Here is a 72,089-nt window from a genome sequence, read left to right as displayed (position 1 = left end):
TGGTGTGATTCCTCCATCCTTAAAATATGTCATCAATGCTCTCCTCAAACTCACAACACTTAACCCAACCATCCTTGCAACCAATCACCCAATCTCCAATTTTTATTTCTTGTATAAAGGCCCTGAACAGGTTGTCATCTCTCAAACCTGTACCCACATTTCCCTCCAGTCAATGTCCTGCCACTGTACCCAAATAACTTTGATCAAAGTCACTAGTGACACCCTATATTTGACAAAGGTAAACTTTCCCTATTCATTCGTGACATGACTACACACTTGGATATGGTTGAAAAGACCATCCTCCTCCAACATCTCTCCAATGTCATCGATCTAGGTGGGACTACACAAATATAATTTCATTCATATCCATCTAATATCCAGAGTATCACTTACAATGGCTCACCTTCCAACTCTGCACCTTCACTTCTGATGTCCTCCCAGGATCTACCTTTGCCCCTTCCTATTTCTCATTTACATGCTGCCCCTCAGTGACATCAGATGAAAACAGTGTGATAGTTTTTTTTTTGAATGCTGTCGACCCCCAACTCCTCAACACCATCTCTCTTACCTCTTTGTTACTAAGTGATCAGACTGCTTGTCTGACAACCACAACTAGACAAACAGAAATTTCCTCCAATAAAACATTACGAAGACCAAAGCAAAGGTTTTCAATCGCTGCTCCTAATTCCATTCCTGAGCTAACAATCTGTCCCCCTGGCAGCAGCCGGAGATTAACACAGGCTGGTTACAAGTTTGGTTTCTTATGCGAAGGCACAATGTGAATCTGACTACACATTCACAACATTGGTTGTCTGGCCAAATATCCCCATATGTGACTTGGTATCACATTGTGTTTTCTAATCCTGCTGTGAAGCACTTGTGGAGGTTTTTTTTTAATTCATTCATGGGATGTGGGTTTCGCTGGCTAAGCCAGCATTTATTGCCCATCCCTAGTTCCCCTTGAGAAGGTGGTGGTGAGCTCCCTTCTTAAATCACTGCAGTCCACATGGTGTAGGTACATCCATAATGCTGTTAGGGAGGGAGTTCCAGGATTTTGACCCAGCGACAGTGAAGGAACGGTGGTATATTTCCAAGTTAGGATAGTGAGTGGCTTAGAGGGGAACTTGCAAGTGATAGTGCTCCCATGTGTTTGCTGCCTTTGTCCTTCCAGATGGCAGTGATGAGTTTCAAAGGCGCTATCTAAGAAGGCTTGGTGAGTGCCTGCAGTGCATCTTGTAGAAGGTACACAGTGTTGCCGCTGTGCATTGGTAGTGAAGGAAGTGAATGTCTGTGGACAGGGTGTCAATGAAGCAGACTGCTATGGCCTGGAAAGTATCAACCTTTTTGAGTGTTTTTGGAGCTTCATCCATCCAGGCAAGTGGAGAGTATTGCATCACATTCCTGGCTTGTGCCTTGTACTCACAGGCAGGCATTGGGGAGTCAGGAGGTGAGTTACTCTCCGCAGGATTCCTAACTTCTGACCAGCTCTCATAGCCGCATTATTTATATGGCTAGTCCAGTTCGGTTTCTGGTCAATGGTAACCCCCAGGATCTTGAAAGTGGGAGGCTAAGCGAAGGTAATGCAATTGAATATGAAGACATGCTGGTTAGATTCTCTCTTGTTGGAGATGGTCATTTTCTGGCACTTGTGTGGTGCAAATGTTACTTGCCACTTGTCAGCCCAAGTCTGGATATTGTCCAGGTCTTGCTGCTTTTGAACATGATTTAGATATTAGAGGCAATACATAAATATGAGTGTTGCTTCTTCACATTTGAAACAATTGCACTTTTTATCTTTCTCCATCTTTTCCCCTGATTCTCTTGTTATACATATCTCCCTGTCTCTGCATATCTATCTATTCCTGTTCCTCTTTCTTACTTCTGTATGTACTCCAAGCACAATAAAAAATCAAAGCACAGAGGGAGAGAATGCACATGGAGATATGTGCCACTTGGTGCTTCATGTGGTGATAGCTGCTTTGCCGTGGTTGCTGAGGAGCCATCTTGTCACAAGTGTGGGGAATCCACTTTTCTGCTTGTTGTTGTGGGAGCCACTTTGCCATTGGCGCAGCCAATTATTCTGTACTTGGTTCAGGCAGTTTCCTTTCCCTTGGTGCAGAGGAGTTTAAAACTAGGGGAATAGTTTAAAAATGAGAGGTCTCCCTTTTAAGACAGAGATGAGGAGAATATTTTTGTCTCAAAGGGTTGTTGGTGTGTGGAATTCTTTTCTCCAGAAAGTAATGTAGGCTGTGTCATTGAATTTACTCAAAGCAAAGTTAGACAGATTTTTGTTAGGCAAGGGAGTCAAGGGTTATGGGGAGGCAGACAGGAAATTGGAGCACAACCATTTCAGCCATGATTTTACTGAATGGTTATGGAGCAGGCTGTAAGGGCCAGGTGGCCTACTCCTGTTCCTATATTCCTGTGAGTCAAGTTGTGCTTGGTGTGTGGGAGTCACTTTGTGCTTGGTGAAATGGAGCCACTTTGTATTTTGTATCGGAGAGTTAGTTTATGCAGTGCCCAGAGAGCGACACTCTGTGGTGAAAGACACATTGTGCATGATGTGGAGGAGCCATTTATTGCTTGGTGCAGAGGGGTCACATCGTTGATTTCCTTCTGAGTTGATGTGGTCGAATTCATGTCCTGAAAAATTTCACAATGTTGGCATGGTGTTTTGCCAGACCAGGGAAGGTGTCAGCTTGTTGGTGTTGTTTCAGGTTCTTAATGATGACTCAGTTTATCGGTTTTGCTTATTAGATTATAGACACTTTTAGCTTGTTGCTGTTAGTTTAGTTTATAGATTTTGGGTCAATTTACTGATAGTGGTGTCTTTTATGGGTGTTATGTGCAGTTTTATTGCTTATTTAATTTCCAGTTATTTGGTCAGTTTATTGATGTTACTTCAGCTCCTGGATGCTGTGTTATTTCATTGTTGCTGGGGAATTACTCCATCTGCTCTGTCAGTAAGGTTAAACCCTGTCTTTGACGGCTATTGTAAAATCTGTAAGTACCAGAGACCCTGTGAATGCCTCTGCTGGGTCTCCTTAAGCACATACTCACTCTGTGGCTCACCGGGGAGACTTGTAAGTACAGATCTACTTCTGTACAATCCTTATGATATACCTGGAGCTTTGATAACTATATACTGGCTTTTGAGAGTTTGATTTTACATCTAGGTAAATATCAGTTGTTTTTGAAAAAGTTTAGGTCTGAAAGGAGTTAACGGAAACTGTTTGTTCAATGACTGTAATTAATGCCAGTCTCTAAGAACACTAATTATGTCACTGGAGGATTTCCCTTTTCTATTAATAGGGAATCCTTTCAATCTGTCGTTCCACAGTGTCAGTAAGAGCATCACCACTGGCAGTAACAGGGACCAACAGCTTCAATGCTAGGCTTGTGTTGCAGATCCATATGTGCTGTGCCAGCTAAAGGTTCCTTGGATTAGAGCGCTCCAGGTGTCCCTGCCTCCCTGGAGCATGCCCAGGTCAGCCTGTGCCCCCTCATCATTTCCCTGTGCGTGCTCATCCTCGGACTCACTGCTGGACTCATCATGCTCAGCCCCAGCCACTCTGACTACATCTTCTTCATCCACAGCGTCCCCACTTTGCAGAGCTAGATTGTGCAGAGCACAACATGCAACCACTAGCAACAACACTCGATCTGGGGGGCACTGGAATGCACCCCCGGAATGGTCCAGGCATCTGAAGTGCATTTTGAGAAGGCTGATGGCTCTCTCCACCACAGCCCTTGTGGAGGCGTGACTTCTATTATACCGCTGCTCAGCTTCTGTTCTTGGATGGCGGAAAGGCATCATGAGCCACCTTAGGAAGGGATAGCCCTTGTCTCCCAGCAGCCATCCATCCAGCCGGGCTGGAGTACTGAAGAGCCTCGGCAGCTGGGAGTGTCTGAGGATGTAGGCATCATGGGAGCTGCCTGGGTACCTTGCAGAGCCTTGCAGAATCCGCATCCTGTGATCACACACTATCTGCACGTTCATGGAGTGGAAGCCGTTCCTGTTGACAAAGGCTCCGGGCTCACCTGCTGGCGCCTTGATGGCCACATGTGTACAGTCTATAGCACCCTGGACGCGGGGGAAGCCAGCAATGGCCGCGAAGCCTCTGGCTCACTGTGTCTGGCTGGCCTCGTCCCAGCGGTAGTCGATGAAGGTCAGTGCACACCTGAACAGAGCGTTTGTGACCTGCTTGACACAAGTGTGGATAGCCGATTGGGAGACACAGCAGAGATCACCCACTGAGCCCTGGAAAGAGCCCGTGGCATAGAAGTTGAGGGCAACTGTGAGCTTTAGAGACACGGGCATGGGGTGTCTACCCACACAGTTAGCTGAGATCTCTGGACCAATCATCTGACAGATAGTGCTAACTGTCTCCCTTGAGAGTTGGAGCCTCCTTCGGCACTGCACCTCAGACATATTGAGGTAGGCGCTTTGCTCTCTGTATACCCTGGCAGCAGGATAGTGGCATCTTCTGCAGCCCCTTGTGCCTTGGACTACCTCTTGGCCCTGCACCCCTTGTGCCTGCGCCTGTACTCCCAAAGGTGGCTCCCCTGGAGGCTGAATGTGCACTCCTGGCCTCCTCCTTCTTCTAGCCCTCCCTTCCTCCTCAGATAAGGTGCCTCCAGTGGAGAGATCACCTCCCATTCCCAGGCTCAGGGAGGTTTGCTGAAATCAAAACAAGTCCTTACTTAAAAACGCTGACCTGAAGGTTATGAGTGGAGTCCAAGCAGCTGCTCTGCGTTTGACACTTCTACACCTCACACACGCAAGTTTTAATTACTTCTAAGCACTAACTATTAAATGTCTGGATTCGCAAAACCACTGATCCCTCTTTGCCGCCAGTGGATGAGCTTCATTAAAGTTTCGGATAGCCGCCTGCCCGTTGCGCCCATGTGACGAGCTGACTATCACACGGGCACCTTAAAATCGATGACAATTGGAGTCTGAACTACCTTAATTGGCCCGGTAATTATTGGCAGGCGTGCAACAGACATCATCGCGCAACTGCCCAGCGAAATATTGCAATGGCGTGCGGTGACATCGGGACACGCGCCCGACGTCACCGCGTGTCGTTTTATGCGTCGGTGTGCGGGTCCCACCCCCCTGCACGCCGACGGAAAAATTCTGGCCTATGTTACTGTTCCCATCATATTACGTCAGTAAGCTAACAGCAGCAGAGTTTGGATAACTACAGGTTTATGGAGGGTAGAATTTGGGAGACCAAATTCATGTATCGGAGTATTTGAGTCTAGGGGTAACGAGGGCATAAATGAATGTTTCAGCAGCAGATGAGCTGAGACATTGGTGATTTAAGGTGAAATTTTCATGGTGGAAATGCACAATATTAGTGATGCCACAAGTATGAGGTTGAAAGCTCATCTTGGAATCAAATATGACAGCAAAGTTGTCAAGAGACTGCCTTAATCTCGAACTGTTGCCAGGTGGTGGTATGGAGCCAGTAGCTGGGGAATGGGGTTTGGAGCAGGGATTGAAAACAATGGTTTCACACGTCCCAATATCAAAGGTAGGAACCTTGGCTGATTAGCACACACTGGCCTAGCGTTGCTGGGAATGATCAGAATCAGGAACTTCCGCTGATGTCCACGCATTAATCCAGACCATGGAGTTCAGTTCTACTTTCCACAACTGAAGTTTATGTGTTCTGACCTTTATTCGCTGCTGTAGTACTCAGCTCTCTTTACTGGACAATGAATGAAACTGCCAGTCAAACAGAGAGCTTTATGTGATCACCAATAATCTATTCTTCCCGATGTCCCATTTCATCCCAAATGTCAATGTACATTTAACAGTTTGTTTCATTGAATGGTACAAAAATTTCAATCCATCTCTGGATGCAGTAACCTGAATGCGAGTATTCATACGTACTCAGACAAGCATGGATCTTTGCTCCCACTATTATTTATAATATCCATGTTTACTTTCTTTCCTGACAGCTAACTTAATTATGATTGTGACCCTGTCTGGTGGAAAGTGCGGTCTCTCAAAGTGTGTCACTCACTACTTGGTGGCCATGGCAGCATCGGATCTAATGGTCATTATCATTGATCTGATACTGAGGCACATTCCAATTCTTTATTATGACAAGATTTTCCCTCTGTTTTCCATCTCCATGTGTAATATCCAAGCCATTATGCCATATAGAGCCACAGACTGTTCTGTCTGGTTCATGGGCATGTTCACATTTGATCGATTTGTGGCCATTTGTTGCCAGAAGCTGAAAAATAACTATTGCACTGAGAACACAGCAGCAGTGGTTCTGGACACCGTAACTGTGCTGAGTGGCTTAAAAAACATTTTCTGGTATTTTATGTTAACAGACGTATACTATGTTGATAATGTCCCTTGGTATTGCGATTCAGCCATCGGTGTTCTGTTTGCAATCGTATGGTCAGCAATTGAACTTGTTTATTATGTTCTAACTCCCGGGGTCCCTTTTCTTCTGATTCTACTGCTCAATGTTTTAACTGTCAGATATATTTTATTGGCTAGCAGAGCCCACAAGAGAATTCAATGTCATAACGTTGAGAAGGGTCTCAGTGACCAAGAGATGGAGAGCCGAAGGAAGTCCATCATTTTACTGTTTGTTATCTCAGGGAATTTCATGCTGTTCTGGTCTATGTCCATGCTGTATTTTATATGGAACAGAATGAAGTTTTTAGGATATCAGTCAGTATGGTTGCCTCGCTTTGTGCAAGAAATAGGATTCATGCTGCAGCTGCTGAGTTGCTGCACCAACACTTGTATTTATGCTGTGATCCAAACTAAGTTCAGAGAGCAGTTGAAGAATGTGGTGAAATATCCCTTTGCTGCAATTGCAACATTGATTAAACAGTGAGAAGAATGCCATCTGTCACACTCCATCATAGCACAATCCTGCCTCATTATCCTGTAGGCATGATCTCCTTTATTTCACCACTTTCTCCCTTGTTGGCCCTTTATCACCTCGCTTTGAATCTCTCTCATTCTCTCAACAATCACTCTCTCTCGTAGCCTGCACCACCTCTCTCTTTCGTTTACTCACTCTCAGTTGTGCTTCATCTCGCTCACATGTACGCTTACTCCCACTTGTAAGAATTCTTTTTCATGCTAATTAAAAGTGCTAACATAAATACAACAAACTCACCGTGGACTAATTGCATTCCTATTCCAAATTTTATGCTGGATTTTTTTTATCCTTCCCTGCTGATAATACACCCTGTTTGAAAAGCGGCTGTGAGACTCGTTGGTGAGTAATTGTTGATTGAACATTAATTGACCTCATGGTAAACAGTTAAGTGCCAGCAGAAATCTAGCAGGCTGGGCAAAAAGGCAGCTTGATGCATCAGAACTAAAAGATAATCACCTCAGCAGAATCTCAGAGAAGGAAGATCCAAGGCAAAATAACTGGCCTGAAATAATAACAACATGCAGGAAAACCTCAGCAGATCTGGCAGCAACTGTGGAGAGAGAAATGAAATTTGGGCAGGATCTCGCCACTCTCCGACACGTAATATGACGCGGGATGAAGTCGGGCGGAATTCCCGACGTCACCCCACGTCATTTCCATTTTCAGGTCGGCGGGGGCACAGCCAAGTCACCTGTGCGCCTGCCAACCTGTCAACGGCCTATTGAGGCCATTAATAAAACGATTTAGGTAATTGGCAGGGCTGCCTGTCCAACCTTAGGGTTAGCGAGTAGGCCAGGAGCCTTGGCGGGCTCAAGAAAAAGCATGAAACCTCATCCACGGGCGGGATGAGGTTTCATGAGGGTTTTTAAATATTTAATAAAGGTTTGAGTTAAAGTGATGGACATGTCCCAACTCATGTGACAGTGACACATGAGGGGACATCAGGGAAATTTTTTTAACAATTACCTTAAAATTTTTAATTCTGAGCCGATCTCCCTGAGGCAGCACTTAGCCTCAGCTGAGGGAATCCCCCCCCCCAACCCCTCTGGTCGCACAGGGAGCGCATAGCGCTTCCTGGCAGACGTCACGCTGGGCTGGCCTTAATTGGCCCGCCGTCTTAAAATGGTGGTGCGACCCCGGTCGGAGGCGCTGGTCAGAGTCGCGCCTGCCCGCGTCCACTCCTGCACTTCCCCCCCAACGGGGGGAATGATTCGAGTCCAAGAGGACTCAATTATTTTCCAACATTTTCTGTTTTTATTTCAGATTTCCAGCATCCATAATATATTGCTTTTAAAATAACTAACCACCATGTTGTTTCACTTTAATGAGCCAGAGGCATTAAAATGTCACCGTGCTAATCAGGGCGCAATACTACAAAGAAACACAGATGATGCCGGTAATCCTGAGACAGTGACCTGATTTGGGGGTGGGAAATGGATAAAGGACATCTATTGAAATTCAAGTAACAACAAGGTAATTATTGGCATACGTCAGTGTCCACAACCCTATCTGTGTGAAGAAAATATAAGAGGACGCTCCAGCAGTACAGAAATTGTGGAGATATTAGCGGCACATGAATTGATGCGTTGGTACCTGGGGAATGAGCAAGGAGTACTTACCTGGAGAACTGGAACACATGGAGTAATGGCAATGCTGTTGTGCTTTGACATCACTGCTCAGACATTGACAAGCATCGAGTCTTACTTATACTGAATAAAATACAACCATTTTGACCAATGAGGGTTATTATAGCTTTGAATCCTTTCAGAACTTGAGAGTGTGGAGTTTAAAGAGTTAATTGCCCCTGCTGCTTGGAATTCTAACAAGTGGCCAGTCAGGCAGGAGTGATAAATCAGTCAGATTTGATGTTTAGTTTTTTTCATTGTACGTGAGATGTCAGACTGTGTGGCTCATTACTGGTGACTTCGGAGGGGAATCTTGGGGAGTGTGGGACATTTTATCTACCAGTATTGAAGCGATCAGGAACTAAAGTATGGGTGACTTTATAGAACCATAGAATGGTTACAGCACAGAAAGAGGCCATTTGGCCCATCGTGTCTCTGCTGGTCCTCTGCAAGAGCAATTCCTCCAATGGCAACTTTTCCCTGTGGCCCTGCAAACCTTAACTCTTCAGATAATGATCCAGTTCTCTTTTGAAAGCCATGATTAAATCTGTCTCCACTGCACTCTCAGGCAGTGTCTTCAAGATGTTAACCACTTGCTGCAGAACTTCAATTGTCCCCATGTCGCCACTGCTTCAGTGTCCTCTGGTCTCGATCCTTCCACCAATGGGAACAGTTTCTCCTTATCTACTCTGTTGTCTGGAAGGAACAAGGAGTTCAAGAACCTGCTGTTGACTTACTCTTGTTCCTTGTGAGTCTGGAAGGGGATGTTTAAAAATAATTTTAATCCCTCCAAAATAGGTCCAAGGTCGAGTTACCCTGAGCAGATTTAAATTGAGTAAAGGAAGGTGCCCAGTGAAGTTCCCGACCCAGTTGTGCACACAGCGTGGGGACTTGCTGTGCAGTGAGGTCAATCTCCACGATGAGAAGGAGGGTTAAAGATTCTTTTTTTACAAATTCTGTGGTGAGTTAGAAAATGTTAGGTCAGCGGAGACAGACTGACACTGTGTTTCCGAATATAAATGGGCAGGGTACAGACCAGGTACAACCCAGCAGGAATGATAATAGCCATAGAATTTGTCTGGAGACCCCAACACAGGAGGAGTGACTGTTAACGTGGTTTCACACCTTAGAATCGTGTTTCTGGATATAGCAGTGGGTGTCCCAGATGCCATTCCCGAGACCAGGATTTCAAGCCTTGTATGGGTGGAGGAGGCTGAGGCGATGTCCAGAGAGTTAGGGATGATTGACATCGGTGACTGTCCCTTCAAAAGAAAAGCCAGAATTGAAACGTTCATTCATGTTCACTCAAATCTGGAGGAGGAGGGTGTTAAAGTGTTTATTTTTTTTGTGGAGTCATTTGGGGCTGGGGGATTGCAGGTGGTTTGGTTACACATGACCCGGGAGTTAAGGCCACATTTGATCCTGCCAGGCTCAAGATGGACACCAATAGTCTTTCCCACACTGGGAAGGTTCTGTGTGTCTTAAGCGCAAGGTCCCAATTAAAGCCTGATGGCTTTTTTTTTTAATAGGCTGGTGGATCTGTATAGGTGTTCTGTACAGAGCTTAGATGCACAGACACAAGGCAATTCAAAGGCAGACAGGGCAGTGAACCAGGCTGCCATCTCCAGATCAGACTGTGATCTTGGGCTATTGTTATGAATGTAAAGGTCAATATGATCAGCTCTGTCTCCAGAAATCATGGCCACCCAATGCAGTCACTCTCGTAAGGCATAAGGAGGGAAAACCCCGATCCATCCAGCTGCTTGGGCTCAGCCAATTGTTCATAACCCTGGGAGATGGACGATGGCGTGGACAGGGCAAACATTCTCAAAAATAAACCTTTTAATACCCTATTCATTTCCTGCATCTTACATTCTCCCTGATATTGCTGAGGTGTTTGTTTTGGCATTTTTCACTGGCAGCCTATAAGTGGCCTCTATTCCATGAGACAACTATTGATAAATTCTTTCAGGTAGCATGGTGGCCCAGAGTGAGGGAGGATATCTTAATTAGATCTTAATTGTAATCTTTAATCTGAATTTGCCTTCAGCATAACCTAGCACCTGACTGCCCTCCTTCAGAATGACCCAACCCCTAATTGCTAGTGGATCCACCTCCAAATTGATTTAATTGGATCCATGGCTCTGTCCCTGCACTCATTTGCCTTGGGATTATTCCCTTGACAGGCAAGTATGAGTAGATGAATGCCAGCCCTGGGACATGAGGTAATACATAATTTGGTGTCAATGTTAAGAGGGATAGTAGATAACGTCCAGCTAGCACAGCCTGTCTCCTAACACTGAAGTAGTTGACAATCCCATGCTAGCCAAAGCAGTTGTGCACCAGACAGCAATGTACAGTGCCAAAAAGTATTAGATCAATCTTTGCAAAGAATTGCAAACTGCTAGTGACAGTGGTAACCTTCTGTAGTAATCTGATATGTAACATACCTTTAAGACAAGTATTGTAATGTCAGGTCACATGATCTTAACACCCAATAGCAGAGTAGCACAGGCTGCCTCTCTGTGGAAGAGTCTTGAGTTTGTCACTGAAGAATGAAAGTAGACTTTATGTTGTGAGAACACAAGTGTAGCTGCAGAGTTTAGTTTGTAAATAAACAGCATGTGTTTATTCTAAGAACTATCTCCTGATATTCTCTGTCTCTGTACCAACTCGGCCACCCTGATTTAAGTGTGCAACCTGGATCCTTTGGCCCAACAAATCTAAGGGCACTGGATCCAACAAACTGGCGATGAGAGCGAAAGCACGAAAAATCACAGAGAAAAATGAGGTAGAAAGCAAGAAAGAATGAAAGGATCCAGGAGAGCAGAAATTGCAACATAGCTCGCACAGTAGTCGTAAGTAAAACAAGATTTTCTTCCGAGCGTCGAAGTGATCCCCTCAGAGCATGCCGTAATTTGGAAGACTGGAACCTTTCCATCCAACCTTGGATGACTGGTCTCACTATGTTGAAAGCCCCACATTCTTCCTCCAGGCGAACGACATTGCAGGGGAGGAGAAGAAGCATGTGATCCTTCTGTCCACGTGTGCGATTAAGACATATGGACTAATTTGGAATCTGTTGATGCCCAGTGCACTAGACTCGAATAGTTTTGATGATTTAGTGAGCCTCATAAAGAATCATTATCAGCCCAAGCCGACGGTGACGATGCAACGGTTTAAATTTAACTCAAGAAATAGAGCTGCAGGGGAGACAGTTGCTTGTTATGTTGCAAGTCTGAAGCAATTAACTGAATATTGCGAGTTTGGTACATCTATCAATAATATGCTTAGAGATCATTTGGTTTGCGGTATAAATGAAAATGCAATTCAGAAGAGATTACTTGCTGAAACAAATCTAGATTTTCAGAAGGCATCAGAAATCGCTCTGGCAATGGAAGGTGCAGTGCAAGACTCAGAAGCCATTCAAGGAGCACAAAATGGCATAAAAGTACAGCGATTTGTTCCAAAGTGGGAAGCAGCCACCGCTAGCAGACAAATTAAATGAATAACTCAGCAGCAAAAACATGGCAGAATAGTGACAGAGATGGAAGCAGACAACCCTGGATTGAAACCCAGTTTAAAAAGATCAAATGTTTCTTCTGCCATCGAAATAGACTCCTCATGAGACATTGTAAAGGTAGAATCAGGTGGACTTCCAGACAAAAGCAAAAATCTCATGAGATATAGTGTTGAAAAACCTGAAGTAATAGATGCTGATATCTATTCACTCTATAATTTAGAAGTAGGAAGAACGGAGCCAATCTATGTGACCATGAGAGTGAATGAGAAGGCTACCAGAAAGAAGGTGGATACCGGAGTAGCCACTACAGTGATTGGTGAGCATACTTTCAAATACCTGAAACATGGAGAAGGTAAGCTGAATTTAGAAGAAACTGATGAAAAATTAAAAACCTACAAAGGAGAAGACATAGAAGTCAAGGGTGTATGTAAAGTCACAATACATTATGGAGGTCAAGCAGAGAGATTACATTTGATAGTAGTAGCAGGCAAGGAACCTAGTCTCATCGGACAAAACTGGCTGAAAGAAATTTAATTGGAATGGACTAAAATCTTCCAACTTAGAACGAATGGGTTATCGCAGCTACTATAAAAATATGCCTCCATTTTCAAGGAAGAACTTGGAAAAATTGAGGGGCTGCAAGTAAAGATTCATGTAGATCCAGAGGTAACATCAAGATTCATGAAGGCAAGACCAGTACCTTATACAATGCGGGATAAAGTAGACACCGAACTGGATAGATTAGAAAAACTGGGAGTGATACAACCAGTGCAATTTTCAGAGTGGGCAGCTCCAATTGTACCTGTTCTCAAACCTGACCGAAGCATTAGAATATGTGGGGACTACAAATTAATAGTTAACAAAGTGGCAAAATTGGATAGACACCCCATACCTAAAATAGAAGATTTGTTTGCTAAACTAGCAGGTGGAAAGGCTTACGCGAAGTTAGATATGAGTCATGCCTACCGGCAATTGGAATTAGAGGATGCATCCTGGAATTTTTTCACCATAAATACTCACAAGGGATTGTATCAATATATCTGTTTATCATTTGGCGTTTCTCCTGCTTGCGCCATATTCCAAAGAACCATGGAAAATTTATTACTGGGATTGCCCCGTGTGGTAGTTTATTTGGATGATGTTCTCATGATTGGACGCACTGAAAGAGTCAAAGAAACAAATTTACAGGTACCTGTAGAACCTGAAACTCAGACAACTTCAGTTTAGGGAGACTCCTAAAGCAAACTACAGAAGCTGTAGAGCTGAGATGCTCTACATGCATAAGGAAACCCCTAGAAAGACTGACTTTGTAAATAATTGATCTGTGTAAATAGATTGATATATTGAAAAAATATGTAAAATGTATTTTTCAGTAAAGGGGGAGGGATGTAGTAATCTGATGTGTAATATACCTTTAAGACAAGCATTGTAATATAAAGTCACATGATATTAATACCCAACAGCAGAGTAGCGCCGGCTCCCTCTCTGTGGGAGAGTCTCGAGTTAGTCACTGATGAGTGAAGACAGAGTTTTATGTTGTGAGCACACAAGTGTAGCTGCAGAGTTTAGTTTGTAAATAAACAGCATGTGTTTATTCTAATAATGATCTCCTGATGTTGTCTGTCTCTCTCATGCCAACTCATGCATGCAACCCAGATCCTTTAGCCCAACAAACCTAAGGACACTGGATCCAACACTTTCACACTCTGTATGCTGGTATTAAAAGAGCACTCAGCCCCACCATCATCATTCCTTTGAAATTCACAGGCCAGGAAGTACTCAAGAACAGGACCAAGCAAATGGCCTGCTGGGTACAGCTCTCTGCAGAACTATACTCACGTGAGATGGATATCTCTCTATGTATCAATGGTTTGCCATCTGGTGATGCAATGCTTTCAAATGCTGTTGTATGATCCACTGCTGCTAGCTGGATTACTGCGAAGAGGGTGCCCAATATATAAATCTCTTCCTGCCAGTGCACAATCTCAGAGTGGTCATGGGAAAAATAAAGAAATAAAATATGGGTGGAGAGGATGTGTAAATGGCAGAATAATAAACAGCTGTTGAAAGCAAAAACCAGAAACTAGATGTAGACCGAAAACTGCACAGAAAAAGAGACAGAATTGGGGGGACTGAGTTCGTGGTCTGAAATTGTAGAACTCAATGTTGAGTCCAGAAGGCTGTTAAGTGACCAATGGAAAGGTTAGGTGCTGTACCACCAGCTAGTGTTGAGCTTCACTGGAACACTGCAGCTGACCAAGGATAGTGACATCAGAGTGAAAGCAATTAAAATAGCAGAAGATAGCTGATAATCTTAAATTGGTTTTCAGTTTAATTGCTAGCACAATCAGGATTGTTTGGTAAGTGTTGCCGAATTGCGGATCTGATGTTGGACACTATGTTTTGAGTTTTGAAAGCATGGGCTGGTTGGGTGCAGTCAGTAGTTTGCCTGTTGCAAACAGCTAAAGGGACATACTGTTTGATATGATCTTCCAGTCTTTAGGACATATGACCTACATAACTGGCATCACACCGGCACTGAAATTCATATACCACTAATGATTTGTGTGATAGACAGAAGGCCTTTTTGGCTTGACAGCAACATATTTTTCATGGAGAATGCCATTCATGTGGTTATCAGTTGGGCTCACAGCATGGCTCACTTATGCATGCTAGAAGCCACATATATTCACACTAAAGGCCTTGTCAATTGCAGACAGAAGGAGCATGCCTACGCATTGCACAAAAGTTTGGGGGGCAGCTATTCCCTGGCTCATTCCTGATGGCAATGCCTTGAAGAAAGTCAACGTGCCTGGCTGAATTTGAACAATATCTTGGCAGTTAACTGTTCCCTGCTGCATTCTCCATGGCAGCGCCTCTACCAATCAGAGTTCACTTGCCAACCAATCAGCACTCTCTTCTCATGCAGTAAAACTTGTGGTTCCCTTTACTGTTGCTAATCTTGCAATCCATCCTGATTAGTGCAAGATGAAAAGCTTAAGACAGCTTGTCCCTTTTTTCAACAATACATTTTCTTTTCATCTTTCTGCATCTTTCTGATAGCATGCTTCCATAAATATAGCATTCCCTGTTCCTCTATCTTCTACAAAACCACAACCATGCGCCTATCATAACAGTATAAAACTGATGATATACCTGGAACTTTGATAACTATACACTGGCTTTAGAGAGTTTAACTTTACACCTAGTTAAATATCAGTTGTTTTTGAAAAAGTTTAGGTCTGAAAGGAGCTAACTGGAATTGTTTGTTCAGTGACTGTAATTAATGGCAGTCTCTAAGAATGCTAATTATGTCACTGGAGGGTTTCCCTTTTCTATTAATAGGGAACCCTTTCAATCTGTCGTTCCACAGTGTCAGTAAGAGCATCACCACTGGCAGTAACAGGGACCAGTAGCTTCACAGAAATGAGTTATACATTAGAAGCACAGATATTTCATATCCTCATGAGAATAGAAGAGATTTATTACCCCCTGCTCGCTGTTTTTGGAGTTCTTGGTAAGGCTCTGCTTCAGGTAATAATTCTCTAAATCATGTTTGACTACATTGCTGTTCCCATCATGTTATGTCAGTAAGACAACGGCAGCTGAGTTTTAACCACTTCAAGTTTATGGAGGGTAGAATTTGGGAGAGCTATCAGTCATGCATTGAAATATTTGCGTTGAGTGGTAACAAGGGCATAAATGAATATTTCAGCAGCAGATGAGCTGAAACATTGGTGATGTAAGGTGAAGTTACAGTGTTGGAAATGCACAATATTAGTGATGCCACAAGTACAAGGTCGAAAGCTCATCTTGGAATCAAATATGACAGCAAAGTTGTCAAGAGGCTGCCTTAATCTCGAACTGTTGCCAGGTGGCAGTATGGAGTCAGTTGCTGGGGAATGGGGTTTGGAGCGGGGGCTGAAAACAATGGTTTCACACCTCCCAATATCAAAGGTAGGAACCTCGGCTGATTAGCACACACTGGCCTAGGGTTGCTGGGAATGTTCAGAATCAGGAACTTCCGCTGATATCCATGCATTAACCCAGACCATGGAGTTCAGTTCTGCTTTTTGCAACTGAAGTTTATGTGTTCTGACCTTTATTAACTGCCATAGTAGTCAGGTCTCTTTGCTGGACAATGAAGGAAACTGTTAGTTGAGCAGTGAACTTTATGTGACCTCCAATAATCAGTTCTTCCTGATGTCACATTTCATCCCAAATGTCAACTTACATTTAACAGTTTATTTCATTGAATGGTACAAAAATTTCAATCTGTCTCTGGATACAGTAACATATTTGCAAGTGTCCATACATACTCAGTCAAACACAGCTCTTAGATACCAGCGTTATTTATGTCCATGTTTATTTTCTTTCCTTACAGCTAATGTAATTACGATTGTGACCCTATCTGGTGGAAAGTGCAGTCTCTCAAAGTGTGTCACTCGCTATTTGGTGGCCATGGCGGCATCGGATCTAGTGGTTGTTATCATCGATCTGATATTGAGGCACATTCCAATTCTTTATTACGACAAATTTCTCTCTCTGTTTTCCATCCCCATGTGTAATATCCATGCCGTTGTGCTTTATACAGCTACAGACTGTTCTGTCTGGTTCACGGTCATGTTCACCTTTGATCGATTTGTGGCCATTTGTTGCCAGAAGCTGAAAAATAACTATTGCACTGAGAAAACAGCAGCAGTGGTTCTGGGAACCATAACTGTGCTGAGTGGCTTAAAAAACATTTTCTGTTATTTTATGTTAACAGGTTTTTACTATATTGATAATGTCCCTTGGTTTTTGCGATTCAGCCATCAGTATTCTGTTTTCAACTGTATGGTCAGCAATTGAACTTGTTTATTATGTTCTAACTCCCGGAGTCCCTTTTCTTCTGATTCTACTGCTCAATGTTTTAACTGTCAGATATATTTTATTAGCTAGCAGAGCCCGCAAGAGAATTCGATGTCAAAACGTTGGGAAGGGTCCCAGGGACCAAGAGATGGAGAGCCGAAGGAAGTCCATCATTTTACTGTTTGTTATCTCAGGGAATTTCATGCTGTTATGGTCTATATTCATGCTGTATTTTATATGGAACAGAATGAAGTTTTTAGGATATCAGTCAGTATGGTTGCTTCGCTTTGTGCAAGAAATAGGATTCATGCTGCAGCTGCTGAGTTGCTGCACCAACACTTGTATTTATGCTGTGATCCAAACTAAGTTCAGAGAGCAGTTGAAGAATGTGGTGAAATATCCCTTTGCTGCAATTGCAACATTGATTAAACGGTGAGAAGAACTGAAATATTTCTGCATCATAGCACAATCCTGCCTCATTATTCTTTGGACATGCTCTCCTTTATTTGACCACTTTCTCCCTCACTTCCCCTTTATCACCTCGCTTTCAATCTCTCTATCGCTCACGCACTCTCTCTCCTAGCCTGCGTCATCTCTCTTTTTCATTCACTCACTCTGTCCTGTTTCATCTCGCTCACACATACACTCGCTCCCATTTGTAAGAATTCTTTTTCTTGCTACTTCATAAGTGCTAACATAAATACAACAACTAATTGCATTCTTATACTGAATTTTATACTGAATTTCTTTTTCTTTTCCAGCTTATTATGCACCCTGTGTGAAAAGTGGCTGTGAGACTAGTTGGTGAGTAATTGTTGATTGAACATTAATTGACCTCATGGTAAACGTTAAGTACCAGCAGAAGCCTTGCAGGGTGGGCAAAAAGGCAGCATGTTGCATCAGAACTAAAAGATAATCACCTCAGCAGAATCTCCGAGACCCACGAGAAGCCAGATCTGAGGCAAAATTACTGGTTTAAAATAAAAACAAAGTGCTTGAAAAGCTTAGCAGAATTGACAGCAACTGTGGGAGGGGATTTTCCGTCCCTGTCGGCATAGGACTAGTCCGGTGGTGTGAGCGAACAACATGGCATGATCGGTTTAACAGCAGCATGTTGTAATTGTCTGCTCAGCCTGCTGATGGCAGCCCACATTCCGGCCATCAGCCTTCGGGAACCTCATTGTACTACACCAGCATTATTATTAGGCCAGCCCGTCAGAATCTTCCTTCCCCACCCCCCCGCTGGATCGCCTGCCCATGTTGGCGGGAAAGCACGCCATACCCTGGCTGCACGGATGAGATCATTCATCTTCTATCTGCATTGGATGGCCAACCTCTTCTGTGCAGCATTATCACTGATCCCACTGACACCGCCTCCCGAGCCTGGTTGGCCACACCACTGCTGATCCTGCGGCCAGAGTGGGGGTAGAGGACATCACAGAGGGACTTCACAGCATCCAAAAGGTGTCCCAGTGACGTGTCATTAAACCTGGGTAAAACATTGTTTTGCCTGCCCGCTACCGCACTTAGCGCAAATCTGAGTCGATTTTGCCTATTGTGTCAGTCTGTCTCAGCTGACCCAACATTTTCTAACTCACCACAGAATTTGTAAAAAAAAAATCTTTAACCCTCCTTCTCTTCGTGGAGATTTACCTCACTGCACAGCAAGTCCTCACGCTGTGTGCACAACTGGGTCAGGAACTTCATTGGACGCCTCCTTTTACTCAATTTAAATCTGCTCAGGGTAACTCGACCTTGGACCTATTTTGGAGGGATTAAAATTATTTTTAAACATCCCCTTCCAGACTCACAAGGGACAAGAGTAAGTCAAAAGCAGTTTCTTGAACTCCTTGTTCCTTCCAGAAACAGAGTAGATAAGGAGAAACTGTTCCCATTGGTGGAAGGATCGAGACCAGAGGACACTGAAGCAGTGGCGACATGGGGACAATTGAAGTTCTGCAGCAAGTGGTTAACATCTTGAAGACACTGTCTGAGGGTGCAGTGGAGACAGATTTAATCATGGCTTTCAAAAGAGAACTGGATCATTATCTGAAGAGTTAAGGTTTGCAGGGCCACAGGGAAAAGTTGCCATTGGAGGAATTGCTCTTGCAGAGGACCAGCAGAGACACGATGGGCCAAATGGCCTCTTTCTGTGCTGTAACCATTCTATGGTTCTATAAAGTCACCCATACTTTAGTTCCTGATCGCTTCAATACTGGTAGATAAAATGTCCCACACTCCCCAAGATTCCCCTCCGAAGTCACCAGGTAGTGAGCCACACAGTCTGACATCTCACGTACAATGAAAAAAACTAAACATCAAATCTGACTGATTTATCACTCCTGCCTGACTGGCCACTTGTTAGAATTCCAAGCAGCAGGGGCAATTAGCTCTTTAAACTCCACACTCTCAAGTTCTGAAAGGATTCAAAGCTATAATAACCCTCATTGGTCAAAATGGTTGTATTTTATTCAGTATAAGTAAGACTCGATGCTTGTCAATGTCTGAGCAGTGATGTCAAAGCACAACAGCATTGCCATAATTCCATGTGTTCTCGTTCTCCAGGTAACTGCTCCTTGCTCATTCCCCAGGTACCATCACGTCAGTTGATGTGCTCCTAATATTTCTACAATTTCTGCACTGGTGGAATGTCCTCTTATAGTTTCTTTACACAAAAGGGGCTGTGGACACTGATGTAATGCAATAATTACCTTGTTCTTACTTGAATACTCCAATTTCAATAGATGTCCTTTATCCATTTCCCACCCAAATGAGGTCAGTGTCTCAGGATTACCAGCCTCATCTGTGTTCCTTCGTAGCACTGCGCCCTGATTAGCATTGACATTTTAATGCCTATAGTTCCCTAAAGCAAAACATCATGGTGGCCAGTTATTTTAAAAACAAAGTAGTGCAGATGCTGGAAATCTGAAATAAAAACAGAAAATCCTAGAAAAATAATCGAGTCCTCTTGGACTCAAAACATTCACTCCTTTTCCCTCTCCACGGGCGGAATCGTCCCAGATTTACACTAAGTGCAACGTCATTTTAGTTGCTGGCCGCAATGACGGGTTTTCAGGCCGTATCGTCCCAAACCCGCCACATTAATTATGCATTCCTGGGAAACACGCCATTTTGATGGCAAGCAGGCTTTCATTCACCTGCCACACCATCACCCCGAAGCTTCATCGTGCCGGGCGCCATATTTAAAGTCCAGCTGCGCGCACCAGATCCCAGTGCTTCCAGCCCAGGACTACTGCAAGGAAGATGTCCACGAAAAGCAAAAAGACTGCAACCCCCAAGTTTAGTGACACGTCACTGGAACGCCTTTTGGATGTCGTGGAGTCCTGCCATGATGTTCTCTACCCCCTCTCGGATGGGCAGCGGCCTGACCAACCAGGCTTGGGAGGTAGTGTCAGTGGTGATCAATGCCAATGCTGCACAGAAGAGGTTGGCCATCCAATGCAGATAGAGGATGAATGATCTCAACCGTGCAGCCAGTGTATGGCAATCATCTCATCATTCTCAACTCACTCACTCAAGCCCATTACACATTCACTGGCATCTCACTGCCAGCTCAAGGGACATCACCACCCATTCTCACACACACACACCCACACATGTCCATCTGACTTGATCTCCTCTGGAGACTGCCTCCTCAGCCTTCCCCATCTTGAGACTACTTGCACAGATCAACAAGTGCCCCTACACACACCCTGGGTTACCCTCCTTCCCCAGTACAGCCTTCATCCTGCAGCCTCTTCCCTTGCCTGAGGCCACTTCTCCCTCTTCCCCAAGCAAGCACTAGCCCTGCGGCCATTAAAAAGCCGCCCACATATGGCTGATATTGTGGGTAGAGCCCTGCCCGCGAGTCCCCCTAAAAGTGATGTGGTGCTGTCTGTGAAGCCTGGCGCTGATGACTGCGAGTGCTGACCGAAGCAAGGTAGGCAAATAAACCTTAAAGTCACAAGCGCAGTGCAGCCTGCCAAGTGCACGTCGCTTATGTGCTGTTGTGATACACTTCAGCATGTTTTCCCACCAACACGGGCAGACCATCCAGCGGGGTCGGCGGTGGGGAACGATTCCGGCGGGCATGCCTAATAATGATACGCAGATGTATTACAGCGAGGTTCCCGAAGTTCAATGCAGGAAATGCAGCACGCCATCAGTGTGCTAAGGGGACAATCACAAACTAGTTTCATGCCGTCATGAAACCAATCATGCTATATTGTCTACTCACGCCACTGAACACACCCGAATCAAATGGGCATGGAAAATCCCAGCCTATGTTTTCAAATATAAATGGGCAGGGTACGGACCGGGGACAGTCCAGCAGGAATGATAATAGCCATAGAATTATCTGGAGACCCCAACACAGGAAGAGCGACTGTTAATGTGGTTTCACACCTTAGAACCATGTTTCCAGATACAGCAGCGTGTGTCCCAGATGCCATTCCCGAAGCCAGGATTTCAAACCTTCTATGGCTGGAGGAGAGTGTCTGGGAAGGGTGTCCTGCAGTCAGCATCGCGGTGAAGCAGTTTGGGAAGAGTGTCCCGCGATCAGTTCTTGTTGAACATAACAAGAGTGGCATCACAAGACAGCGCAAGAGAGCGGCGGAGAGATCAGAACCAGCGCGAGTGCGGGGAATCTTCAAAAAGTGAGGTCAGCACAAAGGTGAGAGCTGATTGGTGAGTAGTGGGTAAGTATTTTTCTCCAGTTTTTTTCTCCAGTTTTTCTCCAGTTCAAAATAGATTAAGCTAAGGAAAGGTAAGAGTTCTAGTTTTTAATTTAAAGTACATAAATAATTGAACTTTTTTTTACTGTATTTAACCTAAAGTAAGGGTTTTTTCTCAACTAGAGGCATGGCAGGACATTTCAGTCCTGTGTTATGTACCGCCTGCAACATGTGGGAAGTCCTAGGCGCTCCTTGCGCTCTGACCGATCACGTGTGCAGGAAATGCCACCAGCTGCAGCTACTTGAGCTCCGAGTTTTGGAGCTTGAGCGGCAGCTGGAGGCACTAAGGTGCATCCAAGACAGTTTCGTGGCTAGCACGTTTTTAGATGTGGTAACCCCGTAGCTTACGGAAGTACAGTGAGGGAATGGGTGACCATCAGTCAGAAGAAAGGCATCAGGCAGGTAGTCAGGAAATCCCCAGGGTGCATCTCGCTCGAGAACCGTTTTTCTGTGTTGGAAAACGGCGAGAGTGACGGTTCCTCTGCGGAGTGCAGCCAAGCTCATGGCACTGTGAGTGGCTCAGCTGCATGGGGGGGGAGGAAAAAGAGGGAACGAGCAATAGTGGTAGGAGACTCGATAGTAGGGGGAACAGACAGGTTTTTCTGCGGTCATAGATGTGACTCCAGGATGGTATGTTGCCTCTCTGGTGCCAGGGTCAAGGATGTCACTGAACAGCTGCAGGTCATTCTAAAGGAGGAGGGCAAACAGACAGAGATTGTGATGCATATTGGTACCAACAACATAGGTAGAAAGAGGGATGAGGTCTTGCAAGCAGAATTTAGGGAGTTAGGAAGCAAATTGAAAAACAGGACCTCAAAGGTAGTAATTTCTGGATTACTTCCAATGCCACGCACCAGTGAGTATAGAAATAGGAGGTTAGTCCAGATGAATGCGTGGCTGGAGAGAAGGTGCAGGAGGAAGGGCTTTAGATTTCTGGGACATTGGGACCGTTTCTGGGGGTGGTGGGATCTGTACAAGGCGGACGGGTTGCACATGAACTGGAATGGGACCAACATCCTTGCAGGGAGGTTTGCTAGTGCTGTTGGGGAGGGCTTAAACTAACTTGGCAGGGGGGTGGGATCCTGAGGGGATGTTCAGCAGGGGGAGATGCACAGCCAAAATTAGAAGAGAGAGCAAGTGAGTCTGGAAGGCATAGAAATTATAGGCCAGTTAAGGCACAAGGGAGTTTGGTAGGGTTGGATGGTATTTATTTTAATGCAAGGAGTCTGACAAATAAGGCAGATGAGTTGAGGGCACAAATTAACACATGGAAGTGTGATGGCATTGCTGTCACCGAGACATGGTTGAGTGAGGGGCAGGATTGGCAACTCAATATTCCAGGATTTTGGGTTTTCAGGCGAGACAGGGAAGGAGGTAAAAAAAAGGGGAGTATCGCAATATTGATCAAGGAATCAATTACAGCAGTAATGAAGGATGAAATCTTAGAAGGCTCCTGAAATGAAGCCATATGGGTAGAACTTAAAACAAAAAAGGAGCAATCACGTTGCTGGGATCGTACAAGAGGCCCCCAAACAGTCAGAGCGAAATAGAAGAGCAGATATGTAGGCAAATTTCAGAGAAGTGTAAAAATAATAGGGTAGTAATAGTTGGGGAGTTCAATTTCCCCAGCATTAACTGGGTTAGTCATAACATGATAGGTTTAGAGGACGTCTTAAAATGCATCGAGGAGAGCTTTTTAAGCCAATATTTAGAAGGTCCTACAAGAGAGAGGGCGGTCCTGGACCTTATTTTAGGGAATGAAGCCGGGCAAGTGGTAGAGGTATCAGTGGGGGAACATTTTGCAAATAGTGATCAAAACGCCATTAGATTCAAGGTTGTTATGGAAAAGGACAAGGTTGGGCCAGAAATCAGAGTTCTAATTTGGGGGAAGACCGATTTTAATAAGATCAGATATGATTTGGCCAGAGTGGACTGGGAGCAGCTACTTTTAGGTAAATCTGCGTCAGAGCAGTGGGACTCATTCAAGAAGGAAATAGGGAGAATACAGGGCCAATATATTCCAGTAAAGATAAAGGCTGGGGCCAGCAAATCCAGGAAACCCTGGATGTCAAGGGATATACAGGATTGGCTAAAGAGAAAAAGGGAGGTTTATGGCAGGTACCGAGGGCTCAAAATAGCAGAAGCTCTAGAGGAGAATAGAGTGTAGGGGGTAACTTAAAAATGAAATTAGGAGTGCAAAAAGGGGGCATGAAGAAACATTGGCAGGTAAAATAAAGGAAAATCCAAAGTTATTTTACAAGTACATTAAGATTAAGAGGGTAACTAGGGAAAGATAGGGCCCATTAAGGACCATTTTGGTAATTTGTGTGTGGAGCCGGAAGACGTAGGTAGGGTTCTAAATGAATACTTTGTGTCAGTGTTCACAGGTGAGAAGGATGACGTGGGTATGGGAATCAGGCAGAAGGACTGTGATATAATTAAAGAAATTAGCATAGAAAGGGAGGAGGTTCTAAGTGGTCTGGCAGGCTTAAAAGTAGATAAATCTCCAGGCCCAGATGAAATGTATCCCAGGCTATTGAGTGAGGCAAGGGAGGAGATAGCAGGGGCACTGGCTATAATTTTCAATACCTCTCTGGCCACAGGAGAGGTGCCAGAGGACTGGAGGGCAGCCAATGTGGTATCATTATTCAAGAAGGGAGGAAGGGATAAACCAGGGAACTACAGGCCAGTCAGTCTAACCTCAGTGATGGGGAAACAATTGGAAGCAATTCTGAGGGACAGAATTAATCCAGCACTTGGAGAGGCAGGGATTAATCAAGAACAGTCAGCATGGTTCTGTTAAGGGGAGGTCATGTTTGACCAATTTGTTTGAATTATTTGAAGAGGTGACCAGGTGTGTAGAGGAGGACAATGCATTTGACGTAGTCGACTTGGACTTCAGCAAGGCTTTTGATAATGTCGCGCATGGGAAACATAAGAGCCCATGGGATCCAAGACAATTTGGCAAATTGGATCCAGAATTGGCTGAGTGGCAGAAAGCAGAGGGTCGAGGGGTATTTTTGTGACTGGATGCCTGTGTCCAGTGGGGTTCCACAGGGATCGGTGTTGGGTCCCTTGCTGTTTGTCGTATATATAAATGATTTAGACTTGAATGAAGGAGGGCTGATCAGTAAGTTCGCAGATGACACAAAAATTGGTGAGGTGGTAAATAGTGAGGAGGATAACCTTAGATTACAGGAGGATATAGACAGGCTGTTCAGATGGGCTGATCAGTTTTTCAGGAATTTAATCCAGGTAAGTGTGAGGTGATGCACTTGGGCAGGACAAACAAGATACGGGAATACATGATGAATGGTAGGGCCCTGGGAAGTACCGAGGATCAGAGGGACCTTGGCATGCATGTCCACCGGTCCCTTAAGGTCACGGGACAGGTAGATAAGGTGGTTAAAAAGGCATATGGGATACTTGCCTTTATTAGCCGAGGCATTGTATTTAAGAGCAGGGAGGTTATGCTGGAACTGTATAAAACGCTGGTTAGGCCACAGCTAGAGTATTGCGTGCAGTTCTGGAATCCGCATTATAGGAAGGATATGATTGCACTAGAGAGAGTGCAGAGGAGATTTACCAGGATGTTACCTGGGCTGGAGAGTTTTAGTTATGAGGAGAGATTGGATAGACTGGGGCTATTTTCCCTGGAGCAGAGGAGATTGACGGGGACATGATTGAGGTGTATAAAATGATGAGGGGCAAGGATAGGATAGACAGGAAGGAACCTTTCCCTTTGGTGGAGGGATCAATAACCAGGGAGGCTTCAATTTAAGATAAGGGGCAGGAGGTTTAGAGGGGATGTGAGGAAGACGTTTTTCACCCAGAGGGTGGTGGGAATCTGGGACTCACTGTCTGAAAGGGTGGTAGAGGCAGAAACCCTAACATTTAAGAAGTATTTGGATGTGCACTTGTGATGCCATGGCATACAAGGCTATGAGCCTAGTGCTGGAAAATGGGATTAGAATAGTTGGGTACTTGTTTGACCGGCACAGACTCGATGGGCCGAAGGGCCTTTTTCTGTGCTGTAGAACTCTATGACTCTATGAGACTGAGGCGATGTCTAGAGAGTTAGGGACGACTGACCTCGGTGACTGGTCCTTTGAAAGAAAAACCAGAGTTGAAACATTCATTCAGGTTCACTCAAATCTGGAGGAGGGGGATGTTAAATCTTTTTTCTGGCGGGGTGTGGTCGTGGTTACACCAGGACCCGCAAGTTAAGGCCTCTGTTGATCCTGCTGGGCTCAAGATGGACAGTAATGGTGTTTCCTCTGTTGATCCTGCTGGGCTCAAGATGGACAGTAATGGTGTTTCCCACACTGGGAAGATTCTGCGTGCCTTAGGCACAAGGTCCCAATGAAAGCCCCGATGGTTTTTTTTAATAGGCTGGCGGATCTGTATAGGTGTTCTGTACAGAGCTTAGATGCACAGACACAAGGCAATTCAAAGGCAGACAGGGCAGTGAACCAGGCTGCCATCTCCAGCGACAGTTAAGACTGTGATCTTGGGCTGTTGTTATGAATGTAAAGGTCAATATGATCAGCTCTGTCTCCAGAGATCATGGCCGCCCAATGCAGTCACTCTTGTATGGCATAAGGAGGGAAAACCCCGATCCATCCAGCTGCTTGGGCTCAGCCAACTGTTCATAACCCTGGGGGATGGAGGGTGGGGTGGACAGTGTAAACATTCTCAGAAATAAATGTTTTAAGGTTTAAACCATTATCCTATTCATTTCCTGCATTTTACATTCTCCCTGATATCGCTAAGGTGTTTATTTTGGCAGACATCACTGGCAGCCTATAGGTGGCCTTTATTCCACTGAGACAGCTATTGATAAATTCCTTCGGGCAGAATGGTGGCCCAGACTGAGGGAGGATATCTTAATTAGATCTTCATTGTAATCTTTAATCTGAATTTGCCTTCAGCATAACCAGGCACCTGGCTCCAATGGAGCCCTCCTTCGAGTGACCCTGCCCCAAATGGCCAGTGGATCCACCTTCAAATCGATTTCATTGGACCCATAACTCTGTCCCTGACAGGAAACCAGTATTAGTTGATCATCATAGACACAGTTACCAAATGGATGGAGACTTTCCTCTGTAAACCTGACACTGCTAAAGCAACAACCCAGGTCTTATTGTGTGAGGTGTTCTGCATGGAATACTTATTCAAATAGATAGCCACCAGAGGTCGCATTTCACAGGGCAAATCTTTACCAAATTATTGAAATTGATGGACATAAAAACATAACATAAGAAATAGGAACTGGAGTAGGCCATTCGGCCCCTCAAGCCTGCTCCACCATTCAATAGGATCATGGATGATCCTCTTGTGTTTTGATTTCCACATTCCCATCTAACTCCGATACCCTTTGATTCCCTTGCCTAACAAGAATCTATCTAACTCTGCCTTAAAAATATTCAATGACCCCACCTCCACCACCTTCTGCAGCAGAGTTCCAAAGTCGCACAACCCTCTGAGAGAAAAAATTTCTCCTCATTTCTGTCCTAAAAGGGCAACCCCTAATTTTAAAACAATGCCCCCTAGTTCTGGACTCACCCACAATAGGAAACATCCTTTCAATGTCCACCTTGTCAAGGCCATTCAGGATCTTGTATACTTCAATCAAATCACCCCTCACTCTTCTAAACTCCAGTGGAAACAAGCCCAGTCTGTCCAACCTTTCCTCATATGACAACGCACTCATTCCAGCTATCAATCTAGTAAACCTCCTTTGAACCGCCTCCAAAACATTTACATCCTTCCTTAAATAAGGAGACCAAAACTGCACACAGTATTCAAGGTGCAGTCTCACCAATGCCCTGTATAACTGAAGCATAACGTTCTTACTTTTATGTTCAATCCTCTCGTAATAAAGGATAGCTTTCCATTAGTGTTCTTAATTACTTGCTGTACCTGCATACTAACTTTCTGTGACTCCTATATTACAACACCTAGATCCCTCTGCACCTCAGAATTATGCAGCCCTTCTTCATTTAAGTAATATTCTGCTTTTTTAGTTCTTCCTGCCAAAGTGAACAACTTCACATTTTCCCACATTAAACTCCATTTGTCAGATCTTTGCCCAATCACTCAACCTATCTACATCCATCTGCAACCTCCTCACGTCCTCTTCACAACATACTTTCCTACCTATCTTTGTGTCATCTGCAAATTTAGCTACCATGCCTTCACTCCCCTCATTTAAGCCATTGATGTAAATTATAAAAAGTTGAGGCCCCAGTACAGACCACTGTGGGGCGCCACTCATCACATCCTGCCAATCTCACAAAAGCTCCATGTGAGTTACCACCCATGAAGTTAGCACCCACAACCCTTGGAGATAGTGGAGCAACTCAATGGGATCTTGTTGTAGGGTGGCCAAGTTGTACTATTAGTGATAGAGTTGATCTGCAGACATTTCTTGGGTGGAAACATTAAGTTTATTTACAATATACTTAGCAGTGATTTTAACTGCAACTCTAACTCTACACTGACTGCTGAGGTAGCCCGCACTACTCTCCAATTGGCTACAGATCATGTAATCTTCCTTGACAAGTATTTCTTAAAGGTACATTGCACACTAAATAAAACCATAACTACTACATTCCTCCCCCTTTAACTCGGCTACACAAATTATATTTACAAGTACATATTTTTCAAGACAACATAATATTTACACTGGTTAAGGAATTTACAAGCTCAGTCTTTCAGGTGGTTTCCTGGTACGTGTGGAAGCAGCTTCACAACTTCAGATCCTTTGTCAGGAACCTCTTTTTCCGGAGTTGCCTGAACATCAGGTGCTTCGGTGGGCACTTTCAGTTCCGTATCCTCAACTCTTACAGGAACGTCAGACATGTCAAACCTGGATTGAGTATCCTTAACAGGAAACGCAGACCCGGTCATGGTCATTGTTGGAATGAAATCTTGGTGATTTGTCTCTCTCTTCCTTAAATGGTCCACATGTTTATGAATGATCCGGCCTTCCACCTCCACGTGGTAAGATTGAGATCCAGTCACCGCACTTATGTCACCCAGTAACCACTTTGATCCTTCCCCGAAGTTCTTCACATATACCAGCTCTCCCATGGTAAATCTCCTCTCACGACTATGCCAGTCATGTCCAGTTTTCCGGCTTCCCTGACTCCTTTCCACCTGCCCCTCTAAATTCAGCATTATTAAGTTCAATATTGTCCTGAGACGGCGTTTCAACAATAACTCCGCAGGTGTGACACCCGTTCTTGTGTGAGGGGTGGTCCTGTAATGAAAAAGAAAGCATGCTAGCTTGGTTGCCAAGGAATCACCAGTTAGCTTTTTCATGCCTATTTTGAATGTTTGAACTGTCCTTTTGGTCAGTCCATTTGAGGAAAGGTGGTACAGTGCAGTTTTCACTTGGGTGATATCGTTGAGACTGATAAACCATTGAAACTTAACGCGCGTAAATGCCGTGCCATTATTGGAAATGACTACATCTGGTAGTCCATGAATGGCAAAACTCTGACGTAGTTTCTCAATTGTAGCACCTGACGTTGGTGACTTCACCTCATATACGTCCGGCCATTTTGAATGGGCATTGACAACGAGCAGAAATATTGTTCCCAGGAAAGGTCCAATGTAGTCAATGTGTAACCGTGCCCAGGGTCTACCTGGCCACACCCATGGGCGTAAAGGAGCTGCCACTGTCAACTTTAGCAGTTGCTGACATTGCACACTATGCTTTACTAAACTCTTTACTTCGCCATCCATCCTAGGCCACCATAGATAGCTGTGTGCTATGGTCTTCATTCGGGAAATTCCTGGATGGGCACTGTGTAGTTCAATAAAAAGTGGCTCCCTTCCCTTTGGAGTAACTATCGCTCATGCTCCCCACAATAAGATGCCATCCTGACTGGTTATTTCATGTCTCCTGTTGGAGTACGGTTTCATTTTGTCAGATACGGGCTCCTGTCACCAACTATGTAGCACTTGTTCTCGTACCTGAGATAGGACTGGCTTGTCCAGTCTCTGATCTGTCGAGCACATACCGGAGAGGAATCTAAGAAATTTAACAGTAAACCAAGTTCCTATGGAACTGGGATGTGCTTATCATTATCTTGTAAAGACAAACGACTAAGGGCATCAACATTTGCCATTTGATTGCCAGGCCTATGTATGAAAGTGTATTCATATGCTGCCAGAATTATAGCCCATTGTTGTATCCTTGCTGAGGCTATGGGTGGTACATCCTTTACCTCACTAAACATTCCTAGCAATGGTTTGTGGTCTGAAACATTTGTAAAATGGCGGCTGTGTACATACTGGTGAAATTTCTTGACACCAAAGATGATGGACAGGCCTTCTTTCTCTATCTGCAATATCCCTTTTCTGCCGTGGTGAGCATTCTTGACAAGTAACCTGTTAGCCATTCCGTGCCGTCGTCCATCTGATGAGAGAGCACTGCTCCCACTCTGTAGGGAGATGTGTCACATGTCAGTGCCAATTCTTCTGTCTGGTCGTAATGCACTAATAGATTGGACGAGTGCAACGATTGTTTCACCTTTATAAAAGCTCCTTTCTGGAGCACCTCCCAAGACCAACGTTGGTTCTTTTTGAGTAGAGATTGCAGAGGGGGAAAGCACTGTAGACAAATTGGGTAAGAAATGCCCATAATAGTTGATCATTCCTGGGAATGATTTGAGCTCTGAGGTGTTCTTTGGTGCAGGTGCCTCTCTTATGGCTCCCACTTTCTCCTCAACCGGGTGGAGGGCTTGCGAATCTACCCGGTGACCCAAATAAATTACCTCCCTCGCTTGGAATGTGCAATTTTCTTTTTTTAGACTCACTCCAGTTTGCAAGAAACATTTTAAGACTTTGTCTAAATTTGCCAAATGTTCTTTTTCAGTGAATCCTGTCACCAATACATTGTCTAAATGGAGTACAACCTGGGATAATCCCTGCAGTAAGCTTTCCATTGTTCTCTGAAAGATGGCACAAGTGGAGGAGATACCAAAAGGCAATCGTGTATATTGGTATAAGCCTTCGTGGGTATTAATTGTGACAAATTCCTGGGAGGCATTATTCAACTCTAGTTGTTGATAAGCATGACTCATGTCAAGCTTTGTGTACATTGTCCCTCCTGCCAGCTTGGCATACAGGTCTTCGATTTTTGGAATGGGGTGCCTGTCTAGCTTAATTACTTTATTACCCGTCAGTTTGTAGTCTCCACAAATTCAGATGCTTTGGTCGGGTTTAAGGATGTGGACGATGGGTGCTGCCCATTCTGAGAACTGAACAGGTTGTATAACGCCAAGTTTCTGTAGTCTGTTCAGTTCAATGTCGACTTTTTCTCGCAGTGCATACGACACTGGTCTCACCTTCATGAAACGAGGGGTTGCTTCCGGATCCACATGAATCTTGGCCTGCAGGCCCTGGATTGTCCCCAGTTCGTCCTTAAAGATGGTGGTATACTTTCTAAGTAACTCTGGTAGACCACTTGCTCTCAACTGGAAAATTTCAGACCATTCTAACTTAATCTCCTTTAACCAATTTTGCCCCAGGCCCTTCACCTGCTACCACCATCAAGCTTTGCCGATTGGCTTCCATAATGGGCAGTTACTCTGCTTATGCCTTTTACTTGAATGTCTTCACCCCTATATGTTTTTAGCTTGGCGGATGTTTCTTCTAAACTTAATTGATGTTCACCATTATTCAAATATCTGAAGGTATGTTCCCCAATTATTGTAGTGGAAGCTCATGTTTCCACTTCCATTCTAACAGGTTTGCCATTTACTTTCACTGTGACTAATATTGCTTCTGTCTTTCCTAACTTTCAGATTAAACAATGAGTTAATGTCAGAATTTGTAGTTTCAGGTTCTTCTACATTGTAGATTTCATTGGGCTTCTTTTGTTTAAAAGCCTGCCTGAATCTTTCCTTGCACTGCCTCATCATATACCCATTTCTGTGACAATTGTAGCATTCAACTTTTTTAAACTGCCAATCACTAAAAGACTGCTTGTTTCCACCTCTAATAAAATTATCCTTTGATTTTGCTGCTAAGTTTTTTTTCTTTATTCTTCTGTTTCCCACTTCTCGGCAGAGGTTTCCCTCCCAATGTTGTTTATGTTACAAACAATTCATCAGAAACAATCATTTATACAGACTGTAATCCTTTGAAGCTTTTGGACAAATTTCGAGACAAAATGCAAGGCTTTTCAGATGGAGTCTATTGTTACAACCATTTAATCTACGTATTATACACATTGCTGGAAGAGAAAATCTGTTCGCAGATGCATTATCAAGAGCTTGAAGCTTAAAGGAAATTGGGACATATAAAAAAAACATGGACACTGAACTGGAGTGATTTCTGTTGATACAGAGGACTTGTATATATACATTTATGTTAATGCATGCATCTGGTAATGTAATAGGGTAATAAATATAGGAGATAGTGTGAGATGGGTTATTAAAATGAAGCTGTATTTTAGAATTATGTGATAAGGAGGGGGGTGTCATGAAGCTATTAATGTATAATATTTTGGAAAATATAAAGGTTTGGTCTGCAGGTATGTCTTTATTGGATTAAAACCAGCTAGTCTGGGTGCTTTGATATACTAGTTTGAGATGTAAACAGAGAGATAGCACACATTTGCATTTTTTGAATAAAGCACTCAAGAAGTGGGGTGAAAACTTGACACCTTTCTAACAGCTATCAAACCATATGTTTATATTACTAATAAAATTGGTACAATGAATGGTGTTTCATTGTTAAAAGTTTGAAGTTCAAAGAGGTTGTTGATACAATGAGAATTAACATTCAATGGGGTTGGTAGGTATAACTTCAGTAGTTTTCAGGTGTGCAGGCAGAGGCAATGTAAGATCAAAAGGCAGCTGCAAGCCTCCAACTGGCTCCACAGTAGAAAGAACCTCATTTTGAATTTATAAAGTGAAAATGCTTTGCCTGGTGTTTTGGTTAAGTCTATGGGTTGTTGTTGCCTTAATGGAGATTAGTTTGGGAATTTGTTAAAAGTTATGATAGTAGTAATTTGTAGCCATGTGCATATATTTTAACCCGTGTAAATTAATAAAATGTTTCATTTAGCTTAATGCAAAACCTTGAGAACTACTGGTCTGATTCCTGAATTTAGAGTCACATCTCAAACATAACAGCTGTTCAAAGTTTCCCTCTGGGATTTTTAAATAACTCCGCTTTACCAACTGTATCATTGCGCACTCTGTATTGTTTTTGAATCTCTTACAGCGCTTTCCATGGCCAGCGCTGTCTCTAGCACCTTTTTGAAATCCAGATTCACTTCGGACAATAACTTAGTCTGAAGTGTCCTTTTTCACACCACACACTAAACCATCTCTGAGCATGTCATTCAGAGTCGTACTGAACTCACAATGTTCTGTTAGCTGCTTCAAATTTGCCACGTAGCATGCAATTGTCTCACCTGGGGGCTCTACTTCACAAATTAAACCTGAACCTCTGCATCGTGACTGAGGGCTTGAGTTGAAAGTGACCCTTCACAAGGTCCACCAATTCATCGAAATTTTTCGAATCTGGAGCACTGGGTGCTGTCAAACTTCGAATCAAGCCGTAGGTTTTGCTCCCACAAGTACTCAAGAGGATCGCTCACCTCTTCCCTTCCCCAGTAATCTTGTTCACTTTAAAAAAGAATGTGAGGCATTCTATGTATTGAGACCAATCGTCTGTGACTGGTTCAAAAGGATCAGTTCTCACAAATTGTGGCATTTTGACAGGGGATAACTTCTTCAATTCTAAAAGAGCTTGCAATTTACAAACACTGAGTGAGATACAGTACCAATTTCTTTTTAACTTGATTTCTTCTGTTGAATCCTGTTTTATCCCCATCACCAGTTTGTTGTAGGGTGGCTATGTTGTACTATTAGTGATAGAGTTGACCTGCAGACTCTTCTTGGGTGGAAACATTAAGTCTATTTACAATGTACTCAGCAGCAACTACACAAGTGCTTTCAACTCCAGTTCTACCTCTACACTGACTGCTGAGATAGTCAGCATTGGTTACTACAGATCATGTGATCTTTATTAACAAGTATTATTCTTAAAGGTACATTGCACACTAAATAAAACCATGATTACTACAGATCTTTAAAACAATGTTGAAAAATCTTTGTGCGGACCATCCCGCACAATGGGTTAAAATGCTGTCTATGTGCCTGATGGTGATCCTATCAACACTTCACCAAGGGATTATTTCCTTGACAGGCGATTCTGGGTAGATTAATGCCAACTCCAGGAACTGTGGTAATACACAATTTTGTGTCAATGTTAAGCAGATAATGTATGGGTTAGACAACCTAACTCCTAACTCTAAAGCACATGATAATCTTACTCTAGCCAAGGCAGTAGTGCAGAAAACAGCAGGATATAGTGCTAACAAGTATTGGAAAAATCTATGCAAAGAAATGCAAACTGCTAGTGACAATGGTAACCTTCCCACCCTGTACGCAGGTTTTAAAAAAACACTGGTCCCCACCAAGACCAAAGTCATTCTTTTGAAATTCACAGGCCGAGAAGTACTCAATGACAGGAGCAAGCAGATGGCCTGCTGAGTAGAGCTCTATTTTGAGCTATACTCATGTGAGATGGATATCTCTCTGTGTGTCAGTAGTTTGCCATCAGGTAATGTAATGCCTCAAGTACATTTGTATGCTCCACTGTCGCTGGCTAGTTTACTGCTAAGAGGTGGCTCAGTACTTAAATCTCCCCTGGCAGTACATGGCTTCTGAGTGCTCATGGGACAAATAAAAAAAAACAAATAATGAGTGCAGAGGAGGTGTGAATGGCAGAATCTTGAATAGCTGCTGAAAGCAAAAACCAGAAAAACAAAGTTAAGACTGAAATTTGCACAGAAATTGAGGCAAAATGGGGGGATTAAGCTCCTGGTCTGCAAGTATTGAACTTAATGTTGAATCCAGAAAGCTGTTAAGTGACCAATGGAAAGGTGAGGTGCTGTTCCACCAACTGATGTTGAGTTTCACTGGAACACTGCAGCAGACCGAGGACAGAGATGTCAGAGTGAGAGCAATTAAAATAGCAGGTCACTGGAAACTCAGGACCACTGAGTTGCAACTGAGTGGAATGTATTTATGCTCTGGGTGGTTTTTTCAGGTAAATATCATGCGGTAAACTTTCAGAAATCTGCACTAGGAATATCAGTTTAAGAGTATTAAGAACCTGGAGGTTAAGTGACATAACACTGAATGCTGAAGTGACTGTTCCTTCCACAGGCAGGAAGGCAGCAGGGCTGGATGCTTGCCACTCTGCACTTCATGCTAACAAACCGCCTACTTTTAACCAACAGGAAAAGGTGCAAAGAAGTAAGATGATGGAGTCATTTTTGCCTTTGGATGGTTCTGCAGCAGAAACTTTTCAGGTAATATCCATCGCTGCTGAATCTTTCCCTACAGACACTACAAGCAGAGGGCTGAAAGTACAGTCAAACTGGACCGTAAATAATCTGTGCACCAACGCATTTAAAGTGCAGACACCGGCCTTGCAAGTAAAGGAGCTGCAGTGTGGGTGCCCCGTTAAGCACTGGGCATGGTGCCCAAGTGACAGAAGCTATAGAATAAGCATCCATTGAGGTCTCCCTCTTCACACTCGAACCTTGTCCACTGCGATTCTGCTGTGTAAGAGTATCTTTTTTTTTCACTTTATTTAATGTTACCTGTTGGTCCTTTCGGCCTAGAACCAGTCTCTTGTGAAACTCTAAACAGTTTCAAAATACTGACAAGTCAATTCCATTCATGGTGGCTCATTTATGCTCACTTTGAACCTGAATTGAAGTATAATGTTTGATTCAAAGTGCTGTTTCAATGGCTAAATTTAGGAAATTTGTGTAAAAATTTGTGCAACAGTGGAATGCTATTCACGAAATCATTTAGAGAACAGATTTATGACTACCCTTCTTTCTCTGTCCAGTTACCACCGTGTTAAAATTAAAATGGTTTCCCCAAAGAATACAACCAACTCAATGAATGAAGGTGAATATTGACACACAGGCTTTGGGCTCCTTTAGACACTGCTAACTGCTCATGTTCCTCGCTGGGCAATGGACCTTACTACCGTGTGTGCATTCACTCCTCCTCTGTGACGGATATCAATCCCCTCCCTCAAGATTTGGCCTCTCCCTTCACGGGATGTCTCTCCAAGCCTTGTTCTCCTTGCGGATGTCAGACCGCCACATGGAGTGCAACGGTCGAAAAATGTGACTCACAGCCACCTTCTCAAGGGGAAATTAGGCATGGCAGTAAATGCTGGTTTTGTCAGCAACAGTAACGTCCCGTGAACAATCAATATTAGTTATAATAATAATAAATGTGGAATTTGCCTCATCACAGCTACACCCCCACCCAAATTCCCACACTTGTCCGCTGCTCCCTGTGTTGCAGCTCCGTCAGTAAGATCCCCACCCCTCCCCTCCACATCCTCAAGTGAAATTCAGCCCCCTCTCATGCAGCACTGCGCCCATTACCCTCAATGGTATCAGCAATTCATCACGTTTGAATTAACCTCATACCCCAGAAATACTAGCTGCTCTGATCACGGGAATTTACTATCTCTACCCACAGGAATCCACCACCTCCATCCCTGCTAACTCGCTGCCACTGCTACCATTACCTGCCTCTAACTATGGGGATCAGTTCACCTCTCCCCGGGCTGTATCAGATTCTCTTCTGAAACACGGACACCTTTCCTCCCTCCCTAGCTGCCCTGTATGTGTGAGATCATCTCCCAACACTGCCCTCCTCCTGGGACGTATTAGCTCCTCGTGTGTATCCAGCCCCCAACACCTAGCTATGTAGATTCTATGTAGCTGTGCTCTCTATAATAGCTGTTGTGTACCCGCTATCGTTATTTCCCAATGTGACCCCATCGCCCAGTGTAGTACGGGGAGGGAGTGTCATAGTGGTATTGTCACTGGACTAGTATTCCAGAGACCAAGGGTAATGCCCTGGGGACCTGGGTTCGAATCCCACTTCAGTAGATGGTGGAATTTGAATTTTTTTAAAAATCTGGAATTAAGTGATGATGAAACTATTGTTGTAAAGTCCCATCTGGTTCACTAATGTCCTTTAGGGAAGGAAATCTGCTGTCCTTACTTGGTCTGGCCTACATGTGACTCCAGACCCACAGCAATGTGGTTGACTCTTAAATGCCCTCTGAACAAGGGCAATTAGGGATGGGTATTTGCCAGCAATACTGACATCCCATGAACAAATAACGAGTTCTGAGCTAACTCCACTCCGCATACAATTCCTATGGAGACCCTCTGGAACTAAAATCTAGTGACTCCCCTTAAATATTTGCCACATAGCTTGAGTGGAAGTCCTACTTATTAGTGCACCATTTGCATTGTGATCCCTGCAGCCATGGATTGCCCCACACGAGGCTGAGCCAGTCACTATTGCACTACAGTTGCGACATCCACAGGACTCACTGATCCATTGCTGAGGCAGTGATACGCCCAGGTCAATGTCACTGAAGTACAGCATGTATCTCAAGTATAAGTGCTTGAACAGTTTATTCGAAGAGTGGGTCTTTAGTGACCATCCTATTGCAACAGTGTGTTCAGGTCTGGCCACCTGAGTGTCCAATGATGCGAGGGAAAGAGTTAAGCAATGATACAAGAGCTTGACCAATGCCCACTGAGATATAAGTTCATATGCAACATTACCTTCGTAACTCTTTTCAAATATAGAAAAGCCCCTGCCATTCACACCTTTGTATTTTGCGAATTCACTTATCCACGTATAGCCTTTGTTCACCAGTTCACCCATTGCGGCCCAAGCGCTCACTTATCCACGGACTCGAAACTAAAAAATGGCAGCCATCTTTAGGAAATGCTGAAAAAGGAAAAAATAACGCCTAAAGTTAAAAAAGGAAGGTGTGTTTCCTGAAGTGGAAGGTATGCACTGCGCGTATGTCGTCTGTTGTTATTTTCACGTGGGTGTTCCTTGTTGCTGCAGTTTAATTCCAGATCTCTGTCCACCTCCACTCTCAAGTAAAGCTCTGTAAGTGTGACAAATTTTACATTTTTCTTGTTTTGTTAAACGATGTCTCTGGTAAATTTCTCTTTAAATTTATTAAAAAGATAGTTTATATTGCCTTTATACATGGGGCAAAATTTTTAGTTCGGCGGGCGAGCGCTGCCCAACCCGCTCGAGCATAAAATGACGCACGTTGACGTTGGGCGAGCGTTCCGAATGCGCAGTCACGCGATATTTCATTTGGAAGGCAGAGTCAGCAGCGCGCCTGCCGACAATTAAAAGGCCTGTTAAGGCCATTAAAGGATCAATGAAATAAAAATTTTCGCTGGCTGTCTCACCTTACAATTGGTGGGCAGGCGAAAAGACCAAGCAGTCTTTGTACTTTTTAGGAAACCTCATCCACGTGCGGGCTGAGGTTTCCTAAAGCAAATAAAAATACGATTAAAACTAAAATTTAATTGATAACATGCCCTTGCTCATGTGACAGGGTCACATGAGGGGACATGTTTTATAACATTTCTAATTTCTTTATTTTTTAACTCTTCATCCCCCTGAGGCAGGTATGTCCCTCAGGGAGATTCGCAAGTGCTCACTTGCGTGCATGCGCGAAGTTCGCTCTCACTCAGCTCGCATTCCCCCCGCCCGCACAGACAGCACCGAGCGCTGCCACTCGCGTTTCACGCTGGGTGGGCCTTAATTGGCCCGCCAGCGTGAAATCACTTTCCGGCCTCGATCGCGGGCGGTGGTCGGCTTCCTGCCTGCCCCGCCTCACAAGGGCGAAATTCTGCCCGTGTAAAATTTTAGCATGGCCGGAACCTATCTCATCCACTCCCATTGTAAAATACGTTCATCTTTCATGATTTCGCCATTTGCGAGGTTTTGCGGGAACGTAACCCCTACGAATGGCAGGATTTTACTGTAATCTCGGAAAAAGCACTAGCGATGCCCTGACGAATTCAGGACACATGGATATTTTGGAGTCGCAGAAGAACTGCAAAGAAGAACCTTTATGTGTGATGACAGAAATGATCACTGATCATGTTCCCTTATAAACATTTTCTTTATAAATAGCTTTTCAGCAAAAGAGATACTGGAAACTCCCTCAGCACAGTAGAATGCCACCAACTAGTATTTTAATCAGATGTAGTACAGGAAACACTGCACGTCCCAGTGTAACAACCTGACAGCCAAGCATCAAAGAATGGGCGTCCCCCATCACAAGGAACATGCCTACACTGGAAAAGCAGCTGATGTATTTTGCAGTAGTAGGACGAAATGTGTGAAGATGTTACAATTTGAAGATAATGTGGCCAGTTAAAAGTGGAGGCAATGCTCAGCGTGAGCTGTTAGCGAGAGCTCGTGGCCCAGGCAGCAGCTTCTGCTCAACAGTATTGTACCAAAGACGATTCACCTTCAGTGAGCCACTCCGAGAAATTGCAAAGTAAGTTATTGTTTTGTATATTTGTAGGCAATAGCAGTCCATACGCCTCCCGATTCCAGGGTTCTTTATGCAGTACTGGGTCTGAAACCCAAATTCTGATTTTTGTTATTTGTCATTAAACAGTCTGATCCACTACATCTGGTGGAACTGAGAATTCAACTTTTAAAAAATCTGGAATTGAAAAGCTATTCTCAGTAATGGTCACCATGAAACTATGATCGATTGCTGTAAAAACCCATCTGGTTCACTAATGTCCTTTGGGGAAGGATAGCTGCCATCCTTACCTGGTCTGGCCTACATGTGACTCCAGAACCACAGCAATGTGGTTGACTCTTAACTACCCCCTGAAATGGCCTAGCAAGCCTCTCAGTTCACAGGCGATTAGGGATGGGCAGCAAATGTTGGACTTGCCGACGACACCCACATCCCAGGAAATAATTTTTTTTTTTTAAATGGCAAAAGGCAGAGAGGGAGAGATAAAGCTGGTGTGACAGGTCAAGAATATGTAACAAATAAAGTTGGGCAGGGAAGAGGATGCAGCCTGATGCACTGGGTCTATGATACCACTGTTTGTGGTTAAATCTCCTCTGCTAGGTCTGCAAACTGGATCAAATCTGGGCACCTTAAAATGAACAATCAGATCAGCCATGAGCTTATTGAATGGGGGGGCAGGCTCGAGGGGTCGAGTGGCCTACTCCTGCTCCTAATTTGTTTGTTCGTATGCAGTCGGTTTGTAAACGAACTTACATTGCAATTTAGGAATTACTAGAAGGATGAGAAAAGTTCATCTTCTTAGTCACATGATACAGTTAGAGGGCATTTTTGCCCAATAATGGCTCTGAACCTCTATCAGTTAGACTGCAAAAGACCCAGGCATAAGGTGAGTTTGGCGATTTGGGAAGCTTTTGGAACTTTATGCCCAAAGTCATGTGTTCTTCTTAAGCACGCTATCCTTATAACATGCCATGTCTGAAATTGTATCCCAAAATGTGAACTTTCTGGGGAAAAAATTCTGCCTAACTTTCAGATGCATCAAACAATACTTGCCTCTCCGTCGCCTCCCTCTGGAAACAGTTCTATAGAATCCCTATTCACTCATCGAAACATTCTTACCACAGATTCATGTTGAATTTAATCCCATTTCAAGCAAGGCAAATGCCGCATTTGTCTTAAGATAAAAGCTCACAGTGTAGGGTACAGTATCTGTAAACGCACTTTACTTTTTCACTTAATAGAACCCCTCAAAAGCTCCTGAATATTGTGTTAAAATGCCCTTGGAGAATTTATTAGGGAACGAAGGGAGAGAAGGGTAAGTCATTAAATGAATTTTATGATGCTTCCAGTTCAGTTTTGAATTGTTTTATTCGCTGTAGAGCAAAAGGACTGTACATACATAAAGCCGAAACTGAGACAGGCGTGCAACCAGGTGCCTTGAGATTGGAGAGGGTCAACCAGGATCCGAACTCTCAGCCGATGATGCAAGTGCCACAGGAAAATCAGCATTCCTCCAGCTCCAATTCTAAGGCCCTTCCAAATGACAGCAGGAAATTGGAAAGTTATTTTAAGTATTGTGGGTACCGCGTGACGATCACTCGGAATATGAATGTTCCCCTTGGAATATCAGCAATTATCTGGAAAAGTGTAAGTTCGATGTTTGTAATTAAAAGAGGAATAGCAGACCCAGAGGACCTGTCTTCGATTACAATCAGCCCCAACCCAACATTACTTCTCATATTGAGGAAGATTTATTACATGTAGGAATGTTTCCTTTAGTGGGAGAATCTAGAGCTAGGGGTCAGTGTTTAAAAATAAGGGGTCGCCCATTTAAGACAGAGATGAGGAGAAATTTTTCCTCTCACAGAGAGTCGTGAGTCTTTAGACCTCTTCCTAAAAGGCAGTGGAAGCAGAACCTTTGAATAGTTTTCAGGCAGGGGTAGGTAGGTTCTTGAGAAGCAAGGGGGTGAAAGATTATCGAGGGTAGGCGGGGATGTGGAGTTGAGGTTACAATCGGATCAGCCATGAGCTTAATGAATGGGGGGGGCAGGCTCAAGGGGTCGAGTGGCCTACTTCTGCTCCTAATTTGTTTGTTCGTATGCAGTCGGTTTGTAAACGAACTTACTTTGCAATTCAGGAATTGCTAGAAGTATGAGAAAAGTTCATCCTCTTAGTCACATGATACATCTAGAGGGCATTTTTGCCCAATAATGGCACTGAACCTCTATCAGTTAGACTTCAAAAGACCCAGGCATAAGGTGAGAGAAAAGCCAGTTTGGCGATTTGGGAAGCTTTTGGAACTTTATGCCCAAAGTCACGTGTTCCTCTTAAGCACGCTATCCTTAGAACATGCCACGTCTCAAATTGTAACCCAATATGTTAACTTACTGGGGAAAAATAAATTCTACCCAACTTTCGGATGCATTAAACAATATTTACTTCTTCCATCGTCTCCCTCAGGAAGCCATTCTATAGAATCCCTATTCACTCACTGAAACATTCTTACCACAGATTCATGTTAAATTTAATCCCATTTCAAGCATAGCATTAAGACAGACAGGAAAAGACCAGCGAGCCCAGTTGTGTTGCAACTCAGCTGTGTAATTCACAATAGCCCCTACCCAACAGCAGCCTTGTCATCTCCCAGCAGAGGCAAATCAATCTGGGCCCATTTCAGCAACAAAATATTCTGAGTAACTTCTCTCTTGATGCTAGACAGCGGTCAAAAACAAGTGACCAGAGATAACGGTGACTGATTTATAGGATTTACATCATGCAAAATCCTACCAACCATTTGGACCCAGAGAGATCAATGTCCTTCAGAAAGACACCCAATTTCCTTAGCAGTGGCTCCGTACTTACTGTACTGAGTGAAAATAGACTGCAGAGACCTGTACTCCACCAACCTCCCTTCATGTGTTTCAGCTTCGGACATCATTTGCCATGTTAGTACCCTCCAGGGCTCCATGTATTCGATTTGTGCCCTGTGAGTAACATTTGTTGCACTTGACATTCTTTGGGGGCATTTCCTAGGCACTTTTGGCCTTTTAGGATTGAGATGAGGAAGAATTTCTTCACTCAAAGGGTGGTGAATCTTTGGAATTCTCTGCCCCGGAGGGCAGTGGAAGTTCAATCGTTAGATTTCTGGAGACTAATGACATCAAGGGATATGAGGATCGTGGGGAAAAATTGCATAAGAGGTAGATGATCAGTCATGATCTGTTTGAATAACAGAGCAGGCTTAACGGGCCGAATGGCCTACTACTGCTCCCATTTCCTATGTTGTACCCTTCAGTGAACCAGGTTCCTGGCTTGTACTATATAGTTCAAGATTTACTAGGTTTGTGCACTCCTTAGAATTGAACCTACTTGATTTACATATTGGCTGACACTGTGCTGGCTTTATATTTTCTGTGGAACCCTGGACTGGGTATGTACCCTCTTTGCATATGGGTTCTAAATCTGAATGTTTCTTGGATCAATTTTCTATGCTTATACACAGTGGGCAGAATTTTGCCCTTGACAGGCGGGCGGTCGAGCCCGACCGACTCGGCGGCGGGCAGGCAGCCGATTGCCGCTGCCAAAACGGTCCACGCCCCCATTTTGCGCAGGCAGGCCAATTAAGGCCGGCCCAGCGGGTTAGCGACTCCCATGTAGAGCGGGATAATCGTTGTGAAGGCGGGCGTGTTCAGACCGCCAGCTCCAATGGGGAACCAGCAGTCTGTATAAAGAGTGGCCAGGCAGCCTCGTTGAGGCAGTGCACCATGGCCACTCACAGAGAGAGACAGGCTGCTTTCAGAGCACAGGAGCAGGAGGAGGAGGAGGGGACCAGGCTGCAGGAGAGGTCAGTGGGGGGCCACTGTGCCCCTCACTTCTCAGATACCTGCCTTGCTGTCCTCCTCGTAGAGGTGTCCAGCCATCAGGATATTTTGTATCCAAAGGATGGGAGGAGGAGGGGCCCCCACCTCACCAGGCAGGCATGGCAGGAGGTGGGGGAGGCAGTAAGCGCCCATGACAATGTGCGGCACACAGGCATTCAGTGCCGCAAACAATTCAATGATTTGCTGTGCACTGGAAGGGTGAGTACCATGTCAGCCTTGGCCATTTGACCCAGTAGCCTTAGCCTTTGAATCAAGTTTGCCAATGACATTTGGCTTTAAGAACTGAGTGCATGTTACATATTTTGCATGTTTTTCTGAGTAGCAAAGTGGTTTTGTCCCAAATTATTGCATCCAAACATTTTCCACTGGTGGCAATAGGACATTAGTTACCAGTTTTATCCCTCTTATTTTATTGGTTACCACTGTAATATTTTGAACCTTCCAGTCCTGTGACACTGCTTCAGTATACAGGAATAAAAGAAGAGGATGTAGTCTTCCTTCCTTTCAAGAGCCTTTATCATGCATCCCTTCCAGACTGCATGTTTCTTTTCTACTTTAAGTACTACCAATGCTAAGAAAATCATCTTTATCAACTTTTAATCCATTCAATTTCTCTGCCACCTCCATCTTTACTGTGAAATTGGAAACATCCTCTTTTTATGTGAGGAGAAATGAAAATCTTCATTTGCTACCTCACATGACCTTTGTTTCAACCTTATCTTCACTATTCGGTTCGAACCATTCTTTGACTAGCCATTTATAATTTGCATGTTTGTAACATGTGTCCTTTTGTGCCAATATTTTCTCATACACTCACTCTGCCCTCTTAATGCCTTGTCCAGATCTCCTCTGCACTTTATTTATTCTGCTTAATTCTGTATTGTATTATGATTCAGACATTTATTGTAATCATTTCTGTTACATTTTTTAATTCCCGATCTTTATTCTTCCAAACAGCCTCAGTTTAGGATGCCATTTCTTTCTCACTATAAACTTGTGTTTAATTGGTAGCCGAACGGCCTGTTATATACAGAACATAAGAACTAGGAGCAGGAGTAGGCAATTTAGCCCCTCGAGCCTGCCCCGCCATTCAATACGATCATGGCTGATCTAATTTCGGCCTCAATTCTAATTTCCCGCCCTCTCCCGATAACCTTTCAACCTGTTACTAATTAAAAATCTGTCCATCTCCTCCTTAAATTTATTCAGCGTCCCGGCATCCACTGCACTCTGAGTTAGTGAATTCCACAGATTCACGACCCTTTGAGAAAAGTAATTCCTCCTCATCTCTGATTTAAATCTACCACCCCTTAGCCTAAAACTATGGCCTCTCATTTAGAATGCTCCACAAGAGGAAACATCCGCTGCACGTCTATTTTGTCTATCCCCTTTAGCATCTTATATACCTCAATTAGATCTCCTCTCATCCTTCTAAACTCTAGCGAGTATAGGCCTAAGCTGCTCAATCTCTCCTCATAAGACAAGCCCTGCATCTCTGGAATCAATCCAGTGAACCTCCTCTGAGCCACCTCCAATGCAACTACATCCTTCCTCAAGTAAGGGGACCAAAACTGTGCACAGTACTCCAGGTGCGGTCTCACCAATGCCTTGTACAGTTACAACAACGCTTCCCTATTTTTATACTCTATTCCTTTTGCAATAAATGCCAAAATTCCATTTGCCTTCCTTATTACCTGCTGTACCTGCATACCAGCTTTCAGCAATTCATGCACAAGGACACCCAGATCCCTCTGCACTGAAGCATTCTGAAGTTTCTCTCCATTTAAATAGTAAGTCGCCTTTTTATTCTTCCGACCAAATGGATAACCTCACACTTATCCACGTTAAACTCCATCTGCCAAATTTTGGCCCATTCACCTAAGCTTTCCATATCCATTTGTAAATTTCTTATTTCTTCCCTGAATCCAAGTCATTAATATAGATTAATACAGGCCTTCCATCATTCATTTACATCTTACTTGTTTCCAATACAGCTGAGCCAGCTTTATTTTCTGCTCAGAGAATTTAGATGTATTCCAGTTGAGCATCTTGACGGAGATGGTGGTGTAGTGGTAATGTCACTAGACTAGTAACCCAGAGGCCCAAGCTAATGCTCTGGCTCTAGAAACATGAGATCAAAACCCACCACAGCAGCTCATGGAACTTAACTTCAATTAATAAAACTGGAACATAAAGCTAGACTCAGTAATAATGACCAAGAAGCTATTGCTGATTGTCCTAAAACCCATCTGGTTCACTAATGCCCTTTAGGGAAGGAAACCTGCCATCCTTACCTGGTCTGGCCTACACATGACTCCAGATCCACAGCAATAACCTCTGAAATGGCCAAGCATACCTTGCAGTTCAAGGGCAATTAGGGATGGGTAACAAAAGCTGGCCTTGCCAGCAATGCCCACATCCCATGAAAGAATAAATAGTTTTGCTTTATGCTTCCTGCACCCTAACTGATCTAGGTCCAGTTTATTCCGTCCATGACACCATATACTGTTTTAATATCATCCATGGCAGCATGTAATCAATTTATGCCCCTCTTGGCACCACAGTGCACACTCTTTAGAATGGTTTAATGGGTCTCTACCCCATCTGGATCGACAAACTTGTTCCTAGCACCATGTACTGGGTTTGTGCTTTCTATAACACCATGCCCATTGTACACAGCATCCTTTGCCACATATACTAGGATTATATCTTCCCTGATATGATGTTCTGGCGGCTGTTTCCTATTCAAAATATTGTGTTTATGTTCCTTATGAAACTATATACTTCGCGCACACCCTCTTTTGCGGCATGTGCTGGGTTTCAGATATGTTGCGAAACGTTGCAGGTGAACTAATTACTTCTATTGTTAATCCAACATATTGTTTCAGGGCAAAGTTCTCTGCCGCTACTTTGAGAAAGAACAGATCAATTTTGCTGGGAAGAAGGTGATTGAATTGGGGTCCGGAACTGGATTGGTGGGGATTCTTGCCGTCCTGCTGGGTGAGTGAAAGAGAGTTGGCACTCTCTAGGTGTGAGGAGGGTAAACCAACTACAACGTGGTAACACCACTATGCATGGCGACAAACACCTGGACTGAATATGGCTGAAAAAAGAGACATGCTGTCAAAGCTTTTTGTTTTGGATTCATCAGGACAGATTTGCAAGAATAGCAGAACAATAATTTATACTGCAGGAGAAGAGAGTGCTGATTGGTAGGCACTCTCCCCTCAAGCAGTATAAATTGTTGTTCCCTTTACAACTGGTAGTCTTGCGATTCTGTCCTGATGAGTGCAAGAGGAAAAACTTTGACAACACTCTTTTTTCAGCAATAGTCATGTTTTGTACTACATAACGACTATTTGTGTACCTGGACTGACTGATCTTGGGCACGATTAAACCCCCATGAACTCCATATATCATCTTTACAACAAAATGTGATCATATCCTCCCGGACAACATGTTTTGATTTTGTATCCTACCTTGAAACACGTTTTGGATTTATACATTCAAAATAGTTACTGGGTTTCCACAGTTGGCTGCAGCTCTGTTGCAGAAATTTTGTGAAAAGTTATGGGTGAAATAATTCACCTGTTGGCCACTCTTTCAACCTGAACTGTTTTTAAGGTCTTGAACATTGACAATTCTTCACTCCTAGTGATGATCTTAACAGCATAAGCATTCACTGTTTCAGAGAAATGATTTCAAGTATTGTACACTGCCTTCAGATAATAAGCATAATTCCTCAAAATCAGTGCAGCTTATCAAGATTCATCCCGTGCACATGGGACTTTGGGCCCAGTCCCACTTTCCATCTCGGAGCACGACCTCTCATTAAGATGTTCACTAACTTGAGGAAATCCAATTAAAATGATATATATTAATACATTTCATCTTTGGCTGTTGAACAGAGAATTAATTACTGTATAAACATGGCCTGGGCACATTCAGTGTAATTTTTTCAGAACAACCTGAATATTTCAACTTTAATCATAGATTCCAATATATGAATTAGGAGCAGGAGTGGGCCATTAGGCCCCTCAAGCCTCCTGTGCCATTCAATAACGTCATGGTTGATCTGATTGTGGCCTCAACTCCACATTCCGCCTACCTCCATTAACATTTGACTTCCTTGTTAGTCCAGAATTTATCTACCTCTGCCTTAAAAATATTCACTGACCATGCCTCCACTACTCTCTGGGGCAGAGAGTTCCTAAGATTCACAAACCTCAGAGAAAAAACTCTTCTCATCTCCATCTTAAACGGGAGATCCTTTATTTTTAGATGGTGTGCCCTAGTCCTAGTCTCGCCCAGAAGGGGAAACATCCTTTCAGCATCCGCCCTGTCAGTTCCCCTTAGGATCTTATACGTTTCAATAAGATCACCTCTCATTCTTCTAAACTCCAATGGATACAGGCCCAGCCTGTCTAACCTTTCCTTGTAAGATAGCATCCCTATCCCAGGTATCAGTCAATTGAATCTTCTCTGAACTTCCCCCAATGCATTTATATCATTTCTTAAATAAGGAGACCAAAGCTGTACATAGTACTCCAGATGTGGTCTCACCAACGTATTGCACAACTGTAGCAAAATATCCCTACTTTTATATTCCATTCTACTTGCAATAAACGACAACAGGGAGCAGTGTGAAGCAGGTCAGGAGCAGTGTGAAGCAGACTAGGAGCAGTGTGAAGCAGGTCAGGAGCATTGTGAAGCAGGTCAGGAGTAGTGTGAAACAGACTGGGAGTGGTGCGAATCACACCTGTAGGGGGTCCCCTTCCCTCAGAGATCCTCCCCACACTCAAGTTTGTGACACCACATTCACAAGTGTAAGCAGACCAGGAGCAGTTTGAAGCAGGCCAGGAACAGTGTGAAGCAGACTGGGAGCAGTGTGAAGCAGACTGGGAGCAGTGTGAAACAGTCCGGGAGCAGTGTGAAGCAGACCAGGAGCGGTGTAAAACAGAACGGGAGCGGTGTGAAGCAGACGGGGAGCGGTGTGAAGCAGGTCAGGCACAGCATAAAGGAGACTCGGAGCAGTGTGAAGCAGACTGGGAGCAGTGTAAAGCAGGTTGGGAATGGATGGTTCCGTAATCTATGGGTTTGAGCCATAGGAGAGAAAAGAAATCATGGTGATGTCACAGGAAAATGAGTCACACAGGTGAGTGCACCAGTAAGCTTTCAATTTAATCTAAATTAATTAACTCAAAAGAATGATTTGATTAATTAATTAGAATAAAAGACAAAAACAATAGGAAATTTAATAATTTGTCATATCATTAAAATCAGTACTCAATTAATCAATCCGAATATACCGGTAAAGTTAAAATTAATTAATAGATGATAATAAAATTAAAGAAGCCTTAATTTTTCAGTAAGTTAAATTCTAAGTCCTTCTTTTTGATAATGTGTGTTAAGTAAAACACTTCTGTTATCCTCCCTATCAAATAAAGTGACCTCAGGATAGGAGAGTCAGCTGGTTGCTAACTAGCCGGTGAGTTTTTATTTACCTAAGTCGCCATCATCCCAATGCTACGCCGAGTGACCGTGGTCTTCCAAACTTTACAATCATAGCAACAGTGGAAGATCTTGTTGTTGGAATTCTGGTTAACTCAGTCTTTAATGATATCTAGCTGCTTCTTTCACTATTGGTGTCTTGCTCTTCTTCCATTAATATTTCTGGTGGTGATTAGGCACTCCAACCTTTCAGCACTAATAAGATGCCTGAAGAACTCCATTTTTCTTCTTTTGATATTTTTTAAGAAGTCTCTCATTCTTCCAGCCTCATTCAGTACTTATTTCTTAGTTCTTTTCACCAATCATCTTATTCTTAGGATCCCTCTTAAACACGGCATTTTGAAGGTGCTGATTTTCCTTCATCCTCTTTCCCATGCTCCAAGCTTCACATTTAACTAAGTAGTAAAATTAATAGTCTAATAAATAGAGGCTTGGCAGGACTGCTCAGTCCCATGGAGTCTGCATCCTGTTCCATGTGGGAACTCCATGGTGCTTTTCATGCCCTGGACAACCACATGTGCAGGAGCTCAAGCTCTGGGTTTCAGAGCTTAAGAAGCAGCTGGAGTCTCTATGGCAAACCTGCAAGGGCAAGGATTTCATGGATAACATGTTTATAGTTGCAGCCACAATGCAGCTTAAGGGTACTTAGGCAGAAGAAGAAAGGGTGACTGCCAGCTAGTCAAGCAGCACCAGTCCCATAGTGCAGGAGTCCTGTTTATGCATCACACTCCTCAACCAGTATTCTATTCTGAATATTGGTGAGAATGATGCTCCCTCTGGGATGTGCAGTCAGAGCACAGACAATGGCACCACAGCTAGTTCAGCTGTACATGGGTGGCAGGGGGAAGAGTAGAAAAGAAATAGGAACGAGTGATTCAAGGGTTAGCACAAACCAAATTTGTACCTGTGGCCACAGGCTTAAATCCAGAATGGTATATTACCTCTCTATGGCACAATCAAATATGTCACTGAGAGTCTGCAGAGCACTCTGAGGGGGAAGCAGTCGTGGCCCTTATTGATAACAATGGCATAGGTAGAAAGAAGAAAGAGGTCCTGCAGGCAGAGTTTATGGAGCTTGGAAAGAAACTATCAGGCAGTACCCCAAAGTATTCATTTCCAAATTAGTCCCAATATCACGTGCAAGTGAGTATAGAAATAGGAAGCTAGAGAAGATGAATGCATGGCTGGAAAGATGGCACAGGAGGGACGGCTTTAGATTCCTTGGCCATTGGGACTAGATCTGAGGGAGATAGGACCTGTACAGGCAAGATGGGTTTGCAGCTCAACAGGTCAAAATCCTTGCGGGGTGATTCGCTAGTGTTATTGTGGAGAGTTTAAATAAACCTGGCAGGGCTGTGGGAATCAGGAGGTAATATAACAAAGGAAAATCTAAGTTGTGAACACTTGCTTTTCACGCAGGAGGATGAAAAATAGTGGGGCTCCCCAGAGGTCAATGTTGGCACCCCTGCTGTTCTTGATATATATTAATGACTTAAACTTGGGATGTTCACAATGATGTGGGGCCTGTACAGAGTGGAGAGGGAGAAACTGTTCCCATTGGCAAAAGAGTTGAGAACCAATGGACACCATTTGAAGGTGGTCGGCAAATGAAGCAATGATGTCATGAGTAAAAATCTTTTCAGACAGTGAATGGTTAGCATCTGGAATGCACTGCATGGATGGAATTTTACGGCAGTGGGATTTTGCGTTCCTGCGGAAGTTAATGGAGTTTGAAATGGCTCGCCGCATTTTACAACAGCCCTGTCCCCGCCGCAACGGGACTGTAAAGTTTGGCCTATGAGTGTGGTGGAGACTGATTCAATCGAGAACTGAAAAACAGAATTAGATAATTATCTGAAGGCAAAATATTCACAGGACAATAGGGATAAGGCAGGGGAGTGGAATTGGGTGAGTTGTTCTTGTAGAGAACCAGTATGGACATGATGGGCTGAATGGCTTCCTTCTGTGCCGTAACAATTCTACAGGCAGAATTTTGCCCTCATTGGGCGGGCGCGGTGGGCGGCCAGGAGCGGTCGTGAAGCCAACCGCCACCCACTATTTCACGCTGGCTCGCCAATTAACAGCCAGCGTGAAACGCTGCCAGGGTGGGGGCGGGAGGAGCACGAGTGCTGAAGTTTGTGCACGCACACAAATGTGCGCAATGAAAGCTCCCTGAGGCACAGAGCTGCCTCAGGGAGCTGAAGATTTTGAACTGTAAAAATAAAGATATTAAAAATAACGAAAACATGTCTCCTCATGTGACAGTCACATGAGCAGGGACATGTTAAATATGAGTTTTAAAACTTTTTTTAAAATCACTGGTCAAAAGCTTATTTCCCCCTCCCCCCCACCGCCCCCCCGCCCCCGTGGATGAGGTTTCGGCAAAAGTGCAAAGGCCACTTGGCCATGTTGCCCGCCCGCCAACCGAAAGGTTGGACGGGCAATGAAAAATTTGAATCAATTCATTCGTTAAGGGCCTTAATAGGCTGCTTAATTGTCAGCGGGTATGCTGCCACCTCTCGCACATGCCCACCGAGCGAAATATCGCGAGTGCATGATGAGGTCGGCAGACGTCATCGCACACTATTTTACTCTCATTTGGGTTGGATGCTTGTCTGCCCGAAGAGAGAAAAATTCTGCCCTATGATTCTATCACTCTGTATTACCTAGTTGCCTTTTCGATAGAAACCGTGACTTCATTCTCCATCTCTTCTACTGTCTGCTCACCCATCTCAACTGTCACTCTTGCTCTCTAACCAACTCTACTGGTGTTTCCTTCAATTTCTTCTTTCTATTTTTCCTTTCCTGTTGCACATAGTCACCAATCACCGATCACCCCTTTGTTCTAAAATTTCTTTCCACCATACTGCAATATCTTAGCAAGAGCCTCCTTCACTGATGCAGTGAGAACAAAGGGTACTGCAGGATAGAAGGTTCTGTCCACCTCATTGAAACACCATAGCTCATCGCATGACAATGACGAAACGGCTGAAGGAAACAATGTTGACAGTTTGACATCTCAATATGTTTCTTCTTCGTTTGCATGCAACAACATACATCACCAGCATTGTTATCCTAAGCCAAATGTGTTCACAATATCCAACAAGCAGAGAAAATTCGGGGAAAGCTCAGCAGATAGGCAGCATTTCTGGGGAGATAAATAAAGACTTTAATTCATTAACATTTTATCAGAACTGACAAAAGTTAGAAATGTAACAGGTTTTAAGAATGTACTGAGTTAAAGGGGGAAAGACAGTAATTAACAAGGGGATGTATAAGATCATAAGAAATAGAATGGCAGTAGATCATTTGGCTCCTTGATCCTGCTCAGCCATTTACCAAGATCATGCCTGATCTGATTGTGGCCACTTTCCTGCCTGTCTCCCATATCCCTTTATGCCCCTGTTGATCAAAAATCTGTCTAACCCAGCCTTGGATATATTCAATGACCCAGCCTCCACTGCTTGCTGGGCAGGGGAATTCCAAATCCTGATGACCCTCTGAGAGAAGAGATTCCATCTTATATCTGTCATAAATGGGAGGCCCTTTATTTTAACAGTGCCCCACTAGTTTTAAATTCACCCATAAGGGGAAACATCTTCTAAACATCTTGCCAATCAAGCGCTCCCAGAATATTATGTCTTATTAAGTTTACCTCCCTTTCTTCTAAACTACAATGAGTACAGGCCCAACTGTTCAACCTTTCCTAAAAAACCCCTTCATCCCAGGAATCAGCCTAGTGAACTTTTGCTGAATTGCTTCCAATGCAAGTATATCCCTCTTTATGTAATGAGACCAAAACTGTACACAGCACTTTCGGGGCGGTCTCACCAAAGCCCTGTACACTTGCAACAACACTTCCCTACTGATATTCCCTTTGCAATGAACACCAACATTCAATTTGCCTTCCTGATTACTTGCTGTGCCTGCATGCTAACCTTTTTGTGATTCATTCACAAGGACACCCATGTCCCTCTGTACCACAGAATCCTGCAGCCTCTCTCTATTTAAATAACATTACCACTGGGCATGACAGGCTAGACTATCTTTCTTCTGATCCATTTCTATTTTTCCTGGCTGAGCTCTGTATATGGCATGGTGCCTCTCAATGTTTACAATTCACGTCGATCTGTTTTGTCTTTCGCTAGGTTCCTGCTTGATTTTCATATGCCCCTGATTCAGTCCAGGGATACTCTTGTTCACTCCTCACTGAACCAGGCTTGGTCCCTCTGCTTAACAGTCTTGGAGGACCTAGAGTTATGCCAGGCCCGATGTTGACAGGATTGTTGTGGAATAATAACTGTGCTGCTGCTTATGCCTTACACTCCCTCATGCATGTCTGGCTTTGAGTGGTTAAATGTGTTATTCACCTATCCTATCCATTGTGGTGATAACTCGATGCACCCTGGAAAGTGTCCTCTCAGTGACCATAGTTATGATCATGTGTGTATGATTATGACAGATTATTGATTGGTGAGTTTTTGAGACCGTTTGCCCAAATTATACACCACTCTCCAGTTGATAACGAGCAGGATCTTGCAGGGTCAACAGGGCATGGTGTGCATTTTGTGTCCTAATTTCATGCTAGGTGGCAGCTGAATTGTCCATGCTGTTGTATTCTTGTTTACCTTTCTAGGTGCTTGGGAGGAGAGTTGAGAATCGACCATACTCAGTGAGAATCGAACCACACATGGGACAGTCTGGTTGAGGTCAGCAGGTTTCCCTCCTGAAGGACTTTAGTGAACCCACTGAGTTTCGATGAAAATCAGTTAGCTTCCTGTTCACTTTAATGTAGTACTTGATTTTATGTGGCAGCTTAAAGGGATAATAGTGAGCCCGCCAGTAGAAATAAAAATCAGGAGACTACTACTAGTGTCACACTATCGCAAGAAGTTAAGATCTACCTCTTTTACTGGTACCAGCTTTCAAATTTCACATTTTTGAACTGGATTCAATTTCGCTAATTGCTATGGCAAGACTTAAACTCATATTCCTGAATTTTTAGGAACATGGGGACATAGGAATTAGAAGCAGGAGTAGGCCATTCAGCCCTTTGAACTTGCTCTGCCATTCAATTAGATCATGGTTGAATTCCACAGATTTACGACCCTCTGTGAGAAAAAAAAATCTCCTCATCTCCATCTTAAACAGTAGACCTTTTATTCTTAAACTGTGTAGCCTGGTTCTAGTCTGTCCCACAAGTGGAAACATCCTTATGGTATCAATCAATCAAATCCTCTCAGGATCTTATATATTTCAATAAGATCACCTCTCATTCTTCAAAACAATCATATCAAGAGTTCTTGAATACTGGTCAATAAACACTGCCAAAATGAGTTAGGTGATCTATCATTCTGCCTGGTACCTCAGTGCTACAACACTGCAAAAGTGTATCCGTCGCTGTGTTAATCTGATTTGCTCAGAATTTTCACTGTCCACAATTATCATTTGGAATGATGTCATAAAAAACCAATAAATGGGAATAAGTTATCACTCTTTAACATTCTTTTGGCAGGTGGCGATGTAACATTGACAGACCAGCCGAATGCTCTGGATCAAATAGAGTACAACATCGCCAAAAACATCCCCAAGAACATTATCCAGCGCGCAAAAGTGTCTGCTCTAGTGTGGGGTAAAGACCATAGTCAGTTCCCCACAGACTATGACTTCATTCTTGGTTCAGATATCATCTACAAGCCATTGGAGTTCCATTTGCTGATAAGGACCTTACAACACCTGAGCAACCAGAGTACTGTAATTTACCTCTGTTCCAAGATGCGTGAATACAGGGGAGCCATTGATTTTTATGAGAAGCTTCTTCCACAGTATTTTGATTCCAAAATTGTTCATAGTGTCCCAGATGAACAAATCAATTTATACAAAATTACCAAGAAAGAAATGGGAGTGTTGTAGAGAATGAATTGAAAGCTGTTAAAAGTGACGTCAAGGGAATATGCAAGGTAGAAATGAGCATAACATTCCAGAGTTGGATGGCTGAATGGTGCAGGAATGCTGAACAGAATGAGTTTTTTATTTTGCTCTACTCCTAGATCTAACTTTAACCCCAGCTCTGATGCACCGTCCCTGGCCATATTAGTATCATTGTAATCTGAAAGGGTAACTGGATAATGAGGAACCCTGGTACAAAGTCATCTTAATTCACCCTGTATCTAACTCAATTGTAACAGTGCAGAGTGCAGCCCACAAATAATGGGCAGAATTTTACACTGGTAGGATTTTACAGTCACGCTGAAGTCAATGCACTTTTGAATGGCTCACCGCATTTTACAGCCCTGCCCCCACCAAAACATGGCCGTGAAATTCCACTCAATGAGTTTACCCTGTCAAAGCTTTCCTCCTCTATTACATTCATGTGTGTGGTGATTACAGCAGCAGAATCTTGTTTGAATTAAACAGGATAAGGCAATGTTGAGCAGAAACGCATAAATTAAGATTTGAGCATTGCTGAAAAAAAGAGACGTCAAAACTTTTCATTTTGCAGTCGTCAGGACGCTTCACAAGAATACCCATAGTTTCCCGAAGTGTCCTGATGAGTGCAAGGTGGAAAGCTTCGACATGTCTCTTTTTTCAGCAATACTCAAGTTCTGTACTACCAAAGGACTATTTATATTAGGACTTTAATACTTAAGCAACATCCTATCTAAAAGCATGGTGGGACTGCAGTGGTTCAAATAACAGACCGATCACCAGCTTCTCAAGGACAACAATGGATGGACAATAAATCCTGGCCTTGTCAGCAACACTCACATCTCGAGAATGTATTAAAATAAGCTAAAATAAACTGGTGATGGTCTCTGTTTCGAATCATTCCCTTTGCGGCATTTTGAGGTGAAATTCAATATTTTTGCAGTATCAGATTATTGATTAGCATGGGTAGGGAATTGATTAGGGTTTAGGAAGGTGAGAGTCAGGATTATTGTTCTGTATCCACTTAGCACCCGAGACCTGCACTGGCGCCTAAACCTTTCCTTATATTTATCAATGAAAGTGAATGAATAGAGAGACGCATACCCACTATGTGCACTAAACTCATGGCCATAGGCTGGAATCATCCCAGATTTGCACTGTGCAGCAGCTGGCGTGAAAAACAACATGTTACCCACCAACCGCAATGGCGGATTTTCACTCCGTATCACCCTCTTGCCGCCTCATAAATTATGCACTCATGGGAAACACGCCGACTTGCGTCAGCCTCCAATTTGCCCGCCACACTGTTACCTCGCCACTTCCTCACTCCCGGCGGCGTACTTAAACTGCAGCCATATGCACAGTTCTCAATGCCCCAGTGAAGACTGGCCCCAAAAGCCAAGAAGTGTGCAGCCTCCTGATTCAGGGGTTCATCCCTGGAATGCCTTTTGGACACCATCGTGATGTCCTCTACCCCCACTCTGGCTGCAGAAGGCCCATCAGTCTCATCACTCCGGCTTGGGAGGCGATGGCAGAGGTGGTCAGTGCCAACACTGCACACAACAGGTCGTACATCCAGTGCAGAAAAAGGTTGAATGATCTCATCCGTGCCGCCAGGGTAAGGCAACCATCTCATCACTCTAAACTCACCCACTCACAAACCCATCACACTCACTGGCATCTCACTCACTGCCAGCTCAAGGGACATCACCACTTACTCTCTCTCACACACACCCTCACATCTCCATCTGGCCTCATCTCCTCTGGAGATCATTACCTCATCCCATCCATGGCTCCATTCGGCACACACGCATACCTGGCATCCTTCTCATTTGGCCTGGCACACGCCTTGCTCACACTCTCTCCATCTGTCTTTATGCAGGACAAGATCGCGCATAATCAACAGGAGAGGTCCCAGACTGGGAGTGGAGTGCCGGACATCAGGGTCCTCACTCCGTTTGGGAGCCACGCGTTGGAGCTCGCCGGAGAGGACATGGGCCGTTCCTGTAGTGACAGTGAGGTCAGCGGCAAACACCAACGTGAGGATCCTGCACCAGATCATCCCTTTCTCAATGCTACTCTGAGTCCACTGTTCTGTGTGTAATGTGGCTGCCAAGCATTAATGATCTCCACTTTCTGTCATAGGCACATCTGACACTTTGACTCCTACCCCAGCGCCGAGAGCACTTCGGATGAGGGCAGCACCATTGAAGACCCGTCACAACGCTCACCCACAACTTCCACCAGCGCAGTGACACACTCTTTGGTGGGACCTAAATGTAGAGCAGCCTCGGGATCACAATCTAGTGAGCACAACATGCAATCACACTCAGATGTGAATCGTTGGTTCCTGCACAAGGTAAAAGCAGGTGTCTCAGTCCAGGGCCTCCTCCCTGTGCAGTGTATAAACTTCAGACAAAAGTGATGATCTGGCTCACATTCACTAGACACATTAGTGATGCCTGCACCTTGATGGTGCTTGTCATTGCTGCCAGAATGTCATGCGCAGGCGTCACAGGGTTCCATCATTCTCTCTGTGTGGTCTCAGCATCTTTGAAGTAGGGCTGGGCCCCATCTCCAACATCTGTGACCAGTGACAATGTGGTCCTAAAGGGGTCAGGTGATGAAGGCTGACAAAGGATCAGGTGCATTTAAAGTTTCACGACTCCATCTCCATGATATGACCCTGATCACAGAGTGCAAGTAAGCTGCCCTCAGCCAGACAGGAGTCAGACATTCACAGAGGCAATGTGAAAATCTATGGAGTGTCCTCACTGCATCTCGTCATTATCCCCCTGGAATCTTGCAACTATCAGGGCCTCCACTGCGTCTCCATGACAGGAGCCTGAGCACTGAGGATATGTGACTGACTAGTTCCTTAGACATGTGCAGTCTTTGGTGACACTGGTTCTCAGTCATCTGCAGGAATGACAAGTGCTCTCTGTAGACCCCGTGTCCAGTGAGATGCCTACGAACGTCGGCTTACTTTGGGTCTTCAGCTGGGTGAACAGGAGGCCCTGCAGCCCCTTCATGTTGAGGGTGCTGCTCCTCACATTGGTGAGCCAGCCACCTCCATCACACTCCTCTCCTTCTTCTCTGTAAGCCATGAGGCATACAGCTAGATCACCAGGCTGCATGATCTTGATGTTCTCCTCCTGCAGGATCAAAGAGAGAGATGCGTGCGTTAGCATATGTGTCCTGAGGACATCTCTTGGTTCACTCTCTGGCTCCGGCTGCATCTCGAGGCCGCTTCACGCATGCCAGAGAGTGCTGGCCGCCATTTGTATGGCCAGTGTGTAGTGCACTTCATGACTATCCAAAACCCCACCCACCTCCACCCCACTCCACTTGACCAATTGGAGACTGCTTCGGCCATTAGACTGCATGATGTGCTCTCAGCTCAGGCACAGGCATTCCCCTAACCCGCACTGCAAGGCTGTACTGTTAGCTTGAACCATGGGGGAGACTGGTCCAAACCTGAATAAAGACATTGCAAGGGGCTGTGAGCACCTCCACCAGTGACTGCCCATGGTCACTTTTCGCAAAGGGATTGTACAACTTGCCCAGTCGGCCAATTGTTCTGCTGCTCCCTAAAACACATTAGTTTGCAGTCTGTGCTTGAGGGGTAAAAAGCTCTGAAGCCTTTGGTAGCACATTCATGTTTTTGTGTTGCTTGAGCGGGCAGAAATGTTTCAGAGGCCCGACTCTAAGCATGTCAATGGAGCTGTTGCTGAATGGTGGAAGATGCTCACTTTTGACAAGCTTCTCCAAGTGCGTGGTTGATTCCCTGATGCTCCATCACCAGCACCCCCTCCGCCCACCCCCGCATGCCTCCCCCCACCCCCAGCATGTGCTTGGCTACTTCCATCAGTCGGTGCTGCCTTGGCTCCCACTAGCCTGAGCCAGCCGGGAAAAAGCGACTTGCCTGTGCCCCCCACCGAATGTGCCCAGTGCCTCTTCCTTGATGTCCTGCAGACGACCCTCACAAGCACTGCACAAGGTTGTGTGCACTCATCCCCGAGTTCCCCTCGAAGTTCAGGTCGCCAGGTACACGCCTTTTAAAGGCAGTCGTAAATCACGCCGTTCTGAAATCATGCTGACGTGGGAGGTCAATTTAACATGGGGGCTGATTCCAGCGTGAGGGCACAATGATGAGATGCAAATACATTAAAATTAAATTCCCAATGTTGGATGGCGGGAAACGCAACCTGCTATTGACGGGCAGAGCGAAAGATCGCAAACTGGTTTCACGATGGTGTAAAGCTGACTTTTGACCTTCTCGTTATACTGTCCACTCACACTGCCCAACATACCTGTCACCAATGGGAGCGGAAAATTCCGGCCATACTTAAGATTGCTAGATCACTGTGGAGACCAATAACTTCTACAAAAAAAACAAACTTCCAGTTGACAGCTGAAAAAAATGAAAGGTCAAAATTTAACATTTTAAATCACTTTCTGTATCAAATGACTAAAAAATAGCAATAACCAAACACTATTTTCTCTTTGTAGGCAACTTATAATTTAAACTACAGAAAAGAGATTTACCATTCAACTTTTAGCATGACCTAAAATTTTCTGCTACCTATACACTATCACTCAAGTAGGCATTACATCGTCTAGGAACCGGTTTAAATTATTGTCAGCTCCTGATGGCTTGCTTCCTTTTTACTTTCCCAGCTGGGCAACTTCTAATCCCAGAACCACCTTTCACTGTGAGGTTAACATTGCAGATCCCTTGGTCTATCTCCAAGCTAGGCGAATCTTTCAGCCTCCTTTAAATCATCACAAATTTAGTCTTCATTCTGAGTGTAGCTCCCACCAACATTTTGTGTGGTGAACGGTGGAGTCAGCATTTTCTGCTGCATTTATCTCTTGTTCTCTACCTCTCAGATGGCTGCAGCTCACACAAGACAAAATTGCAAAATTGTTGCCTGTGATATTCTTGGGTTTATAGGGAAGCCTGTAACCTAATCTGAAAAAATGTGTCCCTCTACCCTCTTCCCACATGGCAATGAGAAATGCATTAGCTTTGTATCTATGTAGAAATGTTAGTTATCTTTTATCCCAACTCCCTTTCATCTTGGATCAAATGGATCATTTACAGCACCACTTTACCACTGAATACCTATAACACCTTTCTGGGGCTTTTGGAGACTCAGGGTCTACTCATGGTATACTCAGAGTCTGTGGTCCTGGTCCCCTAAAGTAAATATCTTGCACCTTCTTCAATATGAGCTCTCCAATGATCTCTAACAATCATACCACGCAGGCTTACTGTCAGGCAGGCACTAGAACAGGTCACATGACCCCTGCATTTCCTCTATATTTAAAGCTACCATCCCAAACTATAATAATCCTATAGACATCACTATTGTCATAAACAGCACCCAAAATATAACAAATTATAACATTCTATACAATTTAATGACTCAATTATGAATAACTTATTGCACACAGTACAAGTAACGTTCTCCACCCAGCTCGTTACATTGACAACTTAACTATACATCGCGGCAGCATCTTCATGCTTAACCTGCATCCACTGAATACATGTAACAGTTCATTTTTAGAGTCCTTCTTACAGCGCTTCTTAAAGTTATTCCTCTTAAATGTCGGAGGAGCATTTTCATTGCTAGTAACTCCTTCCTCATGATGACTAAAATGCATTGTGTTTCCATGCCCCCTTGGTTAAAGGCAGAACAATTGATTCAGTCTGGGAAAATAACTTGTGGTAGTCCCTCTGCTTTTTGGATACGAACAGGTGTAAACTGCAGACTCAGAAGAAATCTTTTACTATAATGCTCCTTACTTTCCGTATGCAGAATTCCCTTTGTTTCCTCTTTAGTATCAGATTTTACTTTATCATCAGCGTGCCGACTTATTAACTCAGTCTTTGGATCACCCTGTTCAGATTTGACCTTCTCATCACCATTCCCTACCATGGCTGTCAATTCTTTAAGGTCCAGGTTGAAAAAAAGGTTGAGGATTGCCATAAGAACCCTGTGTTAGGGCTAAAAGTAATTGCCTTAAGAGAAACTGAATAACCTTTGTTAGGAAGCTGCATTCAGCTTGAGAGAGAGAGAAAGAAACACTCAGCAGCAGCTGTAAAGTGTGTAGCTTGAGAAAGGGAGAGAGAGAGAGAAACACCCAGCAAGCAACTGTGAAATGGGCTGAAAGCAACAGCAGTTAAAGTAGAATGGAAACTAGAGTTGAAAACTGCAAAGCGGTTTGTATATACGTTAGAGTTAAGTTGACTATATTAAAATCTCCAAGAACCATCATGAGTCAAGAGAACAAGTTCAAGGAATCAAGACCAAGAGAAGAATCTAGAAGTTCCAGGATCCATGGAAAGGCAGACCTATGGAACTTGTGGAACATGCCATAACTCAACTAGTGGAATGTTAAGTATTAATACTTGTTGTACAATAAGCCTTGTTAGTTCTAAATTAGTGATTGTCCTTTTTGCCTATAAAGTTATTCCTCAACAAGAACTTTCTTACTCTGGGGTTTAGTGTAGAGTCCAAATCCCTACAAGATGAAGGCCTACCATTTTCTCATGGTAGCTAGGGATAGGCAATTTATGTTAGCCATGCCAGCATGCCTGCATATCCTGACAATAACTAGATATTCTAATAAATTCAGAATAAGGGCAACCATTTTGTAATTCACTGATTGAAACGAGGCGAGGCCAGTGAATAGAGCAGGGCCTCTTGCTCGACTAAAAAATCGTCACACAAATTCACTCACCGGCCCATTGCGTTTACCTTCTTGCTGTCTCCTTTATCAGAGTACAAGTAACAATTAGGCTGTATCTCAAAAACATCACTTATGCACTTGAAATGCGATCTCAATGGATTCTGTTACCACAGAGTCATGCAGCACAGAAGGAGGCTATTTGGTCCAATGTATCTGTGCCAGCCCTTTATGAGTACCTCTCCCTGTTCTTTTCCAATAACTGTACAAGTCACTTAGCCATATCAATCCAATTCTCTTTTAAAAGTTAATACTGAGCCTGCTTCCACCACCCTTTCAGGCAGTGAGATCCAGGTCATAACAACTCTGCAGTAAAAATAATCTCATCTCTGGGTTTTGTTAGTCATCTTAAAACCTTATTAATTTCAACAAAACCTGCCTTAATTTGAAACATCTCTATAACATCTCCCCCTCATCTTATTTTCTCCAAGGAGACATCTCCAGTGTCTCCATAGAACTGATGTCCCTTTTGTCTGGTACCATTCTAGCCCATTTCCTCTCAAGCCCTTGATATCCTTTCTGAGGCGTGTGGCCCAAAATTGGACAGTATATTTCAGCTAAGGCAGAAATAGTAATTTGTGAAGTTTTAGCATTCTTTCCTTGTTTTTTGGGCTCTACTGCTTTTTTAAAAATTCTTTCATGGGATGTGGGCGTTGCTGGCTAGGTCAGTATCTTTGTCCATCCCTAATTGAACTTGAGAAGGTGGTGGTGAACCACCTTCTTGAACCATTGCAATCCATGTGGTGTAGGTACACCCACAGTGCTGTTAGGGAGGGTGTTCCAGGATTTCAATATATTTCCAAGTCAGGATGGTGAGTGGCTTGGAGGAGAACTTGCAGATAGTGGTGTTCCCATTCATCATTTAGAAGCACAAATATCTTGTATGCATTTTTAACAAGGTTACCAACTTGGTCTGTCACTTTCAAGTACAATTGTACATCCAGCTATTCTGTTCCTGCATTTCATCTTTCCTACAAATCTATTAAATGACATTTGATCACACTCCTTTAAAAAGCTCATATACATAGCATCAATAGAACTGCCCTCATCAACCCTCTCCATTACCTCATCAAATAACTCAATCAAGGCATCATTTTCCATTAACATATTTCTTCTTGTCATTTATTAACCAATATATTCAAAGCAACAAATAATTTTGTTCAGGATTATGACCTAGAGAAATTTCCCCACTGTTAAGCTGGCTGGCCTATAGTTATAGGGTTTATCCTGCTCTCTTTTTGTGAATAGGATGAATTATTTTCAACCCTTCAGTCCTCTTGGAATCACTCCTATATACAAGCAGATTATGGCCAATGCCTATTTCCAAATTACTTTCCTTCAGCAACCACCACACATCCCATCAGGCCCAGAGGAATCCTCCAGCTATTGTGGAACGAAAAGTATTTGAAAGGGGTTAACTGTACCTGCTCAGTGACTGTCATTAATGCCAGTCTCCAAGCAACCCTGATTGTGTCACAAGAGATTTCTCCTCAACTATTAATAAGCGATTCCATTCATCAAGTTTTACTATTGTGTGAGTGGGAGCAAATACTGACAACAGTTATCAGGATCATCAGCTCCAGAGAGAGGGAGAGAGAATAGATCGAGAATCTGAGAACAATGGATGAGAATATTACAGCTACGGGCTGGAATCTGAGAATAGTGGATTTAAATGTAACGACAATGAGCAGGAGTGTCTTCTGGGAGCTTCAATACCTTTCTGCAAATTATGATAGACTAGCATTAAAATCGCGGATCCTTTGTGTACTTTTATTTATTCAACACATTTACTATCCCATCCTGGCTATTGTTGGTGTACCTGGTAAGAATTACTATCCAGCGATTAATTCTATAAACCATTCTTTACTGCAATACTGTTCTTATCATTTACTTTCCCTGTTTCTTTGTTTCCAGCTATTAACTCTATAAACTGTTACTAATTGTATTACTGCTCTTAAAATATAATCTCTTATCTTTGCTGCTGTTGGTGTCCTCAATAGGTCTCTATATCCAGCTATTAGATCTGTAAAGCATTTTTCATTGTATTGATGTTCTTGTCATTTTATATCCTGGGCATACCGGAGTATTCTGTCTTCATCACAAACACCAATCCCTATCCACCAAATCTATTCCCTCCCTGGCCAATGTCTGAGACAGTTCTCAAGGTCGTCTGTCCCTTTGACCGTGAGCTGAGCTTCACCTCACCCTCCCTCCCATTTTCTCCATTATCCTCTCTATTACCAATCCCGCCTCCTACCACCTCCCAATCTTTGTCTTTGTTAAACCCAGACTATCTCTGAAGAATGGTCATACGGATTCGAAACATTAACTCTGTTCCTCTCTTCACAGATGCTAATACACCTACTGAGTTTTTCCAGCATTTTCTGTTGTTGTTTCAGATTTCCAGCATCCGCAGTAATTTGCTTCTATCTTTTCTAATGTTACCCTGACTAGGCTTCCAGTTGCAATCCCCCATTAACTAGACCCCATCCAAAACTCTCCTACCCATATCCTAATTCACATCAGGGCTCATTTCCCCCATCGCCAATGTGCGCCTTGACATACATTGGTTCCTGGTCCAGCAATGCCTCACAAACCCCACTGTGGCCATATCGCAGATTTCAGAGGAGAGCAGACTGCACCCACCATGACAATATTACAGATACCGGGGTGGAGCAGGCCAACTCCATTGTGTCTGTGTTATGGACCAAGGGAAACATAGAACAGCCCACTCTATCTGTATTAGACGCAAAGAGAGAGAGTAGACCAACCCACTGCGTCTGTATCACTGACCCTGCAGGAACAGTGGGTCAGTCAGAATATTAGAGGGGGGCGTGGGTTGAGTGATGAGGTTTCACATTTTTCAGTCCTGCTCAGGGTTTCATGAGTTTTACAATAGGAGCAAAGGGATATTTCAGCACATTCTTCAACTGCTCTCTGAACTTACTCTGGGTCACCACATAAATACAAGTGTTTGTGCAGCAACTCAGGAGCTACAGCATGAAGCCTATTTCTTGCAGAAAACCAGGAAGCCATACAGAATCATATCCCAACCAATACATTCTCCATCATATAGAATACACCATAAGAATTGCCCATAAGAGTATGAAATTCCCCGAGATCACAAACAGTAAAATGATGGATTTCCTTCGACTCTCCATCTCTGGGTCTCTGGGACTCTCCCCACTGCTGTCAGCCCGGAGTCTCCTGCGGGCTCTGCTGCTCACTAAAATGTGTCTGACAATGAAAATATTGAGCAGCAAAATCAGAACAAATGGGATAAACGGCGTTAGAATGTAATGAAGGAACTTGATTGTTGACCACATTGGTGATTCCCGAACAATCCATGTTATATCACAAAACCAGGGATTATTTGCCAGCTGATACGAGCCTGTTAACATAAAATACCAGAAAATGTTCTTTAAGCAGCTGAGCACAGTCACTGTTCCCAGAACTATAGTTGCTGTTTTCTCAGAGCAATATTTTCTTTTTAGGTACTGCCAACAAATGGCCACAAAGCGATCAAAGGTGAAAGTGATGGTGAACCAGACCGAATAGTCTGTGGCTGCATAAAGGACAGCATGGATATTACATACTGGAATGTACCGCAGGAAATCAAAGTGCTCCTGATAAACAATTGTGATGTGTCTCAATATCAGGTCAAAGATAACAACCAGTAGATCTACCACTGCCAAGGCCACCAGGTATCAGGTGACACATTTGGAAAGACCACACTTTCCCCAAGACAGGTTGACAATCGTCACTACGTTAACTGTGAGGATGGGAAATAAACAGAAATTATACATCATGTTAGGAGTAGCATTACATTCTTGATTGTGTAGTTTGTGAAATTTGCCAATGTGTTACTTTATCCTGTGTTATATTAAAATGATTGTACTTGTGACAGCATTATCTTCGGGAGACAGGGGTTACCATTGAATGAAATCACCCATTAACTGGAAACTAATATCTAGGTTGAAATAACATGAGGTGTAGCAGTTTATAAGGGATGCAAGGTCACTCCCAGTTGAAAGATTTTTTCATGCTTCAGTAAAAAGAGCTGAGTGTTGCAGCAAATAATAAAGACCACAAGATGGGAGAAGGAGGACTGAGCCCAGTAACCTTGGTTGGTGTAGGCTATCAGTCAGGGTCCCTGCCCTTATTAGCCAATGAGCCTGGGTTTGTGGGAATCATCCCAGGTTCTTACTCCTGATCACTCCCCAGTAAGGCTAGTTTAGTTTTGGGGAATAAAGAGGTAGCTGCAGAGAGAGTAGATGCACTGTTTATAATTTGCCAAAATCCCTACATTCTAGAATGAGTCCAGTGGATTGCAAGTTAGAAAAGGTAACGCCATTATTCAAGAAGGGAGAAAGTGACAAAACAGAAAACTACAGATCAGTTAGCCTGACATCTACCATCAGGAAACTGCTGGAATCTATTATTGAGCAAGTAGTATATTTTATGCAATAATATTGTCAATGGGGTCATTATCATAAGATCTCAAAACTCTCTGCTTGGCACTAAGAGGGCTAATGCAGTACTTGTCACTATTCAGAGATAAATGGATAAATGTCCAAAGGGGCGAATACAATAAAATAGCAACACAATTCACTATTCACAAACCACAATTATAATCAGAATGAAATATTTACAGTAAAGAAGAGAAGCTCATGATAGAAACCCATGTTATATAACAAAACCAGGGATTATGAAATGTTAATGATCAAGACCTTGGCGTACAGGACACAATTTGAAAATGTGCAGATGATACAAAACTTGGGCTTATTATGAACCATGAGGAGGGTTGTGCAGAACTTCAAAAAGACATAGACAGGTTGGTGGAATGGGCAGACAAGTGGCAGATGATATTTAATGCAGAGAAATGTAAAGTAATTCATTTTTTGTCGGAAGAGCGCAGAGAGACAATATAAAATAAAGCGTACAGCTCTAAAAGGGGTGTAGGAGCAGGGAGACCTGGGTGTATATGTACATAAATCTTTGAAGGTGGCAGGACAGGTTGAGACCATGATTAAGATAGTACACAGCATCCTGGGCCTTATGAATACAAAAGGAAGGAAATTAAATTAAAGCTGTATAAAACACTGGTTCGGCCTCAACTGGAATATTACACACAGTTCTGGGCACCACACTTTAGGAAGGATGTGAAGGCATTGGAGAGGGTGCAGAAAAGATTTACGAGAATGGTTCCAGGGATGAGGAACTTCAGTTTATGTAGATAGATTGAAATAGTTGGGACTGTTCTCCTTGGAGAAGAGAAGGCTGAGAGGAGATTTTATAGAGGTGTTCAAAATGATAAAGGGTCTGGGCAGAGTCGATAGGTAGAATACTGTTCCCATTGGTTGAAGGATTCAGAATGAGAGGGCACAGATTTAAAATAAAATCAGAAAATTCTGGAAAAGCTCAGCAGGTCTGGCAGTATCTGTGGAGAGAGAAACAGAGTTCACTCAAAACATCAACTTCCTTTCTTCACAGATGCTGCCAGACCTGCTGAGTTTTTCCAGCATTTTCTGTTTTTATTTCAGATTTACAGCATCCGCAGTATTTTGCTTTTATTTTAGTGGCACAGATTTAAGATGATTGGCAAAAAGAGCAATGGCTACTTGGGGAAAAACATTTTCAGACAGCGAGTGGTTGGGATCTGGAATGCACTGCCTGACAGTGTGGTGGAGGCAGGGTCCATTGAAGCTTTCTAAGGCAATTGGATCATTATTTGAAAAGGGAAAAAAACACAGGACTGCGGGGAAAAGGCAGGGCAATGACTCTAGGTGAATTGCTCCTTTAGAGGGCCAGCACAGACACAATGGGCTGAATGGCCTCCTTCTGCGCTGTGACCACTCTATGATTCTATAATTATAAGAGTTGGACTTGCTGAGAGATTCCATCACAACAGACAGCAGTGAATTTAATTATTTCAAAGAAATTCAATGAAAAGATATCACCATCGGCACTAAGTTAACTCTAAGGAAGGGGAATTGTCCATTTGGCTGGGATAAAGGCAAGAACTTGATTCATTTCCGGGTCTAGCTTTGTAACCACATCCAGTGATAGATTTGATTATTGTGTGGGAACAGGGTTTTCTGTCGGGGTTATGCTTTATATTGGGCTTAGACTTCCGTGGACTGACAATCAGAGTCGGCTTGCCACTCTGCTCCCAGTTGCGTCCTTGGAAATCCAGGGGCTCCTTTCTCGCCCAACCTTCCGGTTCAGGCCGAGCGGGACCTGTGTAGGGCAGCGCGCTCCTGTGGCCTTCAGTCGAGGGTTGCAGAGCCGGTGGTAAGGAAGCCATGCTCCCTTTTTTACAGCACTAGCTGCTGTAAAGCAGGTAAGTTTAAAGGTTCAGCCACTATCAGAAGCTAGTGAGAGGGTCGGTTCGTAAGGTAAGTGGGCAGGATCGGGAGAGGTGTGAGGGCTGGGGGGTGGTCATTGGGGGTGGGTCGGTCAGGGGATTCAGTTCGTTGTGGGGTCGGTTGGTCGGTGAGGGTCGGGTGGTCAGTGGGGGGAGGGTTGGTTGGGGGGGTTGTTAGTCGGTGTTGGTTCGATTGGTCGGGGGGGATGGTCGGTCGTGGTTGGGGGGAATCGGTTGTGGGGGCCGGGTGGTTGGAGGGTGGGGGTGGAGTGGTCAGTTGGGTGGCGGGGGTCAGTCAGTGGTGGTTGGTTGGGGGGGCAGTTGGGAGAGGGTTAGGTGGTCAGTGTGCTTTGGGTTCAGTCGGGGCAGGTCCATGGGGGAGGGGGTTCAGATAGTGAGGGGGTTCAGAGGAGCTCCCATGTGGGAGCAGGAGAGTGGTTAGTGTGGAACATTTTGTCAGCTCCCCAGTGTATCATTGGATGACGCCCCCAACCCCATCCTCCCCACAATGGTTACAACACCCATGAAATTTTAGGAGCATCTGATCTTTTGTCTGCCTTCAGCACCTGAGCCCCTCAGGAGCACAGCGTCACTATTCACAGATGCTGAAGGGATGGGGGTCAGCCCCACATTCAAGTGCTGACAGCACACAGAGAGAATGAGAGAACTCTGGCACCTGCCCACTACATCCCGGCAGCAATGACCAGCACCTCTGATGTGTAGGTGTTAGTAATGTGTCCAGGGGGCATGGGGTCAGACCATTAAGTTGGTCTGAAGGCTGCACAAAGCACAGGGAAGAGGCCCTGGACTGAGACACCTGCCTTTATCTTGTGCAGAAACATTTCATATCTGAGAACACTGCTCATCAGAACAAGGAGCCATAGGCAGGGAGACATTCTTGGGAGTTTAATGACAACAGTGAACATTATGTACAGATGATTAACACCCATGCTCAGGCTGTGCAACTAATTCTTCTTAACTTTCCTAACCCTGCCGCTACGTCTTGGTGCTCACGGGACATCCACAGAGGAGGTGGAGGCAGCCTGCTGACTGCTACGCCCTGTCTGTGATGACTTTGGCGGGTGTCCTCTGGAGGGCTGAGACTTTGAGGGCCCCAGCCTGTTTTCGGGGGCCTGCTGTGTGACAGTGGCACCCTCCTCGGCCTGTGGAGCTGGAGCTGCTGAGGCCACAGGAAGAGGGGAGTCGGATTGTCCGGACACTCAGAGTCACCTGGATGGATGGGCCCGGAGTGTGCAGCTGCTGATCCTCCTCCCTATGGGTGCCCAAGGGCCCCTGGCTGATTCCTTGAGGAGCAGAGGTAGCTGGAGTGGGATCAAGCTGCCCGGCACCCCTCTCGTGTACACACTGTTGGAGGCCAACTATGGCATCAGCAATGGATTTCAGCCCGTGCAGCAGTGCAGGAGCGACGTCCTGGACCAAGGTCTCTATGGTGGCCGCCACCCTCCCATCTTGTCCTTGGTGCATTGGCATGCCAGCATTATCACTTCAGAGTAAAAGTAGACAGATTCCTCCATCGTGCCTTGCAATCTGAGGAGTGCAGCGGACATCCCGTACTGATGTTCCCGAGTTTGCCTTTGCAGCTCCTGCAACTGTGACATGACCAAGTCCAGAGGCTCGTCATTTAACTTGGACTCAGCAAATTTCTGGCCTCCAGCAATCCTCCAAGTGCTAGTAACCTGGGGAGTCTTGGCTGTGGATCAGACAGTGCAATGTGCTCACCAGATTGTGATCCTGGGTCTATTCTAAAGCTAGATCCCACTGAGCTGTGTGACTCTGTGCTGGTGGAGGGTGTGGGTGTGCGCTGTAATGGGACATCAGCGAGGGTGCCTCCAGATTCCTCTTCAGAGGTTTCTTTGGGACTTGACTGGAGGCCCTGGGTCATGGACTCCGTTGACTGTTTCCCAGATGTGCCTGCAAAAGCAAGGAGAGATAATTAGTGCATGGCAGTGGCCTGTGAAACAGGACACATCACTCATTGCATGGTTGTCTGATGGATGTTGCACTGCTGGACCCTCAGTTGGTACATCACCGCCAACCTGACCGTCAGCACAGGACCGGTCCAGATCCTCGCCGGCCAGCTGGATGGCTCTGTTTTCAAAGTCTGTGAGGACCTTGATTTCGCGCATTCCTCCACTAGTCTGTGACCTCTCCCTGTGTCAGCTTGTCCTGCATGATTAGAGATGGAGAGAGTGTAAGCAGGATGCCTGCCGGGCCAGATGATAAGTATGCCTGGCATGTGTGGGTGGTGAGTGGTCACATGGATGGGATGAGGACAATGACGGTGAATGTGAGAGAGTGAATGGTGATGTGCCTTGAACCAGCAGTGAGTGAGGTTCCCTGTGGATGTGTGATGGGTTTGTGAGTGTGTGAATTGAGAGTGGTGAAAAGGGTGGCTTACCCTGGCGGAACAGAGGAGGTCGTTCATCCTCTTGCGGCACTGGGTGGCTGTCCTCTTTTGAAGGGCATTGGCACTGACCACCGCTGCCACCACCTCCCAAGCTGGCTGGTCACGTTGCTGCCCATCTTGCGGCCAGAGATGGGGTAGGGGGTATCTCAGCGAGGCTCCACGCCATCCAAAAGGCACTCGAGGGACACGTTGCTAAACCAGGGGACTGCAGTCTTACCTTTCGTGGACATCTTCCCTGCAGTAATCGTGGTCTGGAAGCACTGAGATGTGTGCATGCAGCTGGAGTTCAAATATTGCGCCAGGTATGATGAAGTGGCAAGGTGATGGTGGGTGGGTGAATGAAAACCCACCCACCATGGAAAAGACGTGTTTCCCGGGAATGCATAAATAATGTGGGTTTGGGACAATACGGCGTGAAAACCCGCCATTGTGGCCGGTGGGTAAAATACAGACACTTAGCACAAATCTGGGACAATTCCACCCAATGACTTTGTTCTTCCCAATAACTAAATTACAAGAGCTGCAATGCATTGAAATGAGCTTACTGATCAAACACAGAAGATACAGGGACACCAAGAACAGCAAATTTGAGAACGTTACAAGAACCGTAATATAGATTGGCAATGGTTTGTAGAGTTAATAGCTGAATAAGGAGACTTTCCAGGAGCAATAGCAGCATCAAGTAGGGCAGAGTAAATGACAAAAACAGTATTTCAGCTAAACATGGTTCATTGAACTAATAGCTGGATAGAGGGACTTACCAGGGACACCAACAATAGCAAGGATGGGATAGTAAAAGTATTGAATAATTAGAAGCCTTTAATAGATTCGACGTTGTGAAGATAACCAATAATAATTTTCAGAAAGAAAGTCAATCTCCCAGGAAAAGCTCCTGCCCTTTGTTGTAACATTCCAATCGATTGTTCTCAGATTCTGATCCATTGTTGGAACATTCCAATCGATTGTTCTCAGATTCCGATCTCTCCTCTCCGTCTCTCGTTGATCCCTGTTAGTGCTGGAGGTGATTTGTCCACTGACACTATGGGATAACACATTGAAAGGAATCCCTTATTGACAGAAGAGGGAAACCATCCAGTGACACAATTAGGATCTACGGAGACTGACATTAAGTACAGTCACTGAACAAACAGGGTCAATTAACCCCTTTCAATCCAACACTTTTTGCAGCATAATGAAGTAGAACATTTACCCAGTCTGGATGGGATGCTTAAGCATTGTTGAAGAAAGAAAAGGTGGAAGATTCCAAAGCACTAGGCAGAATCCTTCAATTCTCCTTGGATATGGGAGTGGTTTCAGAGGAACTGAGCTTTGCAAATATCAGTTTAAAAAAGGACACAGGATTAAAACCTACAACTACAGACAAGGATGATGCAGGAGTCCTGCTCGATCTTGGCACATGCTTTCACACAGAGCTTGGGCCCATTCTTTCCAGTGTGTAAGTGTTAGGTAACTCTATGATGACACTTGCAGACCAAATCATGATACGTAGTTTGGTGCCTGATGTCTCAACTTCCATTGAAATCCAACAGAAGCCAGCTAGCATCTGAGTGTTGCATTGGGAGCTCAGACTGAAATTATAAGAATCTCAACTTGTTGCCTGAAGGCTCAGGCTTCTCTGAACTTGGCTGATCAAAGGGACTTTCAGGGCCTCAGCGGTCTAGCAGTCTGCACTTTGCGGGTAGGGTGGGAAATGCCGTCATCCGAAAAATCCTACCCCAAGGCTGAGAACTGAGTATTCAAGAAGTAATGGGGGCTTGTAAGAAGGGTACTGCACTATTCATGGGCAAATTTAATTTCCATATAGATTGAATGAACTAAATTGGCAAAGGTAACCTTGAGGTTGAAATCATAGAGTGTATTTGGGACCGTTTGTTAGAACGAGAGAAAAAGGCTATTTTAGAACCGTCAATGTGTATTGAGACAGGATTGATTAACTATCTCATATAAAAGTGTCCTCTAGGCAAGAGTGATCACACCGCGATAGAATTTCACATTCAGTTTGACTGTAAGAAACGTGGGCCTGATACTAGTGTCGTAAACTTAAATAAAGGCAATTGCAAATGTATGAAGACAATGTTGGCTACA

At 44.1% G+C, this 72,089-nt stretch overlaps 1 protein-coding gene across 1 annotated transcript; it reads left to right on the top strand.

The window, feature by feature from the left end:
- Nucleotides 1–40,612: 40,612 nt before the first annotated feature.
- LOC144668990 (EEF1A lysine methyltransferase 3-like) lies at nucleotides 40,613–55,318 on the top strand. Its single transcript, XM_078531526.1, has 3 exons — nucleotides 40,613–40,759; nucleotides 45,882–45,993; nucleotides 54,020–55,318. Exons 1-3 carry the CDS (start codon nucleotides 40,718–40,720, stop codon nucleotides 54,415–54,417), a joined length of 552 nt encoding a protein of 183 aa, XP_078387652.1. The 5' UTR covers nucleotides 40,613–40,717; the 3' UTR covers nucleotides 54,418–55,318.
- Nucleotides 55,319–72,089: the final 16,771 nt, after the last annotated feature.

The sequence above is a fragment of the Cetorhinus maximus genome, chromosome 28, assembly GCF_964194155.1.
Source record: "Cetorhinus maximus chromosome 28, sCetMax3.hap1.1, whole genome shotgun sequence".
Lineage (NCBI taxonomy): Eukaryota > Metazoa > Chordata > Chondrichthyes > Lamniformes > Cetorhinidae > Cetorhinus > Cetorhinus maximus.
The sequence above is the reverse complement of the archived record's forward strand: the minus strand, read 5'-3'. Positions and strand labels throughout refer to the sequence as shown.

Bases quoted from the DNA above. Each gene is read 5' to 3' on its own strand.
- LOC144668990 (XM_078531526.1), top strand. From the start codon at position 40,718: ATGAATGTTCCCCTTGGAATATCAGCAATTATCTGGAAAAGT. The intron at 40,760-45,881 runs GTAAGTTCGATG...ATATTGTTTCAG, and splicing joins CAGCAATTATCTGGAAAAGT to GGCAAAGTTCTCTGCCGCTA. The intron at 45,994-54,019 runs GTGAGTGAAAGA...TTCTTTTGGCAG, and splicing joins GATTCTTGCCGTCCTGCTGG to GTGGCGATGTAACATTGACA.